The 70,184-nt window shown below is 44.8% G+C and overlaps 5 protein-coding genes across 7 annotated transcripts; 2 read left to right on the forward strand and 3 right to left on the reverse strand.

The window, feature by feature from the left end:
* The first annotated feature begins 4,866 nt into the window (after positions 1–4,866).
* Positions 4,867–7,528, forward strand: marcksl1b (MARCKS-like 1b). Its single transcript, XM_011609010.2, has 2 exons — positions 4,867–5,179; positions 6,125–7,528. Exons 1-2 carry the CDS (start codon positions 5,093–5,095, stop codon positions 6,650–6,652), a joined length of 615 nt encoding a protein of 204 aa, XP_011607312.2. The 5' UTR covers positions 4,867–5,092; the 3' UTR covers positions 6,653–7,528.
* A 1,494-nt stretch (positions 7,529–9,022) lies between these two features.
* On the forward strand, positions 9,023–12,627 carry LOC101072042 (probable histone deacetylase 1-B). The gene is made up of 12 exons (XM_003968997.3): positions 9,023–9,177; positions 9,780–9,892; positions 9,998–10,115; positions 10,196–10,270; positions 10,382–10,520; positions 10,600–10,741; positions 10,828–10,920; positions 10,992–11,100; positions 11,175–11,555; positions 11,634–11,789; positions 11,878–11,923; positions 12,037–12,627. The coding sequence occupies exons 1-12, from the start codon at positions 9,129–9,131 to the stop codon at positions 12,044–12,046; spliced, it is 1,431 nt and encodes a 476-aa protein (XP_003969046.2). The 5' UTR covers positions 9,023–9,128; the 3' UTR covers positions 12,047–12,627.
* Positions 12,628–12,960: 333 nt separating this feature from the next.
* Positions 12,961–15,509, reverse strand: eif3i (eukaryotic translation initiation factor 3, subunit I). The gene is made up of 11 exons (XM_003968954.3): positions 15,350–15,509; positions 14,890–14,982; positions 14,709–14,796; positions 14,527–14,592; positions 14,302–14,451; positions 14,066–14,193; positions 13,865–13,975; positions 13,692–13,781; positions 13,528–13,601; positions 13,361–13,453; positions 12,961–13,281 (listed from the first exon to the last, which is right to left on the reverse strand). Exons 1-11 carry the CDS (start codon positions 15,350–15,352, stop codon positions 13,200–13,202), a joined length of 978 nt encoding a protein of 325 aa, XP_003969003.1. The 5' UTR covers positions 15,353–15,509; the 3' UTR covers positions 12,961–13,199.
* Positions 15,510–15,661: 152 nt separating this feature from the next.
* txlna (taxilin alpha) lies at positions 15,662–20,336 on the reverse strand. The gene is made up of 11 exons (XM_003968996.3): positions 20,205–20,336; positions 19,615–19,791; positions 19,159–19,401; positions 18,874–18,965; positions 18,569–18,739; positions 18,272–18,466; positions 18,067–18,186; positions 17,912–17,986; positions 17,736–17,828; positions 17,571–17,666; positions 15,662–17,486 (listed from the first exon to the last, which is right to left on the reverse strand). The coding sequence occupies exons 2-11, from the start codon at positions 19,787–19,789 to the stop codon at positions 17,163–17,165; spliced, it is 1,584 nt and encodes a 527-aa protein (XP_003969045.2). The 5' UTR covers positions 19,790–19,791; positions 20,205–20,336; the 3' UTR covers positions 15,662–17,162.
* A 385-nt stretch (positions 20,337–20,721) lies between these two features.
* Positions 20,722–29,839, reverse strand: kpna6 (karyopherin alpha 6 (importin alpha 7)). Of its 3 annotated transcripts, none has more exons than XM_029844955.1 (14): positions 29,719–29,839; positions 27,441–27,574; positions 27,250–27,342; positions 26,995–27,094; positions 26,819–26,913; positions 26,603–26,734; positions 26,431–26,519; positions 26,254–26,353; positions 26,010–26,173; positions 25,860–25,938; positions 25,622–25,747; positions 25,358–25,485; positions 25,053–25,237; positions 20,722–24,798 (listed from the first exon to the last, which is right to left on the reverse strand). In XM_029844955.1, the coding sequence occupies exons 1-14, from the start codon at positions 29,720–29,722 to the stop codon at positions 24,611–24,613; spliced, it is 1,617 nt and encodes a 538-aa protein (XP_029700815.1). In that variant the 5' UTR covers positions 29,723–29,839; the 3' UTR covers positions 20,722–24,610. The 3 variants fall into 3 exon arrangements, with proteins under 3 accessions (XP_029700815.1, XP_011607309.1, XP_011607311.1); XM_011609007.2 differs by having other exon boundaries at positions 27,441–27,577; positions 29,719–29,833; XM_011609009.2 differs by lacking the exon at positions 29,719–29,839 and adding an exon at positions 29,550–29,572.
* Positions 29,840–70,184: the final 40,345 nt, after the last annotated feature.

The following is a 70,184-nucleotide window of genomic DNA, read 5'->3' on the forward strand; positions in this document are numbered from 1 at the left end:
GCTGAGACGGCATTTCTGAAATAAAAACCTTTCACCATCTCAAAAGACTCCTCTATTACACCATAACGTGCACATGAGTGTGACACATTCCCATCTGGTCTGGGGGAAATCCCCACAGGGATTCCTTTAATTTGGGAAGCAGAGATGAAAAGAGAAGTATAGACAAAGTGAAAGTGAAACATGATGAGAGGGCACCAGTGACACGCTTCTAAGTCAAGCAGCTGTAGTACTTTTGTAACTGGAAACTCCCCCAACACTCCCGTGTGAGTGCGTATTGACTTTTTGGTCTCGCTACTATCTCTCTGTCAATACTAAACCTCTGAAGCTAAATATTAACCATCATCTCATTGAGTAAAATCTGCTTCTGTGACACCTACGTGGAGCCGCTCTGCCGTTTCTCTGTTGGCGGATCACCGGTTTGACCCCCCCCCCCCCCAGGACCCCCATCACCTCAAAGCTTAAGTAAAGTCATGACTTGTGTTTTTTTCTCCCAGTGTGGACATCTGTCAGCTCAAGCACTGAGCCATATGCTGTCCCTCCTTGAGGTGGTGGTGGGGGGGCATATGACTGACATGTAGGCACCTTCAAGATAAGAAGAAACTCGGCAAGCGGCTATCGATTTCTTTTTGCCGGTGGGTTTCTTTAACCCAACATGAAGGCAATGTTACCGCAGTGACCAGGAGAAACTGGGAGAAACTGTCATGTGTTGAAAGGGTGGCGTTAGAAGTCTGAGTCAGTGTGTGGGGGGTCAGCTGATGCTACCCCCTGAGGCTGAGCTGTAAGCAAGTTGTGACAGAGAATGACCGGTCTCATCAGACGTGCACTAATTTGAGAAGTTCTTAGAAGGATCTGTGAGAAGGGACGTAACTGGGAAGGCACGTTTAATTAAAATGATTTCTTATTCACTTTATTCACAATATTCCGTGATTGAAGGCCTAAAACAACAACACCTGGAATGTCCAACTGATTGACATCAGTTATCTTTAGGGTTTCCCACCTCCTTGTTTACAATGAGAATGCTGTTAGGCTGGAAAGTACCAGCACTTCCCCAGCTGAAGTAAAGATAAAAAATTATGATTGGCTTCCTTGTTTGAAGAATTACTAGTTTAACTGAGGGGGATTTTAAATGGGCCCTTGGGGAGTTCCCCACTGAAAGAAGGTGTAGTCTTTGAAAGCACTGTCTACGATGGGACATCTAAAGTCCTAAAAGTGACATCTTTAGTTTCAGTTTGACTCCGTTTAAACAGGTCTGAGAAAAACATTAGTTGTGAATAACAGAATAGACACAAATTTCATGACCCCCCCCCCCCCCCCCCCCCCCCCCCCCCCCCCCCCCCCCCCCCCCCCTCAAAGAAATGTGAGCAATGTTTCCACTCAGGCAGTGTTTGCTCTGTGGTCTACCTCAAATATGACCCCTCTTTTCTCCTCCGCTTGTCCTTACATGCAATCATTATCTCATGCACGTTTGCGCGTGTGATGGTCAATATTTTCTGTTGACATCCCTGCGTGCCATTCCACAGCCACGCTTCACCTGACTTAGTATATCACCCAGACTTTCTATTTGCTCCTCACCACTCTCTTATCCAGTGCATTAACGGCCGCCTCAACCCACCACTTCCTCTTTTCACCTCCCCTTGCATTCCAATCCTGCAAGGGGAGGTGTCTATACGAACTCTGTCACAGCTGATGTACTCCTCGCAGTCTGCGTGCGTGCGTACGTGCGCGTGTGTATGTGAGGCTGCATGTTGTGTGTGAAACATCGCTTCTTTGTGCCTCGCGCTCCTCGGCTCTCGCTGGTCCCCAGACAATGCTTCCCTTATATGCACATGACACACGGAATACACATGTGCAAACATGGGCAGACGCCCATTACGCCGGGCGACGGGTGTCAGGTGCGGCGATGAGGGGGACGATGAGCCTGGACTTCGTCATTGCCTTCCACTCCGACTTCCCTCTTCTTAGAAGACAGAGAAAGAGGAGCTTGATGCCGTTACATATGCGTAACCATGATGCCTTCTTTCCCCGAGCGCTGAGCTACCTCAGGCTGGGCGAAAAAAAAAGCTCTATTCACAAGGGAAGATGGCTGGAGGACGGGGGGGCCGGCGTGCCAGGCATTCCACGGTACACAGTGGACACATTATTATGACACTTACAAGGCCGGCTGGATAGATACAGCGTGATACGTGTGTGAGAAAGGTTGTCCTCTCGGTGTGACTGCTGCTATGAACCCACTGGCAAACCTCAGAGCTCAGAACATGTCTTTGATGATCTATGGAATGGACTTGTGCACACGGCCTGTGGTTTGCATTTCAGTTCAAAGAGGATGTTCTTTAACATGTGTGGGAACATCACCTTTGTCCACAGTGGTGACTAACAATAGCAAAGTGCCTCATTGCTGTAGCATCTGTGATAAAGCAACCACATTGAGCACCATCAAATCTGACAGCCAGATTCTTGTTCACGTGTAGGTCGAGTTACATTATTGTTGATTTGCTGAGTCTTTGGAGCTGTTCCTGCCCCTGTTGATCCATCAATACCACATTTCCACATGGACTTGGCTCAGTTTCAGTCATTTTCCCCTTAGTGAGAAGCACCTCAACTTGGGTGGATTGTCACAGGAAGAGTCGTGACGTCCATGTCTATCGACAGCCACACCAAACAAATGTCTGCACCCTGTCATTGGACCACGGTGATGACTTGCATGTCGCCCAACTGTTGGCTGGCTCCTCCAGCCTCTCCCTGCCCATCAGCAGCCCTGCAGTCTGTTGACGCCACATATCACCTGATGGAACGCTAAAAACTAGGTGGATGCTGGTGGAAGCACCCCACAAGAAGCTGGACCTGGGGGCAAAGAGGTTGTAGCTGTGCTGTAGCTTCTGTGGTGGTGGTGGGGGGTGCTTATTGATCCCTGAGGTAATGGACTGACCAAAGGATCCAATACCATGGTGCAGAGAAGGAGCAATATCACCACCTGTCTCACCCCTTCTACCAATATGAACCAGGAAGGCAGTCAAGCATTATCCTTGACTCGTGTATGTAGTTGCTCAAGGGCAGGAGTCCAAAGCAGGAACTTGTTGACCTCTAAGCATAGCTAAAGTTTAACAGATTAACTGTAGAGATATGCTGTCTCCTCCTAACGTAATAAGCAATGCTCTCACAAAGCGCTCCTTTCATCTCGATGGTGTTTGTATGATTCTTTTCCACATGTGTGCCTTTGAATCGGTCGCTTGATGTTAATTAGAAGAAGCTCGGCATGTTACAGGGCAACAGAGCGACTTCTGTTTGTGCGGACATGCGACGTAGATGTACCCGTTTATGCGGCGTAGTGTCGGATTTGGCATCAACGTGGACTGCAGACACGCATTCCGATGTCGCCGGGTCTTGCAGAATCAATTACGCTGATTGGTCGCGTTGAAGATCATTTGTGGGCCCCCTGAACACTGAAGTCTTTTTCTTGCGAAACTGATTTTGCATAGCATAAACAGCCGTTGTGAAGAATGTGTGTGGGAGAAAACGATCAGGTGGAATGTGCATGATCATCACACTGACATATTTTGCCGCTGGTATGTTGTTGACAAGCGGAAGTGAACAACACGTCCAGTCATGGAGCCATGAGGAGACAGCGTGATTTGCTGATCTTGTTTCCCCAGTTCCTTTACCAAGTGTGTGTGTGTGTGTGTATATACGCACAACACTGAACAATGGATTTAACCGTGATTCACCGTCCGATGACACGAATATTGTCCATTTTGTTTTTTACCTCCACATAATCCACAAATCTTGATTTGGCCTCTGCAGAAACGAAGTGGTCAATAACGCCTCTTCAGCGGGGTTGCACTACTTTCACTACAGCATGTTCAGGTCAGGCCCGTTGAGAACGTATGACATTGATTAAAATCTGTGCTAAATTTCGATTCATCACACTATCACTTTCATCTCTCACACACTGCATTTCCATCCATGGGACTATTATAATTCAATAACTTCACATAATTGGCATGTGAAATGGATGCCACAGCCAATAAAAGTTAGCCAGTAGAAAAGGTAGCAAAGCCAGCAAGTATAAAAAGCCTAAATTTTAAGCATACGGTGATTACGGGCTGGTCTGTTGAACCATATACCAGAGGTAACTTTCTACTGAAGCACTAAAGTGCTGAATCGCTTACAGTAATACTGAAACCAAAAGCATGTTACTCCAGAACAATCCCTGATTGCTTAAGAAATATTTAATAGTGAAACTGCTGAAACAGAAAGTGTTTCATCTTTCCCCAAAGTGAGAGAGATACAGTAAGTCATCTGAAATGCATATTAATAAGGGTGGTTTCAGATATTGGGAGTTTTCTCAATAGATTGGAAGAGCCTTTTTTCTTTTTTCTGTCAGAGTAAAGGCACTCTTTATCTGGATTGGAAGGCATTATGTTCGTCTTGTAGATGTACACAAATACAACTATATAGTTGCTTTGCTTTGTAACTTCTATACAATCAAGTGTGTTACAATGAGGCTCACCCCGTCCTGAGTTTCTAACTGACCATGCTTTTATTGAGCACATACAGGTGTTTGTAAGTGAGAATTTGACTATTATTTTGAAGCCTGTTGCTTCCTTAAACTTAGAATAGAAAAAGTGCTAAAAACAAAAACAAAAAAATCCGAGATGTTTTCTATTTAAAAGTATGTTAAATCCAGTATTTCTTGGAATTGAATCGATTCCTTTGCTTGGTGTCCTCTAGGGGCGGGGACAATTAGAGAGAAACTGCTGATTGGTCCAGGCGCGCCAGACTTGTTTTTAGACTGTGCAGTGATTGGACAGAGTTACGTTCGGCCCGCCCATGGGCGGTGCCACCGACCTGCTGAATGTTGAAGGGCTGCGCTCAACCGGTGTTCAGTTTAGAGGGTCTCTCTCTACCGGGGTGTCTAGTCCGATTGTCGGAACAGCCGAGGGGACTTTGCTGCCTTTTCCAGAAAAAGCCAACATTTTTCCTCGCTCCAGCGAAGGATACGTAACTCGCCCTGGGGTTGGATTAAGCCGAAGCCGCTCTTTTTTAGTTTTTCTTTTTCCTTTGCTTTACGAGACGCGCAAACTGATCGAAGACAATGGGCTCCCAGGCATCCAAAGGAGATGTGGCCGCGGAGGGGAACGCCGCCGCCGCTGATGCTGCAGCTGTCAAAACCAACGGACAGGTAGGTGCACCCACTTCATTAATGCTTTTCTATCAAAGAGTGACGTTGGCTTTGGTGGAAGTTTGATTTCTCACCCAAAAACTTGATTTCTGTCCATTTTATTTGACGCTGAATTCCTAATGATCGGAATGTGACGACATTTTGGGGCAAGTTAGGTGGGGCTTTTTTTTCAGCATCGCTGCCTCCTCCTCGATGACTTGGTCACAGAGACGCAGGGAATATTTTAACCAGCTCGCAAATGGTGCCAACATTTCCCCCGAGAGCGCTTTTGTGGCGGAGATCTCATCCAAAATCCGCACAACGCGTCTGAAAGTCCCAGTCTGAAAAGGGGGATGGGGGCTGCTGGAGCGCACGTACGCAGTCTGCTCCGCTTTTCTGCTTAAAATAAGACCGCCTGTCTTCTTCCAGCTAGTTTTACACCCTTTAACTCCCCCCCCCCCCCTTTTTTTTTTTTACACAAACTCACAAATCTTTAGGACCGTTTTCGTCATTTATTTAACCCATGAATGAGACCATAGATATTTTTTTTTACATTATCGATTGCTATAAAGTAACTGAAATATAAAGATTTTTTTTTTTAGTTTTTTGTTGTGTTGCTTCATGTATTTGAATTTTAAATTGCAGTTTGATGGGCTGCAAAGATGAACTGAAGGTGTTTTCCTCCATCGATGAGGCTCCGTCTTGTCTTTGTTGAGCTGATGTCTGTCTGGTACCCGGGCGGCTCTGTGAGGCGCTACCGCCGCCTATCGGCTGATTAGGGTACGACAAGGCGTCGCCTCTGAGCCCGGAGACACGGTGATTAATTGATGAGCACGACGATGCTCTGACAGAGGAATCAAGTCGGGTCGACGGGTGTCCATCCCGTCTTACAGAAGTGGACCGAGAGTGTCACATTTAACATGGTTTCTGATGCACAACTGACTGGTTAAATATTGTGTTTTTCAGGAGAACGGGCACGTGAAAACCAATGGCGACGTCTCTACAAAGCCCGACGGAGAGGCCGCCGCCACCAATGGCTCAGCCGAGGCGGCCAAGGAGCCCGAAGCCGGAGCGGGCGGCGACGCCATCGAGCCGGCGCCAGCTGCCGACGGAGAGGCGGCCAAACCCGAGGGCGAGGCCGCCGCCAAGGAGACCCCGAAGAAGAAGAAGAAGAAGTTCTCCCTGAAGAAGTCCTTCAACTTCAAGCTGAATCTGAAGAAGAGCAAGAAGAGCAGCGAGGCGGTGAAGGAGGAGGCGGCGGCTGCGCCCGCCGAGGAGAAGCCCGCCGAGAACGGGGCCGCTGCCCCTGCGGAGGAGAAGGAGGAGGAGGTGAAGGAAGAAGCTGCCGCTGAAGCCCCAAAGGCAGAGGAGGGGGCTGCTAAAGAGGAGCCCCCCAAGGAGGAGGCCAAAGAGGCAGCTGCTCCGGCCCCCGAGGCCACGAAACCAACAGAGGAGAGCAGCTCGACCCCTGCCTCCTCTGAAAATAAAGAGTGATTGTTCCTGAATGAACTGGCTGAACTGTTTTTCAAGAGAGAGAGATAAATTTAAGGATATATATATATATTTATATATATATGTGTATATGTATACATATGTATATGGATATATGTATATGTAAATATATACACATGTATGTGAGAGACTCCTTTTGACGTGCCACTTTTCGTCATGATAACAAGACGACAGACTAGATTCACTAGATCACTTCCCTGGTTACTGCTTGACGTCTGGACCCGGACTGAGTTTGAGGCTGTGAGCTTGTCGCCATGTGTGGAAGACGGATTTCCAAAGGCTTAGAAAGTGAGCTAAAAACCCCACGACGTGTAGATGGATGAAAGGGGGGGGGGGGGGGTGGAGCCGAGGCATCTTTTCCTTGAAGATCGACCAATTGAGATGCCTCCTTGGTGAAGGAGCGAAGATACGGGGACACCACCACCACTCCAAATGACTGTCTAATACTAAAAAAAAGAAGAAGAAATCAGAAAATTACAAAAAAAAAGACTCGCCAGGTTTTTACATTGCTATATTTTAACCCAAATTTGAAGTATTTTGTGGTGTATTATAGAGAACCATCTTAAAGATTCAGAGAAGATATTACTTGTTTGTTTAAAGGAGAAAAAAAAGAATAGACGACTTTGATTTTTACCTTACTATGAAGAAAAAAAACAACACTTCAGCTTGCTATGTTCACTGTTGCGGTTTGATATGAAGCAGAGTTGTTTATCTGTTGTGTGTGAGCCTGAATCTGCTTTGTCTCTGTAAATACATTGGACTGATTTCTGTTCTTTATTTTGCTAATGTTGACAGATGTTACTGGTTTTATTGTAAAATTGATCATGGTAAATAAATGTTGGTTACCTGCCCGTTAAAGTGCGTCGATGGTCATTTACATCCTGCATCGCACCACAGGAAAAGACAATTTAGGTTCCTTTAATGACGCCGATCGAGACACAAGATATTCTATATTTAATCTGCATATAAATGGACAATAATAAAGCACAAATGCAGCACCAGATATAGGAACTAATGATGGAAACCCCATTTTATTGGGCTGATAAGGCAGCCAATGTGGACAAAAGCTCGAGGATTGATGACTCTAATGGGGTTCCTGTGTGCTAACTCCTCCATCCTGAAGTTTGTGTAATAACTATAATCCTTGACTCTGACATCACCTTCCACTCCAAGGTTACAGTGAGATAAATCCAAATCCTGATTGCTGACAAGCAAGCTATTTAGATGAGAGAATGAGTAAATGCACGAGAAAGATTTCCCTCGACGGGTGAATATTACACAGTCGGAATAATAAAGGATCACGAGGGCTGAAAACTGGCACACGTTCCGCTCCGGCTTCCAGGAAACACTGAAAAGACCAGATAAAAGCAGCGATCTGGCGACAAAAGTGGACGATTTGGCGTCGCCTCATTCGAGCGGTGGCCTCTCGGAACTTAGGTGGCTCTGCGAAGGACGGGCATGTTTGTGGCTCACTGGTCTGGAGGTAATTGAATGTCCCATTGCTGCTCTGTGAGCTTCGATGACCCGTGACCTTTTATTAGCCTCCCGACCTGAGTTTCCCCCTTTTGAGGGAGGCAGGTGAGCACAGCCGGCTGAGCACATCAGTCCATTTTGAGCTACATTCCGGCCCGACCCAGCCCAGTTAATGAATTATTTAACAAGGCTATGGCTCCATATTAATAAAACTCTGGCTGTCAAACCATGTGATAAGGTCACCCCCCCCCTCCTTGTTTTCTACTTGTGACTGAACAGCAATCAGCAGCTTGCTTGATTTCTCATATTTGGTGGTTTATGGTGATAAATATTAATCGCTTCTCCACAAGGACTCAACCCTCTCTACATTCCCGGTGTTTTGTTTGCGCAGCATATTACACATTAGATAGATAATAATTTCAGGGATGCAGCTTTTCTTATTCAGCAGCAGAATCCAAGGTTCTACTCAAACAGGTGAGCTTACACTGACACCTGGTGGTCATTTTAGAGCATAGCAACGCATTAATTACACGGTATTGTCACAGACGTGGAGCGGGTTGGGACGACTGTTCTCTCTGCATGTATTTGCATAACGCACCATTGTGCACCAACTGAACCGTTAACATAGCTCAAAATAACAATATTAAAGTAATAGAAGGGGGGTACTAAACTACTCACACGACGCCAATAAATCATTCATTTCAGATTGATAACGATTGAGGATATTTTGTGCATTCTGAGCATTGCTGCATTCAACACCAGTCCCTCCATCTTTGCTGTCCCGCCAGTCTTTCATCCGCGCACAGTCAATGTACCAGTCTAGACATTGTCTGGTTGAGGCTGCAGACCCAGTTCAGCTTGGGATTGTGACACCGGCGTGTCTCGGGCGGGCGGTGCAGCATCTGTGATTGGCTGACACGAGCGCAGCTCTTTGGTGCTCGAGAGGAACCGGTGGGTACGAAACACTTGGGGAAGCTGGTGGAAAATGGCGCTGTCTCAAGGAACAAAGAAAAAAGTTTGCTATTACTATGACGGTAAATATTCTGCATATTCTTGTTTATTTAGCCCCGGCTAAAGTCACCGTTAAGCGTGGATAGGAATATTTCTTTCCGATGCTGCATGCGATCATTTTGAATGGTAAAGCCAGCTAGCCGGAGTAGCGTGCTAGCTAACCTGCTAGACAAGCTACCGGCCGAGGCTCATTGAGTTGCAGGTATACATTAAATGATTTACAATGCTCCCGAGATGGTGTACGCATTGTAATCTAGCAACATCCGTGTACATCAATGGTTGTGCAGCAACCAGAGAACGTTTTCTGGGTCCCGTAAGCGTTGAAGGAAGATGCGATTTGTGCCCTGGTTAATTTGCTCATTAAGGGAGCACAGCAGCAGATTAGCCACGAAGCTAACAGGCTAATCACGATGCTATGCCTTAACTCAAGCAGCTTTGAAGAATCAGACATTTGCTTCGAGTAAATATTGAATTTCCGCGACTCAAAATGATTGTCTAATTCCTTGTTTTTCCTGCAAGCGGATATACATTAACGAAAAAGACAGCCAATCATAATCTTCATCAAAAAGGGTGAAAATGGAGTTGGAACCTTGATGTTCAGCGTGCATTCTTCTTTTTTCCCAAGGTGATGTGGGGAACTACTACTATGGCCAGGGCCATCCTATGAAACCCCACAGGATCCGCATGACGCACAACCTCCTCCTCAACTATGGACTTTACAGGAGAATGGAGATCTACGTGAGTTCTGGCACCCAGCACCTCACCGCTGATGCGCAGACATCAGTAGTCAAGAATAACCAAATATCTTACGTCTATTTAAAAAAAAAAAAAATCTGTTTTCAGAGGCCACACAAAGCTAGCGGGGAAGAGATGACCAAGTACCACAGTGACGACTACATTAAGTTCCTGAGATCCATCCGTCCAGACAACATGTCTGAGTACAGCAAACAGATGCAGAGATGTGGGTGTTGCCCCCCCCCCCTCCATCAGACGCGTTCTTTCTGTTTTTTAAACCCTTTTGTCTCCCTCCTTTGCTCACAGTCAATGTTGGTGAAGACTGTCCGGTGTTTGATGGTCTGTTTGAGTTTTGCCAGCTGTCAACGGGCGGCTCCGTCGGTATGATACTTGAACTGCGCCGCCTTCCCGCATTCTTTGATTCTGACGCTCCACCTCGGGTTGTATCTTTCCTGAAGTCGTGACACTTAAAATCGCCGTTTTGCTCTCTAGCTGGCGCGGTGAAATTGAACAAGCAGCAGACAGACATCGCCATCAACTGGGCCGGCGGTCTCCATCACGCCAAGAAGTCGGAAGCCTCGGGCTTCTGCTACGTCAATGACATCGTCCTGGCCATCCTGGAGCTTCTCAAGTAAGCTGCTGCTTGGTGGTGGTCTGTGGGTCACTTCCTTTCTGAGCTCTTTGCTGAGGTGTCTCTGATTCCTGCCCAGGTACCACCAGAGGGTGTTGTACATCGACATTGACATCCACCACGGTGACGGGGTGGAGGAGGCCTTCTACACCACAGACAGAGTCATGACTGTTTCCTTTCACAAGTACGGGGAATACTTCCCCGGAACCGGAGACCTGAGGGTGCGTTTGTTCGCCTCCTGAGATCATCGTCGCCATTTCGCACGTTTACGTTTACAGTTGTGTGATGAACCCTCTGATGTGCGCAGGACATCGGGGCCGGGAAGGGCAAGTATTATGCTGTGAACTACCCGCTCAGGGACGGCATTGACGACGAGTCCTATGAAGCCATCTTCAAACCTGTAAGTCTTTTCAGCTATTACGTCACGTCAGTAATGAGCATCTTTGAGCTTTGGGTGCGTTTGATTGCTAGGTCATGGCTAAAGTCATGGAGATGTACCAGCCAAGTGCAATCGTGCTCCAGTGTGGAGCTGACTCTCTCTCTGGAGACCGACTGGGCTGCTTCAACCTCACCATTAAAGGTACCAACGGGTGACTCTTGAACCCAGCGACCCTCTTATGGGATGTTGTTGTAGTAACGGGACGTGTTTGCTAGGTCACGGCAAATGTGTCGAGTACATGAAAAGTTTCAACCTGCCCCTGCTGATGCTCGGAGGCGGAGGCTACACCATCCGCAACGTGGCCCGCTGCTGGACGTACGAGACCGCCGTGGCCTTGGACTGCTCCATCCCCAACGAGCTGCCCTACAACGATTACTTCGAGTACTTCGGGCCCGACTTCAAGCTGCACATCAGCCCGTCCAACATGACCAACCAGAACACCAACGAATACCTGGAGAAGATCAAGCAGCGCCTGTTCGAAAACCTGCGCATGTTGCCCCACGCGCCAGGCGTGCAGATGCAGGCCATCCCAGAGGACGCCCCCCACCCCGACAGCGGGGACGAGGACGAGGAGGACCCCGACAAACACGTCTCCAGTAAGTCAGCTGGGTTTTTTCCTGCTTTAAATGGGAGACGAGTCAGGCTGAGGTTGATGGTTTGATTCTGCGTTTCAGTCCGAGCCCACGACAAGAGGATAGCTTGCGACGAGGAGTTCTCCGACTCGGAGGACGAGGCAGAGGGACAAGGAGGGGGGCGCAGGAATTCTGCTAACCACAAGAAGGTGAAGAGAGTGAAGAAGGAGGAAGAGAAAGAAGGAGAGGAGAAGAAAGGTACGGTTCGATCCTTTGAAAATGGGATTCCTTCTGTAGCCATTTGAAGGATGAGACTAAAAGGCTGTTCTTACCCTTTTCTCCATAGAAGTGAAAGAGGAGGAAAAAGAGGAAGAGAAGATGGACACTTCAGGGTAAGAGGACGCTCCCTCCGTGTTCAGGACGACTTCCTGGGTGTTCACGCTTTATGAGCAGCGTCGATCGGTCAACACCCCCTCATCATCTGATGTCCTCGTGTTTGTTTCAGACCAAAATAAAGGCTGAAGGATCGACGTCTGTGCCAGGAACAAATGGACGGTTCAGCTCGAGCCCCGCTGAACCCCCCCTCCCCCCACTATTGGAACCTTCTGTATTGGATTTATTGTTCTAAGCAAACCCGGCTCGTGTCGTTTTCTGCACTAGGGCATCAATAATCTCACCCCGGGGGGGCGTTTTGAAGGCAAACCCCGAGCTTTAGTGTAAAAGCAGAGCTAGAAATCCTCATCTGTTGTGTGAAGCAGGTCTGTCGTTGCTGTTCCTCTTATGGTAACTGTTGACATGTAAAAAGGATTTTTTTTAATTTATGAAACTGATGCGCTGTCGTCCCTGTGCATGCGTGTTTGAAATGTCTCAGCATGTACATACCACAGGGCCTGGGCCCAGCTTGGGAAGTTCTTTTTAAACCCGTCTCTGTATCCATCAAGAATTTTTGTTCCATCCTGCATTTTATTTTGTATCAAAGATTGTGAACATTTCCAGAGGTTGGTCTGGAGGCCAGCGGAATATTTTGTACCAGTGTGTGTTAAAGGTAGAATGAGCTTGTAAAATGATCATTTTCTTTGCGTTTGTTTCTCTCCCTGTGAAATGTGTTATAACTTTGTTATAGAAAAATAAATGCTCTTCATTTTCTTAATGGTGGTCTTGTCCCCTTTATCCCTTTAGTGGTCATGATGGGGGGGTGTGCATGTTGGTGAGGGTTGTCCCCCCATGGTTGGGTTTCCAGTTCATTCCAAGGCCCCATGTGAGAATTTGTGGGTTTGGTGCCTTGCTCAAGGGTACCTAGGCAATGCTCTGAGGTGTTCTGGCACCTTCCCTGCTTTGCCTGGTGTGGGGCTCGAACCAGGAACCCTCTGTTTCTCAGCTCGGCCCTTAAGAGCCTGAGCCACCAGCATCCACACACACACACACACAATTGTGATCAATAATTTTATTGCGCTGCTCAAAGGGAATGACGACGACCTCGGACTAAATGGCAAAATGGTTCAACAGTCCAGTTAGAACAGATTTGCAGGTTCTTTCTAAACTAATGCAGTTTCCAAAAAAGCAGTGTTTCTTTTAATCACTGATGGATCAGAAGGTCAGACCGATGCACGTTTCAGTCCTTTACTCCTGACAGGAGTCGGGTATTTGACGCTGCTGCCGTCTCCGTGGTTACGCCTCCAGCTCAAAGTCAAAGTACTGTGGGTCAAAGTAATGAATCCGTACGTATCCGTCCTCTCCTCCGCTGCTGTAACTGCACGACGAGATGGAAAAGAAGGAAAAGATTAGTTATCGAACCCACTGTTGTGTCTGGGGGTTGACTGATCTCTGACCTCTTGCCATCGGGGTGGAAGGCGACACAGTTGATGGGACCGAAATGCCCTTTGACCCTGCCGAACTCCTCCTCATAGGCAGCGTGGAAGAACCTGAGAGCGGTCAGAAGTGCTTGACCGTCACCAACGCTGCATTAAACACCAGCATCATACAGGGCTTCTCTTACCTGGCCTCGAATTTTCCGATCCTCGTGGAGGTGGTGGTGACTTCCATGGCCTCCTGTCCGCCTCCCATCACCACCTGTTCGAAAAGAGAATGAATCCTCCAACTCTGTGGTCAAAGTTGTAAATGGCAGCGCTAAAATACGATGCAAGGCAAGTTTTGGCTTACGTGATCCATGATGGGGGAGATGGCGGCAGAGTTGACGGGTCTCTCCGTCTTAAAAGACTTGATGTGATCCAGAGAATTGGAGTCAAACAGCTAAGAAAATCAAGCACCGGGTAAACAACGTGTCCGAATCCAGTCGTACGCCATCGAACGTGGACCTGGGGGGGGGGTCTAACCTTGGCCGTGTTGTCCTTGGAAGCGGTGATGAACATGGTCAGATCCACTGATGTCTGGATGTCGTTGATCTGCCTGCTGTGCTCCTTCACCTTCTTCAGAATTTCTCCAGACTGGCCACAAGGCAGAGACAACGACAGTTGGCTCAAACCACGTCTGCTGGATGTTTAACCAGTAGAAAACATCCCCATCTTTTAACCAACCTTGGCACTGAACTGGTTGATCTCTCCATTCTCGTGGCCGGCGATGACAAAATCTCCCAGAGGTCCCCACACAGCACTGGTAATCTTGTGCTCGCTGCAGGGTAGCGACTGATACGGCTGGTTGTCCTCTGCAGAAAGAGAAGCAGACTTGAAACACGTTGCTGGACAATCTTGGAGAATCAACATCGCCATGCTCGTTTCATCATTTTCAGATATCTGCATGCTGGGATATGTACCGATTTGCTGTGGATCCCTCAGGTCAAAGAAGTTCAGGAAGCACTGGTAACCCATCTGCTTGTCTGTGGAGAACATGATGATGTTGCCGCTGAAATCGAAGCCGCACGTTCTGACAGCCGAGTTGGTTTCGAGCAGGGCCAGCTGTTTACCTGTACACCGGGACACAAATCGAGAGCACGTGAATAAATAACTCAACTTAGAAGAACCCAGTATAATTTACTTACCAGTCTCACAGTCCCAAAGCCGACAACTGTTGTCTGCTGACCCTGTCAGCACATTTTTAGTGTCCCCTGAGAGCAGACATGTTAAAGAAAGGCCAGCCAGCTCCACTGTAGACATCTTGCACAGACGTATTCAATCATTCAGGGTCAAATCATAATCACAGTTGTATTTTATCAAAGGATACAGTCACAATCTACACACCAAACAGCTCCCGTGTGTCCGTTATAAGTGCCAAGCCTTTCACCATTGACAGAGTACCAAACATTGGCCACCTTCAGGGGTAGACAGCACAAGAAATAAATCAATTGGTGTCATCCCAGACTTTTTTTCCCATATGGAAAACCATCATCGGCAGCGTTACTTACCGTATCTTTAGCTACAGAAAACAGCAGGTCTCCTTCTCTGTTGTACTTTATTTGCGTGATGGACCTCTCATGGCCCTGGAGCAGGATGGGTTTCTGTGGAGACACATCTGCATCACCACCTGGACCGTTTCACCAAACTAGACGTGACACCCGTTGTGTTCTAAAACTACGTAGTGCGCCGCTGAAATTTGCCGAATTCGAAGGAAAACACTTTTTTTTTCTTTTGGGAATGAAAGGATAATTTGTCTTCATGTAAAAACACTTGTCCAGAACAACCAAAGAGCAGACAACGGCTTATCTAAATGCTTTCAGATAAATGTATGTTATGCTCATTTGAAAGCTAAGCTAACTATGGCTAATTCTGCTAAATTACAGTTGAGCTAATCTGGGGAGAAAACATTGTTATGGCTAAGATACAGTCAGTGGCTAATAGTTTTCAGCAATCATAAACATCACTTACCATTTTTATCAGCTAAATCAGTTTAGTTTAGTCACGATACCCCTGTAAAGAAATAAGCAATGTACACTCGTGTTTCAAGCGCGGGGCCGCAACGGAAAAGGAAGAAGTACTTCCGCTGTCAAGACACAAGGTGGCGTTAGCGCGCCCTCTAGCGGTAGAACGACACACTGCTCACGATTTACAATGAAATATAATTTACCATATTTTTAATTATAGTTTTGGCCACAAACTATATTTTCAGCCTCCTAATGCTTCTATTAAATCTGACAGGTTAAGTTTTCAGTCGTATGTGTAATAAATGGTGCTAGAGGGTCTATCTGTATTGTTTATTTAACAAGGAACCAAATATACAGGCCCAAACGAAAGTACTGCAAAAAAAGGAAACATCTTTGTTCCTTCCTATGATCGACGAACCTCCACATTCACATTAAAGATGTTACCAATGCTACAACTTGAGAAGTATGAAAGAATAAAAGATTTTTGTGATTCAACTATAATTCAGAAATTCAGACATTTTAGCAAACTTTCCCTCCTTATTCCTATCAGACTGAGTCAACACACTGTTTCAAGAGCATCACAGAGACACAACATGGAATATTCAACATCGAACAAAAAAGGACTGTACTTTTGTGGTTAAACGATCAGCAAAAATAGAGTTCTGTGGCGAGACGTGTTAACTGTTACATTGCTTTTGTGTGGGACAGTGGATATAATGGTTTTACATTCTCAGCGCAGTGCTTGTCAGTTCAGAATGCCACAGAATAAAACCCAGAGGCAAGCGTTGCATAGAGCTCCGTGAACATTCTTGTGTTACAACCTGATTACCTGCTACAGCAAATACCAGGACCGGGAGGAAACAATCATAGTCAGCTCGGCCGCAGGAAGGCCAACATACAAAGTTACAGTGTTCCGATTATATAAGGGATCAGAGCGAACGCCCTCAAAAAGCAAAGGTGCCCAACTGTAACCATTTCTAGCTTTAACAAAGGGATTCAGTTTAATAGCAGTGCTCTGCAAAACAGACATCAAAATCTGGGAATATGCTTCATATACAAAAAGAAAAAATCAAACACTTTAAAAAGAAATGTGACATCCCAAGAAACTGAACAATTCCACACATCAGAATCTTATTCATGAAATTGGTAGCATTTCTAATCCTTCTATTTAACTGGACTGTGGCCTAGATTGACAGATAGCATAAAAGAACGATACTATATTACCTAGATTCCTAGAACGACCTGCAGGTTACTGCTCGTTAAGCCTTTCTGATCTGGCTCTCTGCCTCCATCCTCTCCGTTACTGGCACTCTTGTGGAACCCACAACACGCTCTGCATTTGATGCCGTTCACAAAAATGGAGCATGTGGTTAACCAACACAGAGGTAGCTAGTTTGTGCCTTTACGTGCACACGGGTAATGATGCTGACTCAGACCGTGAGCGTTTATGTTAATTATCTCAAGTGTTTAAAACGGGACTGACTTTGATAGACTGGGATTATGAAGTGGCACCGAATAACCGAGAATTTTAAAGTACACAGGATGGGAAAAGGGTTAATTTTCATATACCGAATTACACGGATCACAAAGTTTAATTACATGGATCACGGAGACTGCCTTAAATGTAGGGAAAGTAAATAGCTGTCGACCCAGTATCAGCAACAACTGAATTATAGTGTGCATGTAATGTACTAACAGATGAGGCACAATCATCTTCGATGGCCTGCAGAGCATGTGAGGACAACGCGCTTCATCTAGCAGAGGAAAAGGATCTTGCTGGCTGGTGGTGTGGCGCTGGAGGGAAGAGGGAACCCTCTTCATTCCGGTGTGGAGACGGGCGGACCCGCTGCCCCTTGGAGTAGCGTCTCTTTGTCCAGCTGCTCTTCACTGTGGCAGGACTGTGAGCAGGGGACAGTGTCCGGGACAGAGTGGCCGCTGGGTTCCAGCGAAGAGTCCGTGGGTGGCGGAGAGGGGGAGTCGCTCCCCCGGTCAGAGACGGGGGTCTCTGCGGCGCCCTCGCTGCTCAGGCTCTGGACCTTCTTGTTGAGTTCATTGCGCTCCACTTTGAGCGCCCGCCGCAGCTTTTCCAGCCGCTGGACTTTTCCCTGCAGGGCTTCAAACTCACGGTCCTGCACAGATTTCTGGACAGGAAAGAGACAGAGACGAGTTCAGTTATCATCCTTCCTGGCGGGGGCAGACATCAATCAACGGCATGCAGAACACACCTCCTCCGACATCTCCAGAAGAGCTTTGTTGCTGCTCTCCCACCGCGAGCGATACATGGCCGTCTCCTTCTCCAGCTTCTTGATCTTCTTAGTCATCTGGATCAAAACAAAACCGTCACATGGAGCACAGATTACACAGAGGTGCCCCCTTCCACACACCCTCACCTTCTCCATCTCCTGTTTAAAGGTGGTGAACACCTCGTTGCTCTTGGACAATGTCGTCTGAAACTCTTCAAACTTCTCTGTGTACAGCGACAACTGGAATAAAAGCAAAAGCGCTGCCTTGTTCAGCGAGTCTGATGACCCTAAAGTACAACTGAGCGCCAAAAACGCGGAGAAACCTGCTGTTTGAGGTGAACTTCCTGCTGCTTCATCAGTTCACACATCCTTTGAGACTCCACCGCTTCTTTCAGCAGCTGGACCAGAAAAGGAAACGATAAAAAGTGAATGTACAACTCCAAACACTTTAATTGCGCTGTACAGAAGTGCTCATTACAAATTCTTTCTCTCTGTCGTGGCGGTCCTCTGAATCCTTCAGAAGCTCCTGGGCCTGGTGCAGTTTGGCGTCCACCAGCTGCTGCTGCAGGTCTTTCTGTTTGACCACTTTATCGATGTGCTGGAAGGGATTCACAAATATCTGCTGGAAGGTTTGCAAAGACGTGGTAATGTGCCGAAGCCAGGTGTGTTAACAGCCCACGCACCTCCTCGCGCAGTTTATACTGCTCATAAAGCTTCTTCAGCTTTTCTGCCAACTCGCCGTTCTCTTGCCGGAGGCTGGCGTTCCTCTCGTTGTGCTGCTCCATCTGAGTCTGGATGTCGTTGAGTGTGGACTGAAAATGGGTTGTGACTTCTTTCCTTTTCTCCTCCTCCAGGCGCGTTCTTTGCACGCCTTCATCCTATGGAGGGAAAAAGAAAAACAAAAAAAAAAAGTTAGAAGCTACAGTCTCAGTGAGACCAGGGTTTGATTACCTATTAATCAGCCCAGGGGGAGTTTGTACCTTGAGTGTACGGTTGTGTCTCTGCAGCTCTCTGCACAGACTCTCCAGCTTGCTGCGAGCCAGGATGGCCTTGCTGTGCTCGTTCCTGAGGTTGTCCTTGTCCTGGACCAGCTGGTTCTGCTTCTTCTGCAGCGCTCGCATCTGTTTCTGGGTGTTGCGGTGCTCTTCCAACTGCCATGCAGAAAAGGACCAAAGACTGACTGACTAAGATGCTTCATAACTCCGTAGGAATCATGCTTCATTGTTTTTATCAGATTTATTCGTCAGTAAACACAAAGTAGGTAATTTGGGGGGGGAATGCTCACCAGTTCGGCATACTTCTTACACAAGCCGGCCAGTTTTTCCTCCGGGGTGCTCAAAGTATTCAGCGTCTGCATGAGAACAGTGATTTCTTTACCTGCATAGAGACAGGAGACAGCGTGAGATAGGACACATCAGACAGCATGAAGACTACTGAAATAGACACTGGTCAAGTGTAGCTTGAACTGATTGGTGTGGATGTTGAACTACTCATGCCTTTTTCATAGCTTGCCGTTTCGGCATCAGCAACACATTAACACTTAATTCTTACGAGGAAGACAGCTTCTTACCCAGCCCCTTCACTTTCTTTTTCTCCTGAGATTTCCTCGATTCCCTTTCCTCTCTATTTGCTCCAACGGCTTTTCCCTCCCCTGGCTTGTTCCCTGCCACGCCATTGAATTCCGGGCTGTGCGACTGGCCATTGGGCAGGGTGTCGTCTGACAGACTCTCCCGACAGTAGGTGCTGAGGATGTCCTCCAGCTGCCGACTCAGTTCCTCGGCCATATCACGCCGAGTCCGCTCTGCCTTTGCCACTAGACACAGTAGAGCTCATGAAAAAGTGTTTTTGTGGCATTCGAGCAACTAAAAGAATTCTGCAAAATCCCAAACAGACAGAACATAATATATAGAAGACTACAGAATGTTTGAGCTTTTCAAGGATTTGCCAAAGTATTGCAGGTCTCGACTAATTTCTCGGGTAACAGTCACAAAATCCTCTATGTCATTTTACAAATTGGCACTTTTACCTTCACTCACGGCTTGGTCACTTTGAGAGTGCGCGTCTGTCTGTGGGATCTGTGGCTCCGATGCTTCAGGACTCTCGCTGTCTTTCACAGCTGCAGATGACTGCAGCTCTGTCGTAGAAGGGGTTGCATTTTCACTGTCCTGGGGGGCAGACTCTTCTGTGTCTTGTTTTTTCATGTCTGATATGGACAAATGAATCAATCCAACAAATAGACTAAATACGGAGGCAACACTTTACACTTAATAAAAATACTCCAGAAGCTTGCGCAGAAGCATTTGACCGTAAGACCCGAAGCTTAATGACTCGATTAGAAAATCCGTCCTGCCATGTGCGGCAAACACACCGCATGTACGTGTGCACATATGTCCACTTTGAATTTAAGCTTATAAGATGTACACTGCCCTCCCAATCTTTCGCTTTTACACCTTGATTTCATTTCAATATATCGCAAGCTAGCACAGGCTAACTGAAGCTAACAGCGAAATAGAGCTAAATCAGCTTGCAAGACGGACACTTGGTCAACACTCGCTCATTTATAAAGGCAGCAAATGTCTTAAAAGTACACATGTGGTTGTCTCATAGATGCGTTACCTCGTCTCAGATATTTTGGAACTGTTTACTTCCAGACTCACTGTGGAAATAGCTAGTGCGACTGTGAACTACAGGTTCTCTCGACAGCGTGAGCCAGAAAAAACACTTCCGTTCAAAACTTCTTCTTCTTCGTTTCTGATTAACGCGGCTTTACTTCCGAGTTTTAAACTTTGCTGCCACCTAGCGAGCTCCGCATGCACTACTATTGTTTAGTAGTTGAAGTATTTGAGAAGATTATAATCAAACAAGTTTTAGTGTTTTTTTTGTGAATCCATTCAAGAGACATATAACCTAAATACGTATGTAATATGAAATAAGACTCCCAAATTTAATGGGGAAACTCAAACCTTAAATGGTGGCTTATCATCCACAGAGGTCTCAATTTAACATTTGCCCCTCATTATTCTAGTCTACATAAAACCCAAACAACCTCTGAGTCGATTTTATTTTAAATGTTATTTAAAGTTCTCCCCCCCTATAAACAAGCTAAACTCACAGAAAGCAAGAGCCAACAGAATTAAAGGGTTGCAACATAACTTTATTTGTTGTACAGTATTTCCACTGAACAATTTTACATATATTTTCTTTACAATTTTAATATTTTGTTTTCCTGTATGTATTCTTTTCATGTTCATGTTTGCGTGTCATGTTCAGTTGTAAAAGTGTGTTAAGTATTTCGTCTCTCATTCATACCGTCGGTTAAGTCAAGTCAAGTCACAGTTTAACAGTGGGTACTTTTTTTCTGTTTTTTTTTTTTTTTGAGCAAATGAAAAATCATAAACAAGAACAGAGGAAAATAAATACATGTTAAGGAAATGAGGAGACCAGAGAAGAGAATATATATTAGGACTGGTCAGTGATGACGTATGAAAAGTATTTTACAAACACGTAGCATTGTAAACATTTGAAGCATAGACAAAATTACTTGACAGAGCCAAGCATGGCTTTAGATTTTAATATAGACAAACGGTTTCTAGGACGGAAGACAAGTCAGATTTGACGTGTTTCGTGACATCTGTTCATTCCCCATATAGATTACACAGCGTGACTAGGACACACAATTATCCAAAAATATAGCCCGAAATATCCTGATCAGGAAAAAGATCAAGAAAAGCAGAAAAGGCTTGTATCATCACCTCCTATTTTATTTTATTTTTTCTGTGACGTGTTCTGAGGCTTTTTCTCCACTTCTCAGAAGTGATTAGAATTGCATCTGAATCCCTGTCAATGTATCACAACATACATAGTTTAACCTGTAATACTTTTTAATGTAAATCACTGCACAATTTCTGAATCCCAGATTTTTTTTATTTTTTAGGAAAAAAGGAAAAAAAAAGAAAAAAAAAAGTCAAGTAGTTGTCTTTGTTGGCTCCACCCACTGGAAGGAGTTTGTAGGTGAAATTTCTGCCTCTGGGGTATTTTGAAATTTATTGCAGTCATTTGGATTATTTTTGCAGATTTTCAAAGGGGGAGGGGGCATCTGAGAAGAGGGGCTGAGCTATTAAGCATCTCGTGAGAAGAAGCGAGTTATTAAACGGCCTGAAGCGATCTCTTGCTCGTGCGGACGGGGTCAACACGAGCCAAACTCCGAGGTTACCGAGAACAAAACAGCCAGCTAATAATTGCCAGGAGGGTGAGGAAACTTTGGTAAACTATGACACGAAGGTTAGTACCTGCAGCTGACACTTGTGATAGTCTAATGTTGCCACCTTGTAGATTAAAATGTTACTGCTGCCCCGACGTTGTTGTTTCCATACGTGTGCACGCTCAGCGGACGGCGACAGCGAGGCAATCGCGCCGCTGGACACGGTGCTGCAGCTGGAAAGACCAGATTCTCCCAATATAAGAAATCGCCCACTCGGATTCTGCCCCAAGTCGCCTCCCGATCTCGGGTGCCCGAAAAACAAAGAAAGCCATCTTTATAAAGAAATGATGGCAAATAATATAACTTTAAAGATAAGGAAAAAAGAGCAGCAATGTTCTGCACAAAATGTGTGCACATTCAAGTAAATAAAGATATAAAGAAAAACTAATCTGCGAGTCAAAGACAGTTACAATAAGAGCTTCCAGTCTTTGTTGGTCGGATTGGCACTTTTGTGAATAGGAGTGCATTTGCGTTTGTCAGATATAAATATGCTTCCTGTTTGGATTCTGCTTTTAAAACGTTGAAATTGAAGATTAAATGCTGCGGTACTCGTCTGTCACGTAGAGGTTAAAATTCCCGATGCTCAATTATTCACGATTTCATCTCTAATGTCCTCCAGGAGCACGCGTGTTCTGCGGATCTCAACGTGAAGCAGATGTAGACAGTCTCATCGTGCTAATCTAAGTTTATGAAGACCGACATTTAATACTGAAAAGAAACCAAATGGGAGATGATCTGCATCTGCGCATCCAAGATGCCCTCCAAGGTCAGTTTGTTTTAGGTTTTGTTTTGGTGCGATTAACAGATGTCTGTTCACAGTTTCATGGTTAAATACGAAGTCTGCCTCGGTAATCCACAGAACATGGCCCCCCCGGACTCTCACGGGGACGCAGTCGTAGAGTCAATAAGCCTCTTCCTCACACAGTGTCTGTCAGTCAAGCAGCACGCCACCACAGTTGTGCTGCATCCACAGAGGCCGACGGCCCACTCCAGGATCAACCCCAGCGGAGCTGACGGGAGGTCAGGCCGGGTCAGCCAAGTCATGTGGCTCGATACAACAAGGAAGGTTCCATTTGATAAGCGAGGGCTGCGAAATTCCACAAACACCTCTTTCAACATCTTCTAAAGCGAAAAAAAAACCATGAATAAACCAAAACAACCTCAAACTAAAAAACAAAAGAAGCAAAAACTCCAATTTTTAGTCCTGGAGAAGAGCCAAACCCCCATAACCAAACTAATTCTCACAAAATGGAACCTGTCTGACTTGCTCTGAGCCACTCATCTGTGTGTGCAGTGTCTGCTGGTGTTGTCTGCGAGTGTGCATGAAATATATGTGTGTGTATATAATTCAAATACATCAAAATTCAAATATACGCTCATACTTGAATCCTTTTCTTTTGTTGCACTTAGGCTTGTCACTGCTCTGAGATGTATCCCTAGCCAAACCGGACCCCCAAGCGGCGCAGGCTCCCCCCTCCCCTGAGCCGGGAAGATGACAGGCTATTTACATCACCACCAAAACAGATCACAATGATTCCATGCAAAAAAAGAAAAAAAGAAAAAAAAAAAATCAGCCGTCGTTCCTCCTTCCTCCAAACTACAATGATATAAAATGCCGCAGGTTATACATCAACTCTACCACTATAGAAACACCGTCACTACGCTATCATTGTTCACGTCACCAAACCTGCTGACTCCTACTGTTTGGCTAGGAATACCCAGTGACTGAAGGCAGGGTAATATAACACCATGCAGAATGCCTAGCACATATACCTGGGGATTAAAGGAGCGCGGGGTCCAGCTCGTCACCGCAACCGGATTTGAAACCAAACCAGTGAAGCCGAATGTGTCTCTACCATCAGTGGTATTTCCCCCTACCCCAGCTCAAACGTCTGAAAAATAACTTTAGTACAAAAATAAGTTGGCTGCTGACGCTGGCGCCCGGCCAATACCCCCAAAATCCTCAGCTATGCCGTGTTTAATAGTTAGATCACTTCATTATTCAAATGTATTGTTATAATTAACACATCACACGACAGATATTAGATGTCTAACTATACCACCCCCAAAACATTGATGTTAAAAAAAAAAAACAACCCAACCTCTTTTCTGATCCTTTCAGTTCTCAGCGCTGCCCTGATGAGACAACGAAACGGCCGGGCACAAGAAAGCCCGCAACCTCAGGTGAATATGTCCCATCAGACTAGCACGAAGCCACTAAAGAAAAGCAAAAAAAAATAAAAAAAGGCTAATGAAGTCTGGGCAAATAAGCATAGAACAAAAAGGGATCACATATATATTTGTGTATATAGTTTTCTCTGACATCAGCTAGGTATATTTCACCCCGTGGCAAGTCAGGCTGTGGCCGTTTGCACGGGGACGCATGCGAAATTCTAGAAAATAAACCTGAAAACAAACTGAAGTGTATGTTAAGATCTCACCCACCAAACTGACATCACCTTCACCCAAAAGAAGCTAAGAGCTACTAATATGCACTGTAATCAACAGCAGAGTCACACGTCGGGCTGCCAGACGATCACCCTCTCTGAGCTGTGCTCGCGCAGCGCGCTTGTGTTGATCGTGTCACCTGACCAGAGGCTGCCCTGCCAAAAGCCGGTTCAAAATTGCGCTTGTTTTTCTCTCCTGTGGGTCAGCTGGATGGTGGGGCTATTTGTTGCTAATTGGTTGCCACGGGGGGGGGGGGAAAAGCGTAAAGGGACAAGTGAGGGCGTCGGAGGCGCTCCGCTAGAGCAAATGGGACTTATAGCTGGAAGCCCTCCATCGGTGCCTCCTGCTGGGGGAACAGGAACTGCTGGTTGGCCTGGTCCACCTGAGGAGCTATGCTGCTGTCCTCGTCCTCCACTCCAAAGTAGTGCTCGATCAGATCGAAAGCCTTCTGGTAGATCTCCTGGTTGTCATGGCTCTGGAGGAACTCAATCTTGTCCAGACCTGGTGAAACAAGTCACATTATAATTGTTATTTAAAGATTCTTTAAATAGCTACCATTAGCTTGATGTTGCAGTATGTTATATATGCAGTATACATCTGAAAGGGGGACGAGCACTCCAGTCCTTGAGGATCAGGTAGAAACTACTTTTACCAAGAGAAGTGGGGCCCCGGGTAAAAGAGATGGCTACAAAACCAGGGCTGAATGCAGCCGTCGTGGACTGGATTTGCCCACGCCATGAGTTTATTTGCCGTACCATAAGCTTCTTCAATCAGACTGCAGTAAGGGTTGACTCCAGAGCCGTTGTTCTCCTGTTTGGCCTCCTGCTCGCCCAACCGCAGGATGTTCTCCAGCCCGTTAAGAGCCACCTGCACAATCTTTGAGTCCATCACTGTCAGCAGATCACACAGGGGCTTGATGCAGCCCAGGTTCACCAGGTATCTGCATAAAAAACACAACATAAATACATGCATAACAGCATCATATATTCATCTGTCCCAGGAGGGACCAGCCAAACCCTTCCTTGGAAGGACATGCCGTACGGCTCTGTTCGGGTCAGACCTGATCTGTTCTGGCGTTCCTCCAGACGTGGCGTTGGTGATCGCCCAGGCCGCCTCTTTCCTGGTCCTGAACTCCGCCTTCTGGAGAATATCAATCAGGACTGGGAAGATGTTGGCGTCGATGACCGTCTGTGGAGCGGGACGAGACAGGATCAGTGGCGGGAGAGCGGCGCGCGTGGGTTAACGATTCTCAGGAAAGGCCGACGAGCCTCCGCCTCTGCTCCTCCCCGTTTAAACGCGAGCGAGCCGGCCGAGGCTGCATCACCTGTATTTGTCCTCTGTTCCCTGCTGTGATGTTGGAGATGGTCCAGCACGCCTCTTTCCGTATAGATTCTTTAGCACTGCTGAGGAGGTGCAGCAGACAAGGCAGGGCCGAGCAGTTCAGCACCACCTGCCACGCAAGGACAAACCTATTAGTCACCGATTCATCTGGCAAACGCGAAGTCGCCCTCTGCGGCCCCAGCGGAGGCTTTTGGGGCGCCGCGTTCTTCTTCTGCTCTCACCTGTGTTTGAATGTCATCTCCAGTGACGATGTTTCCGACGGCTCTCAGTGCGGGCGAGGCAACCTTGTAGTCGGTGTGCCTGTAGAAAAGAGACGGTTGAGCGTGTCGTTATGTGTTCAAGTCTACGCTGACGGGCGCGGCCGCGCTTACATGAGCAGCTCGACGAGGCGCCTGCAGACGCCGGAGTCGATGACGGCTTGGATCTTGTCGTTGGGGCCGTCTGAGAGGTAAGACAAAGCCCAGCAAGCGTCGGCCAGCAGGTCTGGGTCGCTGCTGAACAGAAGCCTGGACAGCACCGGCAGGCAGGGCGACACCTGAAACACGCGAGGCATTTAGAGACCGCTCTACAGAGACCGCCCACTTTAACAAACGCCCCAAATGTCTCAGGCGCTACCTTTTCGAACGCCGGCGGCGGGTTTTTTCCTCTGCAGAGGTTGGACAGGGCCCAGACGGCGTTTCTGGTCATGGTCAGTCTCGTGGATTTGGTCAGAAGCCTGAGCAGAGAGAGCAGCTTTAGCGCATCGGCTCCTGCTGCCGTTCACTCACCGCGTGGAGGGGAAGAGCGGCGTACATCAACAGCGGAGGAAGGATGTTGCAGTTCAGCACGTAGTCTCGGCACACTGCGCTGTCGCCTGCGATGTTACCCAAAGCCCACACAGCCTGCAAAATACAAGCACGCCGGTGTAACCAGCGCGGCCCATTACAGCCCAAACGCGGCGTCCACGTCCGTGCCGAGGGGTCACCTGCTCTTGGACGTCCTCAAAGTCAGAGTTGAGCAGTTCTATGAAGATCGGCACGGCGCCGGCCTCGATCACCGTCTTCGTCTGCATGGACGTGCCCGAGGCGATGTTGGTGAGCGCCCAGGCCGCTTCAAACTGCACAGAGCAACACGGCTCATGAGCAAAACGGGATGAATAGAGAAACAGTTTCACAAACATCCAGGGTGTTTTTTAGCTAACCTGCAGGGTGCAGTCGGCGCTCTTCTTCAGAAACTCAACAAACCTCTCCACCACTCCGGGGGTGTTTATAACTTCATCAATGGGTGGGTTCGGCTCTGGAATCAAGCGATGACACATTGGGTGTGTGTGTGTTTTTGGCCGGTCGGACCTTTTTGCCCATGTAACGGCGGCTGTACCTTTGGAGAGAAGCTTTCTGAACTTCTGTGTTGTGGCCAGCTGAAGTTCCAGGTCTTCTGAAAAAAGCATCTCCACCATCTCTCTCGTGATGACTCCTTCCTAAAGCGCCAAACACACACAAGCTCTCAAACACTCAGCGCCGATGCTTTTACAACCTGCAGGATGGAAAACGGGCTAAAAAAAAGCCCACGGAGGACAATCCCCCGCTGGTTCCTGCATGAGCGTGTTGAGTAACAGGCAGGAGGACGACTCACCGTTACTGGAGAGGTGAGGTAGGAATCCACCAGAGGACTCTCAAACATGGCCTCCTCTTCATTAAGGACGTCCACATTCCTCCTCTTAAAAAGCTGGAATTGACAAAATACCGTGAAAGCTCAGAGAAAACAAAGGAAACCCCGTCATTTTAACCGGAAAGATGGCTAGTTTAAGGACAAGGCCAGTGTACCTGTTGTTCTCGTTTCTGTTTCCTGAGCTGGATGCCCTCCTCCTCTCTCCGGCGCCTCATCTCTTCGGGATTCAATGCTTTGTTCTTGTAGAGATTCATCCTGTAGTTGTCTTTGGCCGGACTGGCTGACGGCTCTGCTGACAGACAGTCGAAGCGTAGCCAAGTTAACGTAGAAAAACAAGGATTGACAGAATCTTCCAAAAAAAAAATCCCTGGATCCAGGCTGGGATGTTCAACTCCAGTCCACGAGGGCAGGATTGAAGCTGGATTCTACCTTACAGGGAGACAACACTTGCCCTGGGCTCCCACTTGCCTTGGTAAAAGCAGTTTCTGCCCGGTAGGACACAAATCCTGGCTTGAATCTGGCCCTGCAGGTCTGCAGTGGCCCATCAGTTATTTTACCGTTGACCAGGGTCAACAGTTGCAAAACTGCTTTTCTATGCTCAAACTGGCACATTCACAGATATGCTCATTAATGTGGACTGTCCCCGATAAATAAATAAAAATCAATTCATTACTGTACATACACCCACTGACCACTTTATTGGGCACGACTGTTCAATTGTCAACACAAATAGCTAATCAGACACTCACAGGGTCAGGGTCAGGGTCAGGGTCAGGGTCAACCTAACCTCCACGCATTCAGACAGGCAGAAGTGGACGAGACAACTCGCTCAAGTTCAAACCGGGCATCAAAATGGTGAAGAAAGGAGATTTAAGCGACTTTGAACGTGCTACAGTAGTTGGTGTCTGATGATTTCAGCTGGGACATTCACACGTAGGGTCAGAATTCGGCATAAAAAACATGAAAGGATAGATGCATCATAACTTTGAGATATTTTGCTAATGGACAGACCAACGCCAGCTATCCCATAACCTCCTTGGCGGAGGTAAAGGCGCAGCTTGACGGCATGCCCGCTAATGGTTCCGAGGCTCAGAAGACGCCCGATAACACGGCTAAGCCTCCTTTTCAACTGGCAACAAGAAAAAATACATTATCCAGCAGAATTATACGCCAATGTTACCTTAAACTGACGCTCACAGGGATGTTATCTCTTCTCTTTGTGCAAAAAAGGAGTTAAAAAACAATGGAAATGGGGAGAGGAGAAGACACCGAGGCTTCTGCACCATATGTCTCCTTTATCACGATGAGAGGACGGTTGAGGACCAATTAAACCGAATCGAGGTCATGTTAATGTTTAAGGGACATTGGCACAACCGGGTTCACGATCCACCCGTGTGCGCTCACAATCTCGCCAGATGGGGAAGTCACATGCGTGCACAACACATAAACACAGATTGTGAGGGGATTCTGAAGTTTATTGTGCAGAACATGGGGAAGAGAGACAAACGAAGAAACCCAAACCTCAATTAACGTGGAAACTGCGTTTCGATCACACGCACTGTCATCTCCAGCGACCTATATTAGCTACGGCGCTGCCAGACAATTAACTATTCTATGAGTATGGAATTCAGTAGATCGTGTTCAGGTTTCAGGTCTTGATTAAGAGCTAAAGAAATTCTTTTCAGGGAGGTTTGGTCTGAAGCACGATTCCGAGCGATCCAGCTAACAGTTAGCTAAGCGTTAAGCTAATGCTGGAGCCAACCTTTAAGTGAGCACAAATCCGTGCCCGAGTGGAAAAGGTGGCTACATTAAGTCATACCTACTGAAAAAAACCAAGTTGTTTTTCATGACGAATCATAATATTGGTGTTATGATTAAGGCCTGCCGCACAGAAACACAAAACACGACACATCATGGTGAAACGTACCTTCCGCAGTCGATGCTAACGTTACGGTTGCGTTGCCATTTTAACGCCTATCTCAAATAAACGGAGGAAGACATCTAACCATTGTTAACGAGATATTAACACACAACACGCATCCACATTGAAATCATTAAACTAACGTGACACGATTTCACATCCAAGTTACCTACAAAAGACCTGAAAGATTACAGTGCCATTCTAATAGTTAGCCAAGTTTACTTAAGTTAGCAACACATGGCAGCAAATGTTGCGTGTAATATTGTCGATGTATTTCGTATGTAACATGACAAAAGACAAATTGGGAATAGACACAGTTGACTAGTATGAAATAACAACTAACCTTGCGTTACTACGTAGCAGCGTTAGCTGTCGACCTAGCTAAGTAAGCTCACTAAGATAAATGAGCCACAGCAACGGGTACAATTTCATAATCACTATTTAAGACGGCACGGCCGACCATTTTGTCAGCTGGAATCACATCTATGATGCCAAAGTGCAGAAATCCTTACCCATTATGTCCTATGAGGGCTGAATGTATCGAGTTGTAAAGACACAAATGGATTGTAAATCTGTTGTAGCTTTCCAGAATTTGCTCGTGAAAGCAATATGTCTGCCGGAGGCGGAAACGTCAAAATAGAGTAGCGACTTCCGGCCACCAGAGGGCGCACGAGGCTGACGCCGCCTTTATGAAAACCAGGTGAATATGGACGGCATAGCTTTGCATTGAATACTTTACCATCATACACATCTACGTGTTCCTATCCTGTTTTTCTGTTTGTTTCTTTCTTTCTTGATTTTTTTAATACAAAAAATATATGTATATACTTATATATAGATAATGTATGCATGCGTGTAAATAGACGCATCCCATGTGTTGGCAAATTGGACAGGTAAGATGCATCCATGGTGGGTTTGCTGATGATATGAAGGCAAATATTTAATTTACTACTTCACGATACTGTGACATCGTTTGATCCGAGCACCATTGCGGTCTGACGAGATAAACCTGGGAAATAAAAACGTTAGGGGGCAATGTTGCACAAGCAACATGCAACTGCTCATGAGGCGGCGTCCGCTGCTGCAAGGGTGATTGTAATTCCAAGGGGTGTGAGAGGTCAAGCTCAGTGGCACACCTTCCCATGATTACAGTTTCACAGCAGACAAAAGAAAGAACAAATAAATATTGCTCATAGGTCCACATTATTAGAGGCTCACACATGGGCTGGGGGTTGAGTTCCACTCAGCCGAGCAATGAGGACCGATGAATTCCAGCCTTGACCAGGTGCACTGAGGGAAACATGAATCAAAAGACGCAGCTTTGCCAGAAAGCATCTCTCTTGATATATATCTTGCGCATATTCTGGTTTAATTTATGGCTTTCAAATGGTCTCTGTGACCCGACCTGCAGGGCTGCAACTTGGGCTCATCAGGCTGATTTCCCTGTTTCTCCATTGCGAGTTCTTTAAAACCTTTTTTTCATTTCTGGGCCTGCTGAAGCACATCATACCGCGTTCTACACTTTACAGCGAGGCAAAGGCTATCCATTACTCAATGCCACAGAGTACAGGCTGCCTCTGTAATAGAATAGCAAGACCTAAACAAGTGTAGGAACTGAGTTCTGGTCCCTCAAACTATTTTTTCCTCTCAGCCGCTATAATTACCGCTGCAATCAATGTCCTATTTTTTTCCCATCGAAACTGAAAATGACTGGAAATAAAGGGAAAAGGGTCTAAATTAATGAACAGGAACAGCTCCCCTGACCACGTTAATGACCATTACCCATCCGGTGTGAGTCAGCGATATTGAAAGATCGCATTTTCAACGAATTAACGATCAGACTAGGTGTTCATAAACTGCTACTTCATCAACATTATTTCCCAGAGTGCAACAGAGCAGACGGCTTGTGGAGAAAAAAAAGCATTCACCAGCTTTATGAAGCCGTGTGTCGAGAGATTTATCAACTCTGTATCTGCCCTGTTTTTGCCCCACGCGCCTCACCTCTCGTCTAAAAATAAAGCTGCAAAGTAAAACGTGCCACTCACGTCGACACGCCGAGAACAAGACGCCACAGAAAGTGTCTCTGCCAGGCAAGTCGGTCACGTTTGATCGTGCCGGTGCCTGTTTGGCCGAGCAAATACATCCGGGGGAAGCTGTCCCTGAATCCAGCGACGCCAACAGGACAATATGGCCGGTTCACCGAAGCGTCGGCACTGGGTGGGAGCGGCGTTGCATGTGAAGAATGAAAAAAAAGAGATGGGTCTTTATAATATAGAGGTGGAAATCCATTCAGTGCTGTCCATTCCTTACTTTTTATCTGTATTTGAGCCCCCCCCCATGCTCCCTCGCCCGCTCTCCTTCTCCCCCTGGCATTCTGACACCTACCAGGTGGCTGGGCCGATAAGTAAGATGCTGAGCGGGTGATTTTGAAATATTCGCACGGATCACTCAATCATTCTTTGTGTGTGAGGAGGAGATTTGAGGAGGACTCAATTGAATGCTAATGTGTAACTTTTAGCGCCGGGTAAGAGACTCATATCCATAGCGAGGGAGCCGAAACAGCTGAAAATGACACTGACGATGAACAAATATGGCAACGCTTGTGCGCCGAGGCGGCGCCGTCTTGCTGCGCTTCATACTCGTTGCCTGAAACGCCAATGAAATTATTTCTATCATTAATCAGGACGGGCTTTTAAAGTGGTCTGCGTGTTTAAATCAAGCTGGGCTTTTCCAAAGGTCAACGTTGCTTCTGGGTCACAGCTTTAAATCTTGGGTCTGTCCTTGGGTGTTCCAGGTAGAGGTGGCCCGACCACGCCAGCGCTGTCTTGATGCAGGAGGTTGTTGGGTCGCGTTGGTAACGGGCTGAAACTTATTTTCATCCCTTGATCCTTGGAATCTATCCAGCCAGGCTGCCACGGGGTTGTTCAGAGGCCATAAAGAAGGAGTGATATGAGAGAGGCATTGTAGACCCCCAAGTTTGCTTCAGGGTGTTGTTGATCAGGAAGGGTGGCAGATGAGGACCGTCTTCCCAGTCGGCCGGGTGACTCACTGAATAATTTGCTGTCAGCATAATCGAGGTCCAACAGCGTGCATCAAAAAGTGATGCTCGCTGGGTTCCTATTGTTGATGGGGCACACAGATCAATGTGGCACAATTAACAAGTGCCCCAGTTAATGAACACGGAGGTCTGTCGGTGTAACTGCATTCTGCAGATGTAAAGGAATTAGTAAATTCTCCAGTCTTCTTAACTGCTTTATCTCTTTCAGGGGCACAGGAAGGGTAAAGGCAGAGTCTTCCCACTGGATGAGTCTCCAGTTCACCACAGAGCCCTATACAAGCATTTGTACCTTGCTCAAGGGTATTTTGGCAGTGCTCTGAAGGTATTCCAGCCCCTTCCCCCACTACCACAACACCTTCCATGGTTTGCCTGCACTGGGACTTGAACTGAGAACCCTCCACTTCTAAGCCCAGTCCCCAACAGAGGGAGCTACCACCACCTTGGAATTTAGCTCTGTCTAAATTCAAAACTTGCCAATTCTGTCTCCCTGGTGCTGCTCTGATGCTGTGCAGGTTTCCCGAGTCGCAGCTCTCTCTCTTTCCGCTGCAGATAGCATCGCAGACAAAATAAAAATAGACCTCAAATTATTCAGCTTCAACTGTGGCTCAGATGCTTTAATTAATGTCGTTTGATGTTTCCTCTCCAGCGTTTCCAGCTCTGCCGCCGCCGCCGCTGCGGTCGTCCGAATAGGAGGGGGGTGACATAAAAGGTGACGTGTAAATGGCTGCAGATGTGTTGGAGCACCTAACTGCCTTGCTTTGGGGCTTTCACAGCCTCCCTGTGGTGGCCATAAATCCACCCTGTGATTGGAGAGGGGAGGTAATGAGGGCCTATGTGGCCACACTTTCACAGACACCCAGAAGCGCACAGGTTTCTCCGTAAATAACGCCGCCACTGACCCTGCCGGCGCTCGGATCATCTCGGCCTGCCACAATCCCCATCCTCCAGTAAATCTATCTAATTAAATCACCCGTAGAGACCAAAGAGTTTGTACTCCAGTCCATCACAGGGTCCTGCAGCAGAATAGGTGCTGACAGGAGTCCAAATCCACTGAATACTATTAGTTTTCTTTTTTTCCCACTCAGTGTTTATTCCTTTTGTATTAATTGCTGATTTCAAAAGGATTAGACATGCACAATTGATATCTTTTTCCAGTTCAGTTTATAAAACGAGGCCCGACAGTGTATTAAATGGTAGTATGCACAATGCCGCACAGCCTTTAGTTGGCGTTCAATTGCTCTATTATCGGTGGAACAGGCTGATTGAGGGGAAATTGGGGGAAACAGAACAGTGTGGTGATAAGTGGATTAACACATTGGCTTCTGCCCTTTCCCAGTCCTGAAAGTGCCTTTCGAGCTCTCTAATTTTGGATCCGGCCCCTGCTGACCTCCCGCATGTAGCAAGAAATCCAATAAGAACCTGGATAAAGTTAATTGGCCATTCCAATATAGACTGGAAGCTGTTGATAATTAATTAGAGACAACAAAAGCCACTACATCAACAGCTAATTATGGGGAGGCACCTTGCAAACTCTGGGCCGTCAATGGTGTTTGCTTCTTTTTCCTGTTGGATGTTAGCTTAAAATGCACATTTGTTTAGTTTTAACTTATATGAATGTATCCGATATTCAAAAGTTTAGATTACTTCAAATGGTAAGAAGTCATGGGAGCCATTTCTGGATCAATTTGCACGTCTGCTCAATGACATTCTGGACCGTTTGAAAAGAGGAACAGGTCTTACTCTTTGAAACACTATAACAGACACACGGGGGAATGGATTTATTTTTTCAAAGACCATGTCTAACGCTTATCTGATAGCTGCCGATATGGCCCTTTTCCGCTTGTTTGCACTGGACTTTTTAGTTTACCAATTAAATTACAAAGCAAGCACTCAATAAGTTTGTTCCTGCCAATGTTATTGAGCGGCGAGTGTCTATCTATACAACATAAAGCTCCATACTGGTCCACACATGTGTGTTTCTGAAGTTGCCAGGTTGTCTTCTTTTATGATTTCACTGCTACAAACACTTTGTGTGCCCTTGCTTTGATTGAACTTTCTTTTTTTAAAACATTCTTTTACCAACTTTATTTGAACGTTTCCACTAATGTACTGACCGATACGACTGGCGACTACAAAATAAAGATGGATAATGCCCTGCTGCTTTCTCCCATTGTGTTGTGCAAATAGGGGAAACGTTGCTGCAAATGACTTTAAATAGTCTTTGTGGCTGTTTCTGCACAGAAAAGGACCCTGGGAGGATTATTTGGCTCCAGGAGAAACGCAGGGTAAGCTGGGCAGCGGGTTGTGTTTGTGGAGATCCCAACAACTCATCCCCAGATGAAACCTCTTTGCCTCATTATGTTGCCCTGCTCTGGTTTGCCCCCCATGGAGGTGGGGGCTGAGATTGGGACAAGGCTTGTAATAGGGCCCTGCTCTTCAATGTAAAACCACTGAATTAACTGTCTCGACTTTTCTGTCCTCCAAAGATGAAAACCATCTATTAGATGCACCTTGGTGGGACCAATAACAACATTAATTTCTATTAGAAGCTCGCTGTCACACATTCTCTCTGCCCTATCTGGGTGCATTTGTTTCACAGTCAATTCATTAACCATTTTGTGCACTGGAGATTTAGATTCAAGGTGTGATATTAACACCATTTTTTATTTAATTGTTTTTTAGAGAGACAGACCTCCATTTTTTAAAAACGAACATTTCTAGTTGCTCATTCCCTTCTATCTTTTTTTCTGTGCAGTTCCCTTCTGCCAGTGGCAACAGACTTTTATTACAGGATGTATTATCTACAATACTATTGCACAAATATTCCTCATCCCTGGAGAATTTCCTCTTTTGTTGTATGTGTTTGACTGTGTGTATTCTTGTTCTTAACTACATACTGAGTACAAAAACTCACATTTTAGTAGCAAACTGTGGCCATTTTGGCTGATCTCCACAATTTCAAAGGATTGTTTGAGGGTTAAGACAGTTTTAAGGTTGAGGTTAGAACTGGTTTAGGTCAGGATTATGGTAAATTGGGTTACTTGGGTTCGGGTAAGATGCTGGGTAATGCATTATGCCTATGGAAGTCCTCACTAAGATAGAATTATGTGTGTGTTTCAACATTTGCCAAGCTCTAAATGTACTGCATGGCTTTCTTAAAGAGAGGAGGGAAGCTGGGGAGCAATTAGATTCAGCTGGAGAATTTCTATAATGTGAAGTCCTCTCAATGGCGCGTTGCTTCTCTCAGGAGAAATCTCAAAGTCAAATATAGCATCTTTGATCATTTACAGCCATATGATAGAGTGAGAAACACGGACCAATGCAGCATATGCAGAAGCCTGAGCTTTCTGGAAGGTCAAACAATGCAAAACTCATTCAAATTACACATTACCCCGGGTGGGCAAATGCCAACAGAGGATTTGTACTGCAAGGTTGTTTCCCAAAAATGATTTAGAATGAACAAAAATGCATATTAGAGGGGTTGCATTAAAATGTAAATGCAGATGTCTGATCTTTGGATGAGGATGCTGGTGTCTACTAAATTTAGTTTGAAGTTTAGTTCGGAGTAATTACAGCTTCTTTGGACTCCCCGTGCAACACAAAGAAGCACCTCCTGTGTCGAGGAGGATGTTTCTTCTGTGTTTCTTCTCTAAATGGAGGGCTTTTCTAAAATTCAACACTTTTATCTGGTGAACAGTTATTCTTCACTGTGGCAACTTAGAATCTCAGCTGGCAGAAAAAAAACCTGTCTATCCTCGGTCTAAACTCCCTGTTTATATTTATAGTTACTATTTTATTATCAGTATTTAATTCTCCATTCATCTTTAGTGTATATTTTCAAGTTGGGGCTTTTGGGGCTTCCTCAGACCCGTAAAGACCCGTAATCTTGAAACGACATAAAGCTTCCCGAGTTTCACCGTTGTCTTGTTCTTTGAAAGTGATCCATTTCTTTGGCAGCTCCTTTAATCTGAGATTTTTGACGCACATTTTGCTATCATCTTTAAATTAAGCCGGTACATTTTTGAATATATCTTCCAAATGTGCAGATTTAACACACTTCCTTCCAAGGAAACCCACTTTATTTCTTTCTGGTGGCCTTCAGATACTCAGTATCTGGTCTTATCTCGTTACAGTGAAGCGCTCTTCTTCTAGGAAAGTGACATCGTGGATTTCATGTGTGCATTTATAGACCTGCTGACTCGTATGTTTTTTTAGAACAGGCATTAGAATTTACTGTCTGCACTGCCTGCCTGCCTGCCTTTAGGCCTCTCTACTCTTTCTCCAGGACAGAACAGGAAGAAGGATGAATGACATTCTACTTCTAATCCTTAATAAGAGAAGCTGAGAGACCAAAAAAAAAAAAAAAATACTGGGAGTTTATTCGAGTGCCCGATCTGATTACCCAGCGGGGCTGTGGCTGCAGTAGTGAGAGCGACAGAGCCAGACTGCATCGATCTGACCTGAATAAACCAGCATGGGGAGAAATCTCACCTTAGTCTCAGCAGGACAGAGTCCAGCAGTTAAGTGACAGATAGGGACGGCAGCCGATTCCCCCTCATTGTAAGGCTGCATTCACTGAGCACTTCACAAAGGCTTTTCAAAGAGGAACCACCGCCCCTTTGTTCCTCCCAGCTGTGCTAGACGCTCCAAGGATATGCTGTCATTATGGGCTTTCTGGTGTTTTTACAGTTTGAGAACGTCCAGTCAGGCCTAATGACCTTTTCTGAATACGGTATGCATAAAATTCAAGCCGATGATGCCAAACAAATAAAGTGTTGTGGTGTGAGAATAGCGTAGCAAATATGACATTCATTATATTTTAATTTAGTATTTACTTTAGTATCCAATGCAGTAAGAAATTACCCTAAAAAATTATTTGTTGAAGTGCATCATGTTGCACGCGTTTCGTTGCGTTGTGGATGTAAAAGCAGAGCCAGCTTGACCTCTGGGAGTCATGCAAAGGAGTTAAAATCCGGAAGCCTCTAAAAGCAATAATGAAAAATCACCCAAAGCCATTTCCTCTGAACCTCCGCTGTCATTATCGCAGAATCTTCTTGGAAAAAGATGATGGTTCCTGCAGGCCAGGACTATGCAGACAGGGTGGAAATCTCTTCCACTAGCTCCACTCCACCTACTTTCAACAAAAGCTAAAAGGTCTGTTACGGTAAATCAGACCGGAGGCCACGCTGTCTCCATGGCCCACACGCAAACACACGCGCACAAACACACGCGCGCACACCAGCATGACCAGAAATAGACTGCTTTCTCACCTCTTACTGTAAAAGAAAGCTGCTACCTCCCAGAGGGAAATAATCAGCTTCCCGGCTTTTATCACTCCAATGGAGTTCATCTATTTTACAGACTCGGGCAGCGATGCAACCAGCATCGCGTGCAGCTTGTGCCCGAATCAGTCGGCGACATGCCATGAATTTATTTACTGGTGTGGCCAATTACTGTGAATATGGATTAGAGAGTATCAACTTTCTTTCTCGAGTTTCTCCTTAGCAGATATTCCTCCCTCCTTGTATTATTGTATCAACTCTCTGTCTCAGTTAACAACCTCTTCCTCCCCTCTGGCCTGCTCATGTCTTCTCTCCTCATTTTGTAAGCCCACTGTCTGACCCTCAACCTTTCCTCTCTCTTTCCCTCGATTCCTGATGACCCTTGACGGCCCCTTTCAGCATCTTTACCCTCCCTCCTGCAATCCACATCTCATTCCGCCAAATCTCTTTTATCCCTCCACATCTGCGTGTGCTCCCCGCTGTGATCTTTGTGACATTTCGACAGTCACGCCTGTCACATTACACAGAGGGAGGCATTGCCCTCCATGCAGGATCCAGGGAAGAGAGGCCCCATTGATGTAGAGAGTAATGCTCACACAAATGGAAAGCGGGCTTCTCATTAATGTGCTGCCTTTAATTTGAAAATACAGCTTTGTAAGGTGAGTCGGTGTGTTGAGTATGCAAGAGCAGGGAGAGAGAGAAAAAAGGCTAAGACGGAGTGAGGCGCGAATAAAAGAGCATCTAATTACATGACAGACTTGGCCTCTGGATCTCAGTGATTGAGTAGGGCACCCTTTCCTGATAATACTTCACAAAGCTTTCATAAACCCCCCCTCTACCTCATAGCCATCATATTCTGCTCCATCGCCTGTGAAGCCTTTGCAGCAGAATATATGTGTGTGGCCACACAGAACCGGCACTCCTGGGGCATGCTTCCAGCTTTCTGTCGAGTTTATATTAGTCCCCAATATTGACCCAGTGAAAGAGATGCGGCCTGCGTTGTGTCTGTGTTTTAGTTATTTATTTTTTCCTCCTCCAGGGCAGAGCTGGTGTTCCTTGACTGCTGCTGTTGCCATGAAGTGGATCTTCCTTTTTTTTTGTCCGTGATAACAGGGCTGACTTTCTGCTGAGAGAACTTTCAGCCCCATCCTGGACAAACAGACTGTACTTCACTGATCACAGCCTTTGTGGGCGTTCAGCTGCACTTCACTTCCTATCTCCTGAGAGAGCCTTCTGCATGTCTTTGGATGGATTGGTGGGTGTGCAGAGCGAAAAGGTCTCCCTATGCATATGCATGTGAGAACTCTTGGTCCGGGAGGGGAGTGAGTTTGCAGATACTCCAGATGTATTGCCCGAGGGAAACAGGTGCTTTGAAACTCTGAATATTTTCCTCCAAGTATGAAAACTGACTTTTTGGAGTTGGATTATTTCCTCAGAAAGTGGACTCGCATCCAAATAATTGACAGCATCCCAGTTTGATCTTGATGGAACCTGTCCCCTGTTGGAAAGCATCAAACATCTGGTGCATTCATAAATTGGGACACCAAATGTTTGAATCTATACTCTCTTAACTGGGTCACTTCACGTTGCTTGCAGGGAGTCAAATTTATGCCCAGAGCACTCATTTGTTTTGCGGGCTATGTTGACTGCGACGTGCCAAATTGTACACGCTAATCCACATCTATCACACACACTTGACAGACAAGATTTGAACACGGTTTAATCTTTCGTTCCTCATATCTGCTATGAGATCAAATCTCCTCCTGACATCCTTTTTTTTTGCTGATTTCCAATGGAACTGGGACACCTTCTTTCACAAAGAGACTGACAGATTGGATCAAAACTCAACTAGACCTTGTGGGAAACTGCTGTGGAAACATGTCACGGTAGCTAATCTGATTTTACAAATGTAGGTCCTCTCCATCGCAAAGGTTTGCAATTAATACATCTGCTCCACCATCACTAATAGGGTGCAATCGATTCGGGCTTGGTTTTTGAATTACTCATTCCTGTGTTGTTGGGTTTTTTTTTTTAAACATTTTGTATTTGCCAAGAAAAGGAGGACACTGAGCTGGAAAAACTCCTGAAATTGTTTATTTGATAGGCAACCAAATCATTACATGACACAACAGTGAGAACTGCATGAGGAGTCTCAGAGAATCTCTTAAAACACATACTCCTCCTTTTTGGGCTCTGCCATCTCAGCGGGCATTTTTCCCCTTTCACTTCCATTATATTCTCTAATTTTTCCTGTTTTAGTCTTGGGTAACCATCTATTACCCTGTTAGAATCACACAGATATGTATCACTGATGTCAAAACAACACTCACATGGCTACATCTCAAAGCTTTTAGGCATGTAGACGTGGTTCCAGGTCTCCTTAAGTCATTGACCAGGTCCTCACATGTAGTTCTGGGCCTCGCCATTCTTATGATCACTGATTTTCTCACAAGGTGAGATTCTGCATGAAGCCCCAGGCTGAGGGTGTTGGGGCTTTCTAATAATTGCACCAACAGTTTTGTCTTGTCACCAAGCTGCATGTCTATTGTCCTGTAGCCCATCCCAGCTTTGTGCAAGGATAGAATTCTGTCTGACGGTGGAGTCAAAATAAAGCTACAGTGAAAATGACAGACCTCTGTGTGGTGAATGAAATTCTTATTTCTCCCCACTGTATATAATTACGATTAACAGACTGACTAATAAACTGTTATTGTAATCCATCTTAATGCACAGTAAGTAAAGGTTAAGTGAAGATGAATAATTTAGTGGAATTTCCTGGAACAGGAATGATGTCAGCTTTAAGGAATTTGATGTACGTGCCTATTTTCAGACATGTTTCCGAGAGGGTAAATGGGTGTGAAACACTCGAAATGATCTTTTTGACAATAATTCAGTTTTGCCAATGATATGACAAAAGAAATGCAACCACAGTTGGATTGAATGAGAGACATCAATCAATTAATCAAATCAATCTTTATTTATATAGCATCTGTTACAATCAAAATCATTTTTAGGCGCTTTACAGAATCCCAGGGCCTGACCCCAGACAAGCAACAGTGGCAAGGAAAAACTCCCCTTTAACAGGAAGAAACCTTGAGCAGGACCAGGCTCATGTAGGGGGACCCTCCTGCTGATGGCCGGCTGGGTAAAGAGAGAGGAGAAGGCGGGAGGACAGGTAGAAGAGAGGCTAGGCAGAGATCATAGAAATACATTAATAATACAAACTGCTGGTATAAGAGTATAGTGGGTCAGCAGGGTCGGAGGTCGACAGGCCAGCATACAGCTATAAAGGCGACTAGACCTGTAGAAATAACATAATCAATGAGGAGAGGAGAGGAGAGGAGAGGAGAGGAGAGGAGAGGAGAGGAGAGGAGAGGAGAGGAGAGGAGAGGAGAGGAGAGGAGAGGAGAGGAGACCATGACCCAGTGGGGTGACAGAGGCAGCATAACTAAGATATTAACCTAATAATTAGACGACCCCCTAAATATGATAATTATGTCTAGGATAATAACTGAAACGACTCATTGACAATAAGCTTTTTCAAAGAGGGAGGTTTTAAGTCTAATATTAAAAGTAGAGATATTTCAGATCCTGATCTGGAATAGCAATCAGAGCAACATTGTAGGGTATTTCGTCCCTAATCAACTCCAAAGGACAGTGCCAAAGATCATAGGAGAAAAACTCAGTTACCCTATGGCTCCTAGACATCCTTTTGGCTCAGAGCGAACTTCTGTTGAAGAATTTTAAAAATATATAACATGTAATTCAAGGTAGGGGATTTGTTTTCCTATAGAGTGCTCATTTACTGGCTGGAAAAACATCAATATCCTCAGTTCCATGCAACAGTGAAGCAAGTTGGGGAATTTATTTATGCTTTCTTTGTCCTTGTACATTCAATGGCTAAGCTGCTGATTCACAAATGTTATTGAGTGGTTGAAGAAATATGGTCCTTAAGTCTTCAAGTGGAAAAAAAAAGGTAGAGGTCAAAGGTGAGACTCTTCAATGCTTTTCAAAATTAGAGGGTGAATGAGGGGGAATTGTAGTTTGAACAATGCGTGACGTCCGTTGGAACGATTCAACGAGGAGCCATCCTGAATTTGTCAATTTGTTCACAAAAATTGTTGATGAAATGGGCCACATCAAGTCTGTTCATTATTCAGGGGATACAAGACAATTTTGAGCCCTTTTAGATATCCAATCTATTTCTTTTCAAATGTTCTTGGTTCCATTATTAAATATTCTTTCAAAGAAGCATGGCTGTCTTTCTGTGTCCTCTTTGGACACCAATCACCTTGCTTGTTTCTCTGTTGCTGTACGGTAATTCCCAGAGGCTGCATTGCTAACAGTGGCAAGATGGAGCCCAAGAGAGGATAGGATCAATTGGAGCCAGTGTGAACCATGTCACCTCTGTGGGGCTGCTGGGCTAAATTGGTCCTACTACCAAAGACACCCAACAAAAGCCCCTGATCTACACCCTTGACCATTAACCTCTCCCTGACCCTGCTACCGTGGTAACAGTTAACAGTAATTTTATCTAGCACACCTATCTGGAGTATCCACTCCCTATTATTCTTGGTTCAGCCCCTTGTCAGGTACGGTGTAACCTCAGGGGCTGTTGTGAAGAGTAGAAAAGTGGGACTTTATGTATGAGTGTTCTCTGATGTGGGAAGATTTTTCTGTCTCATAAATTAGGTTCCACAATTGGCAAGATTATGGTCAAGATTTTGGTGCTGTTGGTAAAGATTATGTAGCATTTCTGCCCTGTCTCTTTTTCAGTTCAGATGGAAAATTAAGCTATGGAACATTAGACATGAGTGCTGCTGTCTTGAGCTGGTGACATCTGTGCAGCAGCAACCTGCAAGCCAAGCACCATCTGTAACTTTCCCAAGTTGGTATTATGGGAACTTTGTAGCAAATCAATACGACAAGAACTTCATATAAATATAGAAATCAGAAATAGATCAGATCAGAAATAGTGGAGAGAAGAAGGTTTTCCCACCAGGGGGCTGTCAGGATCATTGGACCTTACCACAGCTGTCTTTTTTGTTTATTCATATTATCTATAATTTTCAAAAGCATCACATTAGAGTACATTTAAAATATGCAGTTTGGTTTTTAATAAGTACTATTTAATGGTTTGTTAAAGGTTAAATATGTGCCAACAATTAGAGGAATTTCACTCAGCTGTTGCAGTGACTGAGAAATAAAAGAGGACGAGACAAACAAGGTCACCCATGAGTGAAGCTGAGAGCACGCACAAAGTGTGTGTGTGTGTGTGTGTGTGTGTGTGCGTGTGCGTGTGTGTGTGTGAGAGAGAGGGAGACTTAGCAGTGCTACTGCTGCAGGGCATCAAACCCTCTGGCGTGCCTAAACTCAGGAAGATCTGCTCATGTGAATCGATCTGACAATTTGGGGTAGCCATTGTCTCCTTATGATCGGCCACTTTTAACATGATCACATGGTGCTGCATCCCTGATCGGCAGCTTTGACACAGCAACAGGAGTGTAGTTTGCCCAGAGGCTTGTGGGTTCAAACAACCAAGTCCTAACTGACTGTGGGAATGTTGGCACGCTTTCTTGGAAGTGTAGTCAATCTGATGTAGTCATTGTATTCTGAGGCTATTATGCTAGGGTTATTAGCAGTTTGTTGGTATAATATGTACCAATTTTTTACAGTGAACTTAAAAACAAGCAGGTTGTTTCATATTGTGGCTTACACCCATAGTATAGTTTTAATATTTATATAATTTGTAGTGATACAAAGTAAGTGCTAGTAGGTTGCTTTATGATCAAAGACAATTGGCTTTCAGTTGAAAGAATTGGAAAATAATTCACCAAAAGGTAACGAGCTCTGCCTCGTAAATATTAATACATTTTCTGAAACTTTCATAAAAATCCCCTTTGTAACTTTTTGGAGTTGTTATGTGAATAGAAAGACAAACGCCGGCAGTCACATGACCCTCTTGGCAGAGGTAAAGATATTGTACAAGGTTGGAATTTTCACTCATTCCTGCAATTAAATTTGGATAAACAAAAAAATGATTCATTTTAGTCATAAACAGAATAAAGGTACCCTCTTTCTCACCCCTGTTTATCTGTAAGCAACTACACATCGCATCTGACATTGTGCAAAACAAAACCATTGTTGGCTGTTGATTAAAAGAGAGCATCAAAGACGGAGAATTACTGAGCCTACATGATAATTCAAGCTGAAGTCATAAAAAAAAAACCACGTACACATGCTGCCATGCACATTCGTAGCCCCGGCGGTTGATTAAACATGGGAGAGGGAGCAGAGGTTGAGGAAGATGACACGCCAAAGCCATTTACTGCAGGTGTTGAAACGTTTTGACTCTCTTTGACTCTTTTTAAAAATGCTCTTTTGCAGACAAACATGCCAGTATGACTGCAAATTCACTCATAAATACAGGAAACAAGTCGAGCATTCTGATGGGTCCTTTTGGAACTTTTGTCAACAAAATAACCTTGGATCCAGGATTTCATGCTTCATTCTGACAACACGTGGATGCCACTATGCCAGCAGAGAAACACATATGCGTAAGCCCGGTGTGATTTATGGAACAAAAGAACATCGTTTGTGCTTCACTCTTTTGTCCATGTTGCTGGAATCTCCCACACTTTTGTCCCGTGATGCATTCACAGCCTGTCAATCAATAGCCTCCAATTACGGATATAATGCACTCAATTGACTCAATGGGCGGGGGGCTAGATTGCAGCTCAGAAAGCTATTAAAGGGGTGCGCTGTGGCGTGCAGAGAGCCGAGCCCCGAGAGTTGTGTACAAGTGTGTATTGGAGGGGAGACGGGCCTGAATAGAGGACGCTGTCAAGAACTAATAGCTTTGGGATGTACTGCTGGGATGTGTGTGTACAGCAATCTCAGTCTTTCTTAAGGAGGAAGCAGGATGGAGTAGTGGGGGATTAGACATTGAGGGGTTCTGCCCATGCTGGGGTTGACCGAGCATTGCAGAAGAAGGAGGGTGAATGGTGTCATCTGCATGTTTGTCTTGTCGCGTGTATGTTGCGTGCATGGCTGAGTGCATATAAATTTGAAAACGAAGTGGATCCCCTGTCTGCCACTGGCTGCTCTGTATGATAAAGCTGCCTGGCTGAGATTGAGAGGCACCTTTGCTGTGATACACCTCTGTCAGGAGAAGACAGGCAAAACGGAAGGGACACTGAGGCAAGATAGCGATGGAAAACGCTGAGTGGGGGGGGCAGGGGCAGTAGGATAAAGAGGACTCCAGAGATAACTACAGCATTTGAGAGACAGGTGCAATATAGAGGACTGGAGGGGTGTTGGAAATGAAGGCAAACGATCTAACAGAACGTCAAAGAATGAAAGACAGAAACAGAGTACAGTATAGGCGGCTATTTATTCTCATATATAACAAACCGGCCTTGCAAGGCCATGGAATTCTCTCTAAAGGACAATAACAGAGACAAGCAACATGAACGGAAGAAAAGGAGACAGATGGAGACAAGAGACGGACAGAACAATAAGTCTGGCTGAGATAATGAGCAATGAGGAGCTGTTTACTTTCATGAGTCGGCAATGCTCAATTTATTTGTCGCCGACATCCCGAGATTTCAGAGGAATGGGATGAAGCGAGGACCCGGCGTATATTTGTTATTGACAGAAGCACCCGGCGCATCTCCAACAAACATCGGTGTTTCACACTGACTGATTGGAAGGTGCACCGCAAATTTGGCACTGGTATAAGAATCTAATGAAATGGCTTGTCTCATTCCCAAGTTCTCACACCTCTTTTGGGATGCCATTTGGGATGCCATGTCAAGTGTCATCTAGATGCAGAGTGTTCCCCGGTGCATTTATGTACCTGATGAAAAACGCGTCCCCAGGTCAGTGTGAGTAAGACAGTCCACGTAATGCAGTCCTTGTGGGAATTGCACCATTTAGAATTCCCTTTATTTCTGCATAAATTTGACCTTAACCACTGTCAGAGCCAAACATGTTTTTCTGCAGGGTTTTGAGGCTTTTGAAAACAACCGCTTGCTCTGGGTCATGACTGAGTATTAGAACCACCCGTGCTCATCTGGTCGCCACAGAACCTGTTTTATTTTGACCAAACAAACCCTTCCAATAGGTCAGCACCATCACACTGACAGCACTGCATTTCCCAGAGGAGAAGGTTGCACTTTTAGTTTTGCAATCAAACTAAAAGAAAAAGCATCTTGGTCATATTTGACCATTTTCTGCTCTAAACGCAACCAACCATCACTTTGCACCTTCTTTACTCAGAGTTTCTTCACCACTGATGTAAAATTCATATGCGAGTGAATAGCAAGCAGAGATGGGGCAGGACAAGAATGCATCCCACATTAGACATGAGGCCGAGGTGTGGCTGTGTCTGATGTGCCTGCATGCACTCTTTCCTCATTCTAATCATTAGCAGATTTGAAAACACCGCCCTCGCTACGCAAAGAGCATATCACAGGCATATAGAGCTCTCAGATGACAGGAAACCATAAACCCGAGGCTGCAGCCTATAATGTCAAACACATCCAAGGTGCTCAGAGTGAAGCCTGGCTTGGTGCAGAATATAATATTTATCCACTCTTTCACATCTGATTTTGCTTTGTGTGTAATGGCGTTGTGAAGCAGGAAATGTGCTTGTCATCAGCTGGCATCCCGTCACTATAAGTGCTCATGCTTATCACTCTCCTGCTGCAAGTTGTCTGGAAGATTTGTTTGCGGCAGAAAAGCCTTTCAGCGTTTCGTATTCACTCTGTTGACGGAGACTTGTTTACGACCTCAAAAAGACTGAACCATCCAAAATCATAACAGTAACATGTGGGAGTTTTGCTTTAGGGGGTAGATTTTCTTTTTAATGTGTCACATTAGGAGCTTCATCTGCTCTGTCAGACCCACTGCTGCTCCCCTCCAAACCCTCCACTTTCATTTCTAACAGAAATAAATATTTTCAGCAAATACTCACAGCTCCAAAAATGGTTTATGATCAATAAAACATCAGGCAGTCGTAATTTCTTTGATCTGATGCATTTCATCTTGGTTCAGATCGCGTATGCCCAAGTATTCATCCAAACAGAGAATAGTAGATGTTTTCTCTGCATTCCTGCTCCTGATGATGTGAACACGGGGCCATGCTGGGTCGTGTGTGTCCAGGCCAGTGAGGAGATGTATGTCGGTAATGGGATGAGTGCACCCGCAGTGGTCAGTGAAAGTATTCACCGAAGACTGTGTGCAAGGCATGTAAAATTCATGTTTTGTGCTGCATTTTAGAAAGAGCCCTGGAATGGGTTTTAGAGGAAGATTTGCTGAAGCAATGGGAGGAACGAATCACAGCGGGACGGATGCAAAACTAAGCAGAGAAATGGGGACAGGGAAAGAGAGGGGGAAGGAAGAGAGAGAGAGAGAGATACCAGGGGAAAGGTGAAAATGCCTTCCAGGGGAGAAAGCGACAAAAGTGAAGATTTTTCCTCCCAGACACTCTGAGAGTTGACCAAACCCAAACATTAGAGTTCCCAACTCTATTTGTTGAGAAACCACAGCTCAGAGAAAGATACAGAGAGTACACGAAAAGACTTGAGCTGCGTCACAAAAGGAAAAGTTTTTACTTTGAAAGTTCCAATGAAGCCAAAGAGATAAATACTTTAGAGCCCCTCCTGTCAACTACAAATAAAGGGTGCCACACAATAAAGGATAGGAAGTCGTATGTAAAGTTCTGTTGCAGTGAACTTTGTTCTTTCTTTTCATCGGTGAATTATGGTTCTCATCTCTTCATTTTCATCTCCTGTTTATTCGCATGTGAGCCCAACCCAACTAAAATCAGAGTCGAGTTTATAATTCCTTTTTGAAGGTAAAATGCACTGAGTTAGTTAGTTAAATAATCCACATTGTGCAATACCCTTAAAGTACCCTCCTTTCCTCTCTGGCCTATAATAAATTATTCTTTTTATAATTTATGCTTATTCTGTGGAACACCAAGCTGTGGTGTTAATTTCTAGTCCCTTCTTCATGCCCTTGTTCATATATTTGTGTGTGTGTGTGTGTGTGTGTGTGTTTGTTTTTTAAACCCAATTGTATCACATGGAGATCTCTTTTTTTGCCAATGGGGGGAGTTCTTCTGCTGCAGAAGCTTGTCTTCTTCCCTCAGCTGATTTCAATTTCCTATTATAGACATTTTGCACAATGTTCCGTCTGCTCTGGCTGCCTCTGATTTCCCTGGATGTGTGGAGGCATGTGGATGCTTTAAACATGTCTTTACTATTCCATAGATTTCCATTTCCACTCAGAATCCCTGAGTAGTGCTGCTCAGGGCATCCCAGATATTGTTGACATTTATCGGAAAGAATCCTTTCCAGGAAATTATAGGACACTGAAGCAACCTGCTTTTATTACCTGACACTTAAAAAGTTGCAACGAAGCATAGTTTATTATTATGATTAGTAAGAGTTGTTAGTTTATATCAGGAGTGTGTCAATGTTTGACAAAAGTTAGGCCCATTTTTCCAGAAACTGCAGCGGGTTTCCTTTCATAGTTTATAGTTTGTGGTCGATAAGGTCATTAACCTGCACTGTACGTGCCTCTATTTCCTGGTCACGACTCATATTGGCTGGAATTGACGCTCCAGTGCCTGTATCCTGGTTATTGGAGCTTTATTTCTGCACATTCGGAGGTGATTCATCATAGTTCCCTTTTTAAAAGCAGTGGTCAGAATATAGCATCCTGTTGCTCCATCAGATGAAAAACACTCTGAACAAAAACCACAAAACAGGAAATGTATCTTGCGAGGCTGATGGGATTAAATAAATAGTGTCTGCTGTGTAGCAGGAAGCAAATAGTTACTATAAGTTTAACAATGGATTTATTGGCTGAGTCTAGATGACCAGACCAAACCAGTGGGACAAGGTAAACAGAGAACAGGCCAAGAAGAGCGACAAGACCCTTAATGTCGAACAGGTGCCATATTCTCATTATCTACCCCATAACAGCTGGGAGATGCTGGAAATGCAGCAATCAGCAATAGCACCGTGTAGTGTGTGTGTGTGTGTGTGTGTGTGTGTGTGTGTGTGTGTGAAAAAGAGGGTGAAAACACAATGAGTATTCAGTAAGATGATAATCCATTATTTTTGCTAAAAATAAATAGATTCCTCTAGACAGGAGCTGCTCCCCAGTTCTTGCTTCTTCACTTTCACCTCAGTTTCCTGACAGGACTCGAAGCATGGAGGAGTGTGACGTGGGTATCAAATGAAAAACTTAGCGAGGAAGTGTTGTGTGTCGCCCTGTCACTCTGCGCAGCCTTGTCGCACTCTGGCTGTGAGGAGCGCCTCCGACGTGCCCTCTGGCCCTGCCCATCATTTATAGATGGGACCACGTGCTCCCCCACAGCACATCAACAAACACGGCGCAATGTTGCACCTACAGGTAGGAGGTAACTTACACAAACAGTCCAAATAAACAGTATTCGGGGAGAAAATAGAGATGCTTGGATTTCAGAAACGTGGCCATTTGCTTGCCAACTGTTCAGGTCGATGCTACTGTGACGGTGAAATTCTGGGCAGCTTAAAGCCGTAGGGGGGAGGCGGTCCCAGCTGCCTTCAGGTCAGAGGCAGGGTAGCATTATATCTGTCCGACAAAAAGGGGGCAAATATTGAGAATGCATGTCGGTCCACACAAACTGACGTTAAGCCTCCTTCCATCCAGACAGCCCGTCACATCCTGTCTCCATTCACATTCCATGTGCGATGTATTTGCAAGTGCCGGGCATGTTCTTTACACAACTAAATCCTTCACCATCCTGCGGATCTGTCTTGCCGTTGTGAAAATATCCCCCGTCTTTTGCACCCTCAAGTGTTTGTATTCGTCAACACGCCGCACGCTGCTCCGCTGTAGCCCCCTCCCGCTGTGTTTGGGCAAAACAGAGTTCGCACTTTTGAGCCGCCAGGATAGAAGCCAGTTTATACGACTGCATCATTGTCATCGGTGGGCTATGATTCTCAAAAACAATGGGAAGAAATCCGAATGTTAGCTTGTATTGACTACGTGATGGTTTAAACATTATTTTCCTGAGGAGGAGTTTAATACAAAGGTCAAATCTGGCAGGATGAAACCAGGCAGCCTTCATCTTCATCGAAACAGTTTCACCGGCTCCTTTCTACCCCATTTTCAACTGTCTGAGAAGAAATAAAGCCTGAAATGATGTATGCAGGGATGCAATCACCAAAGCATCAATCAAATGGTTTAAAGCCTTTTGTTCTATTCATAGAGAGCCGTTAATCACAGGTAGCGTCTTGCGGCGCCCTCAGAAGAGCCTGAAGTGACAATGAAAAGCCAAAAAACTTTCTCTGAAAGTCAGAACTGAGCAGCTTAGCTGTGAAGTTTGGATCTGAGCAAAATGTAGGCGTTAACCTTCAACAAACTAGGCTTTGTCTCCATCCGGGTGTTTTTATGTGCAGTTTCATGAATATCATGTGAGCACATTTCCTTCTAAAACGCTTCCTGATTTTCCTTCTTTCTTTTTGTGGTGGAAATGGAGTATGGGCCCACATGCTCGCAGTCTAAGACGCACGCACTGCAGCTGTGCATGCCCCCCCCCCAGCTGACAGCATATCGATCAGCCTCTTGTTACATTACAATAGCGTTCCTCACAATGTTATTCACACCATTAGCCTGAGAGAAAATAGCACCATTGTGAATTCTGCATCACTCCGGGACTCTAATGTCCGCCCAGATGGATTTCCTGAAATTAACATTTTCAAAGTCGCTCTGCAGATTTTACTCAATATTAATTTGGAGGCACCGACAGCATAAATAATTGACAACAGCAAAGCATCCTGTTTGGTGCATTTTGGTGGCACCTCCCCATGTAAAATCCCTTAAAATCAAACAGACATAATGCTTTTAAATGTAATATGGGTGTTGATCAGTTGTGCTAGAAAAATAGGTGACTGGGTTGTTTTCGTCATAAGAGCAGGTGCTGCAGTAGCACATTAGCAATGCTGGGTATTTGCAGTGCACTATCCTACTTAGGTAGAGGTTCTGTTGACTCTGGAAGCTCCAGAATACACACTCCTTGTGCACACTCCTCATGCAGCATCAGGGGGTGGATAAGCATGAATATTTTACCAGGTTTCAAGTAAAAATATTGGTTTGAAGCCACCAACTACATCAACTCTGACAATGCACAAACCATTTAAGGCAATGCCTTTGCTGAAATCACAGTATGGGGCTTTAAAGATGTTACTTTATGCATTCTACATACTTCAAAAGTGTTTTTAGTATATCTTTTGTTCCAGGTTTCCTTGGGAAAACTGTCCGTTCCAGCACAAACACAGACTGGTATAGACCTTTATATAATTAATGTCATACTGTTTTATGTTATATTTGCGATCTGTTTGTGCTCACAAACATACACCTTTATTGATTCTACTTGTTTTCCTAAAGGTACCAAAGCACCAACCGTTATCAAGCTTTATGTTATAGCATCAGTTCCAAACACTAACTTTCCTGAGGACTAGATTTTTCTGACCTGTAGATCTGTATGGAATTTCTGTTCTGCTATGATTAAAATATAATATACAAGCTAAGTACTTTTTTCCCAGATGAAAATAAACAGCAAGGGACAGCAAGCAATCATTACCATGCTATTAAGATGCTTTGTATTACATAATTATAGACACGTTTCGAGGATACTACAAACTTCTGAATGTTGCCTCCTGCACAGAACGACCGACGCTTAATTATGCCATGCAGATCGGAGGCGTCTGGCAAATAAAACGGGCCAAATTGACACAAAATTATCAGAGATGCTCACAGTGATGAGACATCATTATATAGCTTGCAGAAGGTTGACAAAGGTTGGAAAGCATGCTCTCATGAAGGCGAAATTAAAGGACCATGTATATAACCTGGTCTGTGGGCAGAAATAGTCATATACAATGAGTCACAATGCTTATCCACAGGCAGAGAATCTAAATTTCCTGTCTGCAGTGTGGGACTGACGCCACTCTGACATATCTTAGGTGGATATTTCAGAACGGCTAAATAACAACACTGTCATTCACACATTTTAATGCTCGACACCTTCATTCAGGAAAATGGGTTTGACTTAACTAGAGATGCTGTCAAATTAAATGAAGACGTTCCCATTAATTACGCAGCTCCTTTTATGCCTCTCTGAGCCATCTCTCCTGTTAATTCCTCAACTGGCAGTACGGCCGTGAGAGATGGCTGGAAGGGTAATTGTTGAGGATATGATGAAACGAGCTCTGAGCAGCTCTGAGCTTCTGTAGACATAAGTGGCTGCGGTGGACCAGTGAAGTGCTCATGGAAGCACCGGGGATCACAACCTGTTCCTCCTCTTCTCGCGCCACAAACACAGCACTGGCACCAAAAGCCCCCACCATTGCCATCTCCCCCTTCCTCTAATTTCCCTTTTCCATTAATCACTGTCGCTCTGTGATTTTCGCCTTGCTCTCCATTTCACAACCGGGCAGTGCTCATCATATCTGCGCGGTCCTGATTCACTTCCCCATCGCCCCTCTCGCTTTCTATTATGCCGTTTTTTCAGTAAGTGCCGCCTCTCACGAACACGCCCTCGCTTCCACCTTCTCAGCTCTTATCTCCTCATCCTCCCATCAGTCTCCATCAGGGCTGACTGCTGCCACTTCAGACCCATCTGTCCATGCATCTCTTTCTCATTCTCTCCCTCTCTTCTCACCACACAGTTGCCTCTGTCTTCCTCAATCCATCTCGCCCCTGGAAAACAGACAGCCGCCGCGGCGCTGACACCATCAGGGGATGGAGCGGTGGCGGAGGTGGGGTAGTCTGCACCGCTAAACCATTTTGCTCCACAGCTATTAGTAAAAGAGGCCACAGACAGTGTTGCTGTATAGATCAGGAAGATTGAAAATCTCCCCCCACCTGTGATTTATTGGACACAGGGGACAAAAACAGCCCTTCGCCGTGACGACCCTCTTATCAAAAAGACACATTGTTTTTTTCCACGTGTCAACGTGTGAAAAAGTTTCTTTGCTTTCACCCTTCCATTGGGGAAAAGTACCATCGCTACAGGGTGAAGCTAAGCATCGGTTTAAACCAGCCGCCCATTCGGTGATTCAGATCATTATTTGCATCCAAAATGCTGAATAATTTCTCCAACTTTTCTATTCCATCAGAGTTTCAGACCATGTTGCTTTGTTGTGATTTGGATTTCCTGGTGAGCTGTGCTGCCTCGCACTGGTATCACGTCACAATAATGGCTAAGACGGTAGCAATCCTCGTCTGGTGGAAACAGGAGCCACATCAGTGTTGATGATGGCAATACAGTGAATTGGCCTGGAACTTGGTGGAAATGGAGTGATGAGATTCAGATGAGACAGAATCAGGTTTTTTTGGGGGGGGGAGGCTGTTTTTTCCATATATGCATTCCATATATTTTTTCCTCATATGCATTCATTCATCTGGGTTTTGTGTAATAGAGGTGTCCTCTGGGAAGGCACAGCGACACGTCCCCAAACTAAAGGGAAACTATAACCTTTAAAGTGTCTTTAGAATCCTCACCTTTTTTATAAAGCATTTCCCAAAACAACAAAATAGTCACCATTATCCTCCTCACCACAGCACAAAGAGCCTGATTGGTTGGCCACCATCTGGGCAATTTTTTTTTTTTTTAGTTTTTTCCCTGATTTACCAAAACACAAAACTGATTAATAAAACAGACACTTTTCATGAAACTAGTGATTTAAAAAAACACATACTTCCTGGGGTGAGTGTTTACAGTCTGCTTATTTTGCATACTAATAGAAACCACATTGAGTAATAACTTGTTTTACTGCAATGTCTCAGTGGTTGTGTGATTGCCGAATGATGCATGTGGGGCGTGCAAGTGTCTGTATGGACGGCTGACATACGTGGAATGTTATGGGGGATGGATGAGTTATAGGGCTCATAATCCTTGGTACAGAAAGGTATGGATATAAACATCTAAACCTGTAACAGGTCATGCAACAAGGTGGCTTCAGGTGCTCTGAAAGGTGGCGCTGAGAAAGCATGATGGAAGGAAAACATAAGAAAAGAATGAAATAATCAAGTAAAAGACATTAGCCTTGGAGGCTGAATGCAAGATGAAAGCCGTGCCATATAGGAACAGGAGGATAGAAGGTCACATAGGCAGGGAGGAATCGGCGAATCTTTACAGAGCGCAGATCTTTTCAGCTGAGAAACCACGGTATAAATCATGAATCATTTACAGTCTCTTTCCCTGAGGAGCATGTGTTTAAATATTAATGCTCTCTATTCAGATCACAGCCACCCTGACCCCAGAGATAGGTCCACTCCCCAAAGACACCACGTATGTGCCCTTCTCACTCTGGCACACAAACACAATACAATACCTTACACACAGACAGAAGATCCAATAATCTCTAAAGATAAATTTGTACATATGAACTCTGGCACGTTAGGAAAAAGTTTGGCTGTGCTCAGGCTAGAACCCTTAAATGTAAGTTCGGAAAGTATTTGCTCTACTGCACTTTTGTGTCGGTTCGAGAGAATTGATGCTGTAAGAAAGTGTGTTATATTATGTAACGACCTCCCAGAAAATGTAGTAGCTTGGGGAAACACAACAACAACTTGACTGTTTGGTGCAAATGAGTGGCCACCAGGACATGACGGGTTTTGTTGTCGCTGTCCCGCAGGGCACATCAACGCGTGCTCACGTTCACAGTAGCATCTGATAAAAGTCGTCTCTGGTTAGGACCGTAAAACCTCACCAATGCAAATCTGAGCCATCATGACATCCAAACCGAAGATGAACGAGGTGGCCTGTGATTTCACTTGCCATTAAGTGGCAACATAGCAAAAGTAATATGTTTGATACTGCATTTATATAATCTCTAGCCTCAACCAGCCATAGTTTCATCTTTCCTGCTGCATCACTGCAGCTGTTGTTTACACATTATTTGTGTATAAACGCTGATATTAGAAGAAACATACAGTACCTCCAAGAATTCCACATCTTTCAGCTTATCTTCCACATTCTTTCCAGTATGGTTCCTGTATCAACACTCAGACGTTCCTTACCGAATGCGAGCAGTACAGATTTGACATCAGCACAAACACTTCTGACATCTGTGAACGTTTTCTCAATCCAGCTGAACAAAGCGATGAAGATCCCTTTCAAGCTTACACTGCAAACACCCCAATTAGTGTCACCTTCTTCAGTCCGCTGCATTTCCCTGCATGGCTCGCATTCTTCTTCCATTTCTCCCTTTGCTCTCATCTTTTAATTCCCTTCATTTCAGCCCCCGGTCTACCCACATACATTACAAAGGTATCTACTGCTTTTCCTAATTATTTTCCTTTTGCCTTCACCTCCCTGCATAGTTCTCTCCCAGAGCTTTTTTTGTAATACAGCTTGCTGTTTAGATCAATCTTTCCAATCAATACTTAATATCAGAAAGAAGCGCTGGCCTTTTGCTGTATGAACCCGATGAACTGTATGGCGTATCGTTAAGACACACCAACCATCGCTTCTCTTCAACCTACTCACACCAGGAATAATGAAATATTGGATTGGACTCAGATAGAGCGCAACCAACAGAGCGCCATGCACAAATGGTGCCTTTCATCCAAAAGCCTGGTCCGACAATACAGCACCCGATAGTATTTGACACCATAGCTCATTTGTCTTCATTTGTTTCTTGTCTCGAAGCGATGGGATCTCGAGTGAACCTCCTCTGGTTCCTTTGAATCTGGTAAGAGCAACGTAGTCGACATTCTGCCATTTGTTTTGCATGATACGTGAACAGTGAGCCGCTGACCTCTCCGTCCTAAAAGCATGTATTTCCAGCCATGTGAGCCTTGCAGGGATCTCTTTGAGATAAGGTCTTGCCTCTTGGAAAATTCCCATTCCTCCCATTAACCATGCATTACAGGCCTAAGTGTATTGGCTGGGATGAATGGTAGCAAACTGAATTTGAGTGTGTCTTGCATGCTTTGTATAATTTATCATGTTAGAAGCCCTCAAGCTTTTTAATGGTCTCTGCTCTCATTATCCAGTCTCTGTTTTCTCGCCGTGTCTTCTGAGAGTTCTCCCTAATGGAGGGACAAATAGATTCATATGGGATGGTAATTACAGCAGTTTTAAGCAATGAGCGCACCATCAGATAACAATGGAAGGCTGGGCGAATATGAGCCCGGCACGGTTGTAGCTACCAGCAGGACAAGAGCAAGGAGAAGGCAGAAGGGTCCAATCAGACAGTGTCAGATTACCCTACAAGCTTGTCTGTCATTTGTCTCCACTATGCTCTTCCTTCCTGTTTCTATCTGCTTCCTGTCTGCCTGGTGACTGATGGGGTCTTTGGTGGAGTACCATGTCAGTGTTTCTCCTGACAGGGTTGCCTGTTCAGGCTCAGCTCTCTCCTCCAGTGAACAGAGGCAGAGGTCTACATGGGAATGCCGCTTTAATTGAAAGGCGCTGCGCTGCGTTATTTGCAGGTTCCAAACAAACGGGAGCAACGGTGAACTGGGATGACACTGCAGTCCAACATCATTTTTTTAAACGCGTCTGTGCTGCGTGCACTCGAATACGGTGTGATGAGAGGGCGCCATCCTTTGAACGGTACAGACATCTGCTGACAACAAGGAAACTATTACAATCAGGTAATTGACAACAGCCAGAAAGCATTCACCCAAATATATCCGGCAATCTTCCCCGCTGTTGTTGAAACAGGAGCGTCGGATATTCATTTGCCTGCCAAGAGCAGCTCATGCATAAACAACACTGTCATATTCATATAGGACTCCCCACAGAGTCTTTCTACCACTGCGTTGTAATACTAACTATCTCTGCCAGGGGAACATGACAGTATCGCCACAACATGTGTTCTTAAGTGATTAAAATTCACAAGCCTTTCTTATCAGCCAGTATTTTCAGTGTTTCTCAGCTGCAGTGTGGGTCACTTGGGGCGTCTGTGGAAAGCAGATAGAAAAAAAAAAAATGTTATCAATGTTGGTGTGCACATTATATGCGCATGCACTCAGATCCTTCTCTGGAGTGCCGGGTTGATAAACACAGATTCCCTTCATGGCACTTCGGCCTTTTTATTCTTCCTTTTTCCCCCTTATCTGAAGCCTTTTGTTGAAACACCAGGTGGTTATTGGGTTTTGTCAAGAGAGGAGAGTAAAGACGTGTGCATGGGGACTAGCCTTATGCCCTTATTCTCTGCTCCAAAGCCATGGTGTGAAGCTAACACTCACGGAGCTTCTACCAGTGCCTTGTAGGACAAGAATTACCAGACCAGCTTGCTGAAACACCAGGACAGAATCCTTTCTCTGCAGTGGTGTCTTGTAATTAAATAAACTTTGGAGGTGTTAGATGTTCCAATTGTTCGCTGTGCAGATCCTTTTGTCACAGTTTTAGCTGTGACAAAAAACATTAACCTGTAGCAACCCCTCCGCAGAGGCAGCTGTGTAAATTTTATAAAAGCTCATTCTAAGTTGGATTACCAGGGTGGGTTACAGAGCAGGGAATATTATATATATATGTATATTCATATATTTATTTCAGAGTTATTTCATATATAAATATTTCAGACTCCACACTGACATGTACGCATATATTGAAAAATGTCTGAGGCAATATTGTCCCACAAAAATGACATTGAGGGCGTCTTGAATTCATATCAACCCGCGATAGCAGTTGACCTTGTAAACTTTTCCAGCAATCAAATAAAGTTCTACTCGCACTCCCGGCTCTGCCATCTAATGAGGGTTGGTAGGGAGACAAAGAGAGAGAGAGAGAGGGAGAGGCTGAGATGCATCTGCAGGGCCTTGTTGTGAAATTAAAGGTCATACTCTTTGGATCGGCAATCCTAACTCCCATCTCCTTTCTTGCTGGCCAGTGGGGAAATCAAATGCTATTAGACTGGAGAAGCGTCTTTTATCGTTGTGGTCATTATCATCCAAATTATCACCCGGGCTGCAGAGCATCATTTCGCCTCTCCATTTAACTTTGCACCAGTCGTGTGTCAAACATGTCCACTGGTGACAATGTGTCCGGCCACACTGGTGGCTGCGGGGGGTGGGGGGAATAACGCAGGAAAGAACGCAATTAGCGGGCTAAAAAAGGATGGCGATAGAAAGGCAGCGCATGTACTGTTACAAAGCGGCGAGTAAGTGGAGCTGCAAGTTAGGATGCTAAATTACTTATTAATGTCACTAATGAGGGCAACACAGTGGGCTTGAAATTGAGTTTGGCAGTTAACCTGCTGCTGTGTTGTGGAGAAATCTGGGGCGATTCAATTTTTAAAAAAAAAGAAAATTTGAAACATCTGTTGAACTGAAAACTATTTTAAAACAAGAGTTTTAAAAATGTCAGTTCTCAGTGGATTTAGAAGTTATGACTCTTTAATACCTCTGCATGGTTCTAAATGGAAAATCTCCTGAAATACTCTTTTGTTTTCAATAGCAAACATAATAGAGCATTCAAAATATTACATATTCATCCAGAATCTGCTGTGTCATGATCCCATTGTGCTGAGGAGTGTGGAAACTGAGATCCCCCTGCGACAGGTAGCATCATCCCAATTCACCTCCAGTCATGTGATCTAAATGATTCATAGGATATCAGTAAGAGGGTTGTAACCTACATTTAGGTCACGCTCTGGCCCGGGTGCTACTAAAGACACAGTGGAAGGGTCATCTGGGGCCCTCTGGAAAGGTTTCAATCTCCACATCAGGCTTTTACAATACTGAAAGCTCTTTTCAGGTCTTAAAACTTAACAGCTCTACCTAAAGTTAAGAAATCTGTAGCCCCCTCCCAAAAAAATTCAGCTGAATAAATTTTTCAGATGTAGATTTTAGAGGTGGGAGATGTCCAAGGAGCTTTCCATGTCTTGTGCTTATCCCTTGTTCAACAGTTTGCATCAAATGAATATGTAGTTATTATTTATAACATCCATCTATAATATTAGTCTGTATTACTACTGACAAGATTCTCAGTTCATTTATTTACCGTAAGTCACAGCGAAAAATCTGTTTTTTTTAGTACAGGGAAACTGCAATTCTTCATGGGTAAAATAAGAAGTTTTATAACTTATATTTCTGCAAGTTACTTTGTCAATTTTTTTTAACTATTTAAAAAAACAAATTAAAATTGAATTCTCTGTAAAGTTTGTGTACTTCCATTCTATAGATAGAAAGACAATATTTAATAGTTTAATGATGTCGACAGTTTATATAGTGCATACTCAGGGCAGCTTGCAGAGCATGAAAGAAAGTGTCTTGATTGACACACCAGTCATTAAAAGTTTGGGAGCCAGCTATCACATTGTGTTCCCAGGATCCAGCCAAGATGACAGTCTTTTTTTCAGTCCGGGAGAGGAATATTAACAACCAGAAACTCTACGGTTCAAGCACCACTCAGATCAAGATTTAAAGCAGCACCCAGTCTGCCCCCTCCCATTAAAGAAGTTCATCTCCAGCAAGAGTTTTGTAAAATATCTCGCTCTTCATCAACGGTTGCATATATTCTGTTTCCTCGCAGCATGGCTGGCTCTGATTAAATTGGCGCGCATGCAGCATTACCCACGAGGCTTTTGAACCCCTGCCCCCCCCATCCCAGACTAAGAAGTCAACTAAAGATAAAGAAAAGAAAGAAACCATAGAGCTACATGACAAGGATTAAAATGGGAACCAGTGTAAAGCTCAATGCACATTATTATTAAGGTTTCCTTGTTTCCACCAGCAATCATTTTACATGTTTGCATGATGTCACCACCCTGTTTCCAACTTTTCACTCAGGCAACTTGGTAAAAAAAAACCAAATACCTTATTAAGAATGTTTTGCACCATGCACCCCTGTCTACCACAACTATAATATTCATCTGGGGAAGGATTGGTTCTACTCCAGCTACACAAGTTAGCAACACCAAAATCACCAAGTGGTTCTAGGTTCTAGATTTATGATTCCCCTGAAATGCCAGAATTAATTGGCTTCCTCTTTCGGTAGCTGCTAAAAGGCTATCAAACACCAGGCATCCTTAGCAGTGTGAGGCTGTGCTTCATAAGGAGCTGAGCCTTTTCAGGTCATGGAAGAAAGGATGCAGGATTGTAAAGGCCTCTTCACGGTGGGGGTTTACCTTGTAATTGGGATGGAGAATACTTGGAGTCGTGCATGGCGATATGTCTGGGGTGGAAGGTGCAGGCGGAGGAAATTAAAGTGGAATTGTGAGCAAAGATGGGAATAGAAGAGGCGGGCAAAGCAAGGGGGATGACAAGGGTAGAGGAGGAGATGAAAGAGAAATTAATAGCGATTGTGGAGGGCTCTACTTTCTGGGTAGCTTGATTGAAAAATGAAGGGTGGAGGGGGTGAGGTTGTTGGCAACATGAGAAAAGTCAGAGTTGAACATGGCGGTGAGAGAAAATGGCTTATGGGTTCATCCAGGTGGGAGAGATGAGAGTATTTTGGATCTGAAAACCAAACCAGGCTGCCAGGTTCAGAAGCTACATCACGGAGAGGAAGAGTGGAGGTTTTTGGGATGGCTTTGAGTCAAAATCAAGGTCACAAGTGGTGAAGAGTGGGATATGGAGGCTGGGGGATGTACACTTGGTAATGTGGCAATTGGGCCAGGGGAGAATATATAAGTATAGAGAGTAGATGTGATTACACACCTAAAGAACTGTAGGTGATGACATAAGCTGCTGAATGGGGTGGGAGTGAAAATAAAGGGAGAAAAGAATGTATTCGCCTCATTGATCCTAAGTCACAAATCGTTTTTGAATGGATATCCTTGTATTCACCAACTCAAGATGTCCTTGTTCAAGGATAAAACTGGATAGTACACGCATGTTAATTACTCAGGGATTATTAATTGAACACCTATTTTGCATATTAAAGCATCCCTTCCACTCACTCCCCCACCACCTTACCATAAAAGCACATTACTGGTCTCCACCAGCAGCTTATCCTCCCTGTATTGCAGCCCGGATTCCTGGCCGAGCTGAATTCGAGCGGTTTGAAAAATGCGAGATGCTAAATCTCCAACCATAACCTCATCTTGTCTCATATTTTAAAGAAAGAAAGCAAGAGATGAGTCCAAGCAGTCGGAAAAACCTCCTAGCATTCTCAGAGCGTTTGCCTGCCTCTGCGGCAGCAGCTGGGAGGGTAGACAGGGTTCAGGAGGACTCGGTTTGAACAGAGGTGGTTATATTTTTACTGGCTATACAGAAAAGAGAGCTGCCTTTTGAGATTTCTATCTGCATATGAAAGGAAAAAATGGGAGCTTTGAACTGGTTTCAACGTGAGTGCCTGATCATTTTATCTGGATCTCTGTGTCCCTTCTCATATCTTTTCAGACTTAGATGATTCAGTGAGTCACGAGCACATTCAAATGTAAAGTCACATGGTCCATAAACCACCATGTGGGGGGGATTCAGCATGTGAACGCAAGTCTGCAGGGACACAATCAGAGACATGCAGATTATGGATTATCCTTATACAGTAAATACAGAAATCCTCTAGCAGTGATGAGGTGTGACGATTTCCTATGTTGCTGCAGCGGCGATGAGATGTTGACGTATCCATTGACTAACATATTTGCAGATGCTAAAAAAAAAACCTTATAAAATGAGTCTCAGAACACAACAGATAAATTTGGATTATGTCAGCAAGGCTAAATGAGTTTTGACCAATTTTCACAGTAGAAAGTTTAGAAGACATTCGCTCCTCTATTCAACTTTTTAATGATAATAAATCATTTACGCCCACTGAACTGAAGTGTAGAAGACAACAGACCTTACCTGGGAAATAAGTCATGACCTATACATTTTGTTTTTGCGACATATCATTTGATTCTGAAGAGGTTTATAACGCACTCTGAGACGGACTCGGCATGTGCCTGGATACTGATCATTAGGACACTGGAGAGCTGAAGGAGACAGAAGCAAGGAGAGATCAACAGAGCACAAGCCTCTTGCTTTAATGATGCGGCTTCAGGCAGCGGACATGAGGTCAGTGCTAAAGCTTTGCGCAAAAAACGCTAATTGTTGCGTTCCCACATTCCTGCGGCCATCCAAAGTACATACCGCTAACACGGAGAAGGACACCCGGAGAGTAAAAGCTGACCCGTATCCCCGAAGTATTCTTTCCCAACAGCCAAGAAGTGGGTAGAGTAGCTGATTATGGGAGGTAAAATTTGTGTGTTGGAGAAATAAAAAAATTCACCTTGATCACTTCAGCATGCACTTCCTCGTCTAGCCTGAAGGTTAAGATGGCTCATTATTTTTTATGGCCCTTGTTAAAATCGCTGATGGCTTGTAGAGTAGTGCATGAATATATGAAACATGGGATTTAGCAGCACTCCAGTTGCAGTCTCAAGCCCAGTCCTGTTTGTCCCACGCACCCACACACATACATGTGTGCGCACACACACACACAGACACAAAGAGCTCAAGGTGACTTCCAATCAGAAATACATTATTTCTTTCCACGTTAAGAGAGATCCTGAGATAAATCACATTTCCTCAGAGGATTGTTGTGTTTGTGTTTGGAAGGAAAAACGTGGAAGTTGACTCTGTTATTAACCGACGGCATTACAGCCTTTGTATTCATTATAACTTTCATAGTGGGGTCGAACCACGCATGCCAGTGAAGTGCAACCTCCCAAATGATTATGTTGTTTACTTTTCATGTGGTGGTATTCAGCATTTCAGTTAGCGTAATTACAATGGGGCCTACGCTTTCTCTCTTTATTATTCCGTTGTAGCTGTTATCTGAGAGGTTTTCCTGGACACTGTGCCAAATTGGACAGATGAGGAACTGCAGGAAATACCAGAAGCATATTATGAGCCTGAACAAGAAAGCCAAAGTCAGCTTCTTCTTTGGGAGTCAGTTAATTAAATAGGTGTTTGTATTCGTACATCAGTATGTTTTGTAAATGACGGGAGAATGACTTCCTCCGCTCAGGAGTCTAATATACACCTGCACCACCGAGTTCAAACCAATACAAAAACATATTTAAATTGACAATATGCTGAGATTGCAAAATGACACTCTAAATTACTCCAGGTTGTAACGATTCAAACCATTATCATAAAATCTAATGTGGTTCCTCAGTAGGTAACCTTTATTTGACTTCAGTGCTGTCTCATTGTAGCCAGGGCATCTCGCACTCTGCGCCCATCCTTGAAGGCACTTTTAGAGCAGGAAGAATCTGGAAGAACACTATGATGTATACATACTGGAGAACATGATAATGTGGGTGCAATAGCACAGCTATGCAAAAAGCAAATTTGGAAATATGAAACCAGAGGTGTTAAGTGAAGATGCTCTATCTATTTTCTGCTACTCGTACGGGCTTAGGTGCGATAGCAGTAGCTCTTCTGGGGGTATCCTGGGGCAATCCTACATAGTCCCTCCACTGAGGCCCAAGTCCTATTGTAGGGGCTTCTTCTCGGTGGGACATGTCCATACAACCTCGCCAGGGAGGACTCCAGGAGGAATCCTAACCACACACTCAAACCACCTCATCTGGCTGCTCTCATTCCGGAGAAGCATCGGCTCTACTCAGTCCATCTCAGATGACCGAGCTTCTTATCCTACTTCCCAGGGAGCGCAGATATCCTGCAGAATGTAGTCATCCTGGCCACAAGGAGCTGCAACCTCATTCTTTCTGTCCCTACCCACAGTTCATGGCCACTATTGAGACCTTTGCCTTTTGGCTCAGCGCCCTCTTTAGCACTACAGGCCAAACCAAAGTTCACAACACTGCCGCCACACGAACAATCCGCCTGTTGCTTTTCTGCTCCATGCTACCCTCGCTTGTGAATAAGACCCCTAGATACTTGAACTCCTCCACTCCGCAGTATCTAATCACTCCCCCCTTTTCCGACCGAGGACTTTGGAACCCTGGAATGGTTTTGGCTTCATTGCTGTTAAAAAGAAAACATGGCTGAAAAGGATTTGCATCTTTTCGGTTTTGAATCAGTATGCAATGACAGCTTCAGTTGACCTCAGTGGCAGGGATATGAGAAACCTTTTGTTGGAGAGGAAATCATTCATTCAAAACACAGCCATTGAGGAGACAAAAACGTCTGTGCCAGTGACAAGTCCTTGCCGGTGTCCCTTTGTGGTGCTCTGCATCTGTTCCTTCTACAAACACGCTCTTCAGCACCCCGATCCTCTGCCTTGAATTGATGTTTAGGAATGCTAATTGGTCAACGTCCTCTATGAAACCTTTGCCGCCTCCACTGAACAGGAAGACAGAGGGGTGAGAGACAAGGTGCCGCGTGCAGGAGGGCTCGACTCTTACAAAGAGCACTTTAGATATTGCTGAATGTTTCGTATAATACCGTCTTTGAAGAGCTTTCTCGGGGGATGTTCTAAAAGCCTGCAGTAATCCTCCCCTCGCCATGTCTTGGTCTGAATCAGCATCAGACTAACAGTTGTAAGATGAGATAATCTCCCCACACGTCTCTCTACTCGCTTACATTCTGTCACTCTTTTCAAAAAACTGAAACATAGGATCTGTGCTTTGTGGGCAGATTAATCTTGGTTAATTCTACTCAGAATCTCATGTCATGTTTCTGCTCCTGGCAGGATTCTAAATTCCACTCATTGGCAGCAAGTTGTAGAACGTCCTTTTGTCACCGACCCTGCACCAAGGGAACCAGACTTGGCTGATCTTCGAAAACATTCCACCTGTGGTGAACACCCAAACCAGTTCATTTTAAAAGAACATTGCATCTCACAAGCCAGTAATCACACCACAACAGACAGAACAAAGCTCTTCATCTATGGAATCTTACCAACTCTGCTAATGAGTGTTTATGATTTTACCTAAATTAAAAAAAAAGCAAATGCACATATATTTTTGCAAGGCAGTCGTCCTTACAGCCTTCATCGTTAGCTAATTTTTAAAACTACCACTCACAGGCAGCTTTAATCTATAGAGGCTGACCCTGATCACTGGTGCCATTATAGAGATGGTAATTACCCATGCTCGCTTTACTGGGAGGAAAGCCTAGAGAGACGCTTGATGGTCCCATCATTGCTGATAAACACTGACGTTTCTCAGCCTCAGTGACATCGCTCTTCACTTTTTGCCACTGTTATGAACATTGGTGAAGAGGGTGTTTTTGCATGAAGCAGTGAATAAAGCTTCTGGAGGAAGACATTTCTCCAGAACAATTCCTGCATTTACTAGCATTAGGCGGAAAGGAGTCCTGGAGACAAAAATATGACCTCCGTCACTTCTGCCGGTTAGCGCCCTATACGCCCCCTGTGCATGTGAAGAATCAGTCGTCGACAAGGATAACATGTAAACTGCAGTTAGGAGAGCCTCGAGTGGGGATTTGAACTCAGCAGCGACTGTGTTGACCACGAAGCTGTCACAATAACAGATGGTCTGGAATAAAAAAAAAAAAAAGAGTGAATAACCTCTGGCCTAGGGATGCACGCTTATGTTTTATGAGTGATACTGATACTGATCTAGACCTTGAAGCCATAAAAAAGAGCACAGCAGCTTGTCACAATTTGAAATTTGCTTATAAACCATTTCTAAACACTTCAGAAATAACATAAAAATGAATGTAAGTGAGCCATGACCAAAGACGCAGCACGGCTAGGGTCTACCGCGACTTCCATTCCTGTCCCGGCACCCTGGGATATAGTCCTTCCCTATTTTCCTGATCCACCTGCCAGTATTGTTGTGTGCACAGTAAAATATGCAGGCTGCGATTTGATCCAATATATCTCTGTGCAGATTAGGGCAGTGTCATTCTAGGATTACCCTGGTAATTCATGTAATGCTGCTCCACCACTGTTAATTTCCCTGTGGATGAGTAGAGAGAGTTGAGTTACGCTTCGGCACCAGCTCCCTAAACTACACTGTATCATTCGCTCACGCTTTCTCATCTGCTCAGCACGTTTGATATGCAAAACGCACGACTCGGGTTTTCCGACTTAACAGTCCGCTGTGCATTTTTCATGCGCGCACAGCTCCGATGATTGGGGTGAAGAGCTGTCATTTCCTTGATCAGCGAGTTGCTGAATGCAAATGGGATATTTTTTTGTAATCATTGGGTAATAATCATGCGCTCTGCATCCAATCATCATTGTCTTTGCACTCCTGTCTTAGTGCTGAGGAGTTGAGCGGGTGGGTGAAATCAATGCAGTCATAACGCACCCGATGCCCTGCTGATTAGCGTGAGGCATACAGTGAAAGTAATCTCCACGGAGCAGGGTGTTTTTGGTGAGGATCATGCCACGGATAAACCAGAATCCTGCGTAATTATCACTCCCTGTGGAAATTAAGGCTGACCTTTCTAAGAAGTGCTGCTAATAGAATTCAGGGGAGGAATAACTCACTCAGAGAGCACACTGTCAGCAACATTAGAGCTGATTTAAGACGAGACGTGAGGTTGGAAAGGGTCCTCTTAAAGTTTTCCCTCCGAGTCGCTGAGTTTTTCCACTTCCGAGTTCATAAACCAGTTTTCGGATCTTTAAAAACAACTGTGGAATTGAACAACTTAGGAAAGGGGAAAACGGCAAAATATTCATTGCTGGAGGGACTGGCATACCAGCCGTACATTTTATTAAAGTCATTAGAGTTGCTGCTATGATGCTAAAGTCAGAATCCCTTTAATTGGCCAAGACAAAATGTGGTCAAGAAAGTTTTCTGTTGTGTAATGAGGAATTCTTTATTTGGAACAGAAATCTGTTTTAGTCTCAAAAAAATAAGCAAAACACACACACACACACGTGTGCGCGCACACACACACATTAATACCCTTTCACAGACCTGTGAAACTGTTGTAGAGTATTTTTGCCCCTGGCACCCATAATTCTCTGCTGATTACACTGAGTGTGGTTTAATGGAAATCCCAATAACCCCTGTAGAACACACCAACATCTTTCTCACACACACGTACACGCGCAAGCGCACACACACGCACGCACACACACAGACACACACACAGATGGAATCTGGAGAACAGCGCTGTCAGATCGAGACAGAAAGAGGACAGAGAGATTAAATTCTGCCGAGAGTTTTTTGTCTGTGAGATTGGTTCTTAACGGCTCGAGCTCCCTTCACACTCCCTATTAGTGCAGTGAAGAAAACCGGGGACAGACGGAAGGCTGAAGAAAAAAAAGAAACAGACAGCACTGGGAGGATACTTAACAATGTTATTAATCCATTAATCCTTGTTTGACATTTGCCGATGTATCACCACTGATTGCTTTTTCTTTGGGTGCTGCAGGCTAGGTGTGTGTGTATGTGCACCTATGTCTTGTTTTCCCACCATTAACTTTTCATTGTTCCCACAACAATGGCAAGATTACGAAAACCCACTCGTAAGAAAATGTTTTTACCAGCCACATCAGGTGAAAGGGTGAGGCAATAAATTGCTTGAGGACACCGTTCCCTCGCTCCCAGCCAAACGTCATTCCGAGAAAATGAAGGCCTTAATGGCAGCACTGCTTCCAGCCCACCCGGACACTATAGTGGAGGATGATCATTATTTAAAGGCAAAATCAGCTTTCAACACAGCCATACCATCCAGGAACATGGCCAACTGGAAACATCGGGGCTCCTTTCCTCTGGGTTTAGGCTTTGCAGCAATTTGGAGCCGGTAGTTGATCTGTTTTTGTCCGTTGTTGACCATTTTCTGATTCAAGCTTTGATGCTGGCCTGTTTGATTCCTCAGTGTCTGCTTGAGCCTCATGAGACCCACCAGGGCAGACAGGAGAGCTGTTCCATCCTCACAGAAAACCTGAATTTTAAAAAAAAATTGTTCATTTTAATACAGAAACAAAACAGCAGCCTCTGATGACAGCCTACAGACATTAAAATCACACTTTATGAGCCTTTTTCATCAAGAAACAATACTTTTGGCTCCTTTGGGTAACACTTTTATAGAGCAGAGAAGCCTTTTTGGCATTGCTTTCAAACGTTTTTGTCCTTTTATGTGTCCTGGATATTCAAGAAGCCTTAGTGTAACTCCAGAGGCTGATGGGCAACATGATTTATGGAGTAACTCCAAGTGAACCAAATATGCCTTAGTAACAATAACCATTTTATATGTTGGCACCTTTTACAACACTTAATGACACAAATAATACAAACAACAGTACTGTTGGATTCTGTCTGTCTTGGTTATTGTTTCAGGTATCTGTATTCAGGTACCTGCATACCCTCTGCTCCCATCTTACGTCTAAATGTCCAATGTCCTCTTTTGTCGTGTTTGGGTCGTCTCATGGTGGGTTTATATTTCCTGAGTTACTGTGCTAATTTTGTCTGAGCTTCCAGATTTGTCTACCTGTTGGGACCAACCTTTTCAGCTTTGGGAATAACCTTGGAAACATTCTGACCTGCTTGTCGATTATTCTGCATTTCCCATCATTTTGTGCATAAAAAGAAGGAAATGACCAATAAATGGGGCTCAAAGAATCGTAAAAGTAAGAAGCTAAGCAAAGAACATCACTACATATACAAGAGTACGCAAATGAGTGAACTCTACATCTGGTCTGCAAGAAAAAATGTTATTGTCACGCACAGTTATAAAATATTCTTTACAGTGTCTCCATCTTTGAAACATGCAAACCAATGATCTGTCACAGTGGGACTGCTGGTGGCGACTTCATTGGTGACTGTCAGCTACTGGGAGTTTTTCTGGGCTCTTGTTCTTAGAGCGGAAAACAATCACGGTTGTGTGATGGCAGTGGTGCAGAGACGAGTGCGCGTGAGAGTCATGGGTTTGGGCGCCAGTTGAAGTGGCGGCTTTATAAAATCGAAAATTGAACGCCTTGTTGTAATCTCGGGACCTATCTCCTCGCAAGACGTGTCCTGATATCAGAAGCCTGATACACGCGTGTCCTCACACACACACAGTTGAAGACGCACAACGATCCGCCCACGCACGGCTGCGTTATCGGCAATACCTCTGTCACAGAGTGACAGGTCAAAGGCGCTGAATTTAGAATGCTCGGATTCATCACCAGCTGACACACACACACACACACGCTTGATCTTTGACGTCTTTCCTGATTGGTTTTTAGAGTCGTGACAATGAAATGATCAAACGTCAGCCCTGAATGGACGGGGGGAAGAGAACCGCCACACTTTCACTGTTGGCTGGCAGGGACGTTTACTGATTACCAGACGGGCCAATCACTTGTTTGCTTAACGGACACAAAATGGCTGCCACGGGGTGATGGAGAGCAGACCTGCCTTGAGGTCAGGCATCATTTGGATGCAATAAAGGAGATGCAGTTCAACTTTGAGATGAGGATCTTTATCATGAATGAGTCTGTGTAATATTTACAACTGCAGCTGCCACCACGGGGGACCTCAACCATCCAGTGGCGGACTTATTATCAACCTTTTTCACTGGGGACGCTCGCTCAAGGCCCCTGTACTGCTCCATAACTATTCTTTGTTTATGATTTATGTAATTGCAGGCACTTTAGCGTCAGCCTCACTGGAGATTCAGTTCTCTTTGATCTGCACCATTAAAAACAGCTCCATGCATTATGTAAACTCTGGTGTGTAAACGATGTTTAAGAAAGCTAAGAAAGTCTGTCTGTCTCATTTTTCATCATTTATTCATAGCAGATGAGAATTTTGCACCACGGTGGGGAGGCTTTTTGTGTTTTTCTTTTGATATATTAACCGCCTAGATTGGCTTAATTAGCAAACTTTCTGGACTAGTTGATTAGTTGTAGATTTGGACTCCTCACGTCTTCCCTCGCTCTCGTTGGCGGCCCACTGCTGAAGGGGCGCATTTGCACAGATACGAGACGGTGGAGAGCGATCTTGTGACAAGGTAGTGATGTGACAAGGTAGTGATGTGCAGAGATGGGCAAACAGGAAATCTGAATCAAATGCCGTCCAATTAGTTCCATCTACTGATTCTGATCAAATCGGGGGACTTGTTTGAGACGTGCTGGAGTCGTCGGCTTCATCAGCAGGCATTTGGTCATTATTGACTGCTTTTGCAACGAGTTCTAAGTATTCACTTATAGATATTTACCACCCGGTGAGAGTTGCTGATAACTAATTTTCTCCCCTGGTTACGTCCACACTGCCAGTGGGAACTGTGATGTGAGGTAAAATGATTGACAGAGGCTCTATTCAACATGTTTTTTTGTTTTTCTACAGTTTGGCTGTTTTCAACATCAGCTGTGCTTAGAAGGCTATGATGTGGTCTGAGCTGGACAAGTTTAGTTAGTTTTGAAATGAGAAGTCTAGTCCCACAAGGACATTTTTCAGTCCAAAACTACAGTGTAAAGCATAGCATTAGCACTTTTCTGAGCAAAGGTAATGGTTGTAGCTCCCATAGTGGGCGATGAGTTGGAAAACTCATTATTTCAGCGGATAGTTGTCATTCTGTTCAGTTATTTATTATTGGGTGACCTCGTGCCTTATAGCATACAAGCTGTGCAGTTGAAAACGAAATGGCTTACATAGAAACAACCTTTTATACAGTATAACCAATATATATACCTCACACTTGGTATAATGCAAGGCAGGTTATGTCTTGTTCTATGAATAAACTGAGCCTTGACCTTGTTCTTTTTGCAGAACTCCTCGGTGTCATAGGAGATGCTCAGGTATGCAAATGTCTGTAATTA

This window comes from Takifugu rubripes, chromosome 12, assembly GCF_901000725.2.
Source record: "Takifugu rubripes chromosome 12, fTakRub1.2, whole genome shotgun sequence".
NCBI classification, from domain to species: domain Eukaryota; kingdom Metazoa; phylum Chordata; class Actinopteri; order Tetraodontiformes; family Tetraodontidae; genus Takifugu; species Takifugu rubripes.

Excerpts from the sequence above, each read along its gene's own strand:
- marcksl1b (XM_011609010.2), top strand. The coding sequence starts at position 5,093 with ATGGGCTCCCAGGCATCCAAAGGAGATGTGGCCGCGGAGGGGAACGCC. Across the intron at positions 5,180-6,124 it reads CTGTCAAAACCAACGGACAG|GAGAACGGGCACGTGAAAAC; the intron begins GTAGGTGCACCC and ends TGTGTTTTTCAG.
- LOC101072042 (XM_003968997.3), top strand. The coding sequence starts at position 9,129 with ATGGCGCTGTCTCAAGGAACAAAGAAAAAAGTTTGCTATTACTATGAC. Across the intron at positions 9,178-9,779 it reads AGTTTGCTATTACTATGACG|GTGATGTGGGGAACTACTAC; the intron begins GTAAATATTCTG and ends TTTTTTCCCAAG. Across the intron at positions 11,556-11,633 it reads CCCCGACAAACACGTCTCCA|TCCGAGCCCACGACAAGAGG; the intron begins GTAAGTCAGCTG and ends TCTGCGTTTCAG.
- eif3i (XM_003968954.3), bottom strand. Across the intron at positions 14,194-14,301 it reads GAGGGATCCACAGCAAATCG|AGGACAACCAGCCGTATCAG; the intron begins GTACATATCCCA and ends CTCTTTCTGCAG. Across the intron at positions 13,976-14,065 it reads TCAACCAGTTCAGTGCCAAG|TCTGGAGAAATTCTGAAGAA; the intron begins GTTGGTTAAAAG and ends CCTTGTGGCCAG.
- txlna (XM_003968996.3), bottom strand. The coding sequence starts at position 19,789 with ATGAAAAAACAAGACACAGAAGAGTCTGCCCCCCAGGACAGTGAAAAT. Across the intron at positions 18,187-18,271 it reads AGTATAAACTGCGCGAGGAG|CACATCGATAAAGTGGTCAA; the intron begins GTGCGTGGGCTG and ends AATCCCTTCCAG. Across the intron at positions 17,667-17,735 it reads TTAAACAGGAGATGGAGAAG|ATGACTAAGAAGATCAAGAA; the intron begins GTGAGGGTGTGT and ends GTTTTGATCCAG.
- kpna6 (XM_011609007.2), bottom strand. Across the intron at positions 26,735-26,818 it reads GCGCCGACTGCACCCTGCAG|TTTGAAGCGGCCTGGGCGCT; the intron begins GTTAGCTAAAAA and ends TGCTCTGTGCAG. Across the intron at positions 26,354-26,430 it reads ATCCTTCCTCCGCTGTTGAT|GCTTCTGACCAAATCCACGA; the intron begins GTACGCCGCTCT and ends CTCTCTGCTCAG.